A 57,735-nucleotide genomic window follows, 5' to 3' on the forward strand; every position below is an offset into this window, starting at 1 on the left:
ATGCTGCGTGACCTCTCACGCAGGAGCACACGCAGGCCCCAGAGGCGGCTCACGCGTGTCTCCGGGTCACACGCCAGGGTTTGCTCCTGTTCCTGTGCCCTCGCTCCCCTCACTCCGGGGCGGGCCCACAGTTGTTACTTGAATGTGGTTTTTATTTCCGGTCAGGTGCGTGGTGGAGTGCTGCTTGTCCGTCCACCCCAGTTTCCTTCCGTCTTTCCCGCCAGCCAAGCAAGACCCAGGCCCTCTCGTCCTGGGGAGTGGAACGGGAGGCCCCCAGGCCTGGCAGTCTCGGAGGAAGGGTGGGCTGGGAAGAAGCCCACTCTGCACGGACAGCACGGAAGCTGTCAGTCTCTCCTCCGTGGGGAGTGCGGGGAGAGAAGCAGCTCCCCTGGGAGAGGTGAATTCAAAAACCTCGAGGGGCGAACTCAGGTCTAGGAGCCCTGGTTTCTGTCCCCCCGACGGCTGACAAACACCGCCTTCCCCAGCCGACGGAAGCCCCCTTCAGCCCTTCCCCCACGGCAAGTCCAAGCAGGATGAGCTCACCGTGGGCAGTGAGGAGGCTGGAGCCGGGTCAACGGCCCGCAGATGAGAGCCGTGCAGCAACGAGTGTCGGCTTAATGTGCCTGTGAGTGAAGGCTTCAGTGTGCTGCTGCGTGGAAGCAGCGCACGCGTGGGAGACAGCAAGGGTTAGTGGGAGGGCGGGAGGGGCGGAGCACCGGGCCGCGGGATACCGCATGGTGCGCTCACGCCGTGAGTTTGCTGAGACCCAGTGAACAACTCCAGCAGGTGCTCCAGACATCGGGCGGTGGGGAGGCGTCCCTGCAGGTTCCACTGCAGCGGGGGGAGGTGCTGGTAACGGGGAGCCCACCCGTGAGATCAGGGAGTGTGCAGGAACCCCCCGTGCCTGCCACCCAACTTCACTGCAAACCCAAACGGCCCCCAAAATAAGAGCTGTTGAAACTAGATGATGGATGGGGCCATGGCTGTGGAGCATCCCCTTATGTGCCGGCATCCCATGTGAGTACCAGTTCGAGTCCCGGCTGCTCCACTTCCAATCCAGCTCTCTGCTATGGCCTGGGAAAGCAGAAGAAGCTGACCCAAGTCCTTGGGCCCCTGCACCCACGTGGGAGACCTGGAGGAAGCTCCTGGCTCCTGGCTTCAGATCAGCTCAGCTCTGGCCACTGCAGCCATCTGGGGAGTGAACCAGCAGGTGGAAGACCTTTCTCTCTGTCTGTCTCTCTCTGTCTGCAACTCTATCTCTGAAGTAAATAAATAAAATCTTTCTAAAAAATTAGACGAGCTCTACAAGGGAAAACTGTAAAGGAGGCTGAGTACGGGGCCTAAGCAGATGTGAAGACACACGCCAAGGACCTCTAGACACCTGCTGGGAGCACCGCACGGCCACGATGATGGCCGAGCTTGGCAAGGCTGACGATGCCAGGCGCCGACAAGGACGGAGCAGCTGGCGCTCTCGGGCGGTGCTGGTGGAGGGCAGGCGACACAGTGATCTGGGAATCAGTCCCATCAGGGTTTTATAAAATCAAACACGCATTTGCCGTACACTCCGGAAATCCTACTCCTGGGTATCTAGTCAAAGGAAACCAAACGCACGTCCACACAAAGACCTCTCGGCAGTTGTAGCAGCTTCGGGAGAGCCAGAGTGGCTGTCCCCGGCCAGTGGACAGACGGCTGTGACGTGTCTGTACAAGCAGATGCTAGCCCCATAAAAAGGCACCAACCACCAACACAGGACCCAGAGAGCATAGACCAAGCCTAAAGCAAGTTTACGAAGCACTGCTGTACTCTAATTCTTCAAGACACATTAGGGGCCGGATCTGAGGCACAGGTGGGTTAAGTCTCCACCTGCAGTGCTGGCATCCTATATGGCTGCGGGTTCGAGTCCCGACTGCTCCACTTCTGATCCAGCTCTCTGCTGTGGCCTGGGAAAGAAGTGAAAGATGGCCCAAGTCCTTGAGCCTCTGTACCCGCATGGGAGAACTGGAAGAAGCTTCTAGCTCCTGGCTTTGGATCTGCCCAGCTCTGGCCATACCAACAATTTGGGGAGTGAACTACTAAGTGGCAGACCTCTCTCCTTCTCCCTCCCTCTCTAACTCTGCCTCTACGCAAAACTAAATAAGTAAAAGTAAAATAAAATAGACACACTAAGGTGGGAGTGTCGTGAGCGGTCAGCCCTTCTTCTCGGCTGGCTCTGTATCTGAGTCAACCAACCACACACAGAACATTCAGGAAGGAGAACTGTCCCTCGGCTGGAGATGCCGACTGCTTCCTCTGCACTGTCCCCTGAATGCTGCCACTGGTGTAGCAGCTACACCCCGGAGGTGTGCTACGGAACCCAGAGGCTGCGAGGGGCTACAGGCACACACCACGCCGAGGTACTCAAGGGACTTAGCACCACGGATCCTGGTGTCCAGAGAAGGTCCCGAAACCCAAGAGCAACAGACAACTCAAAAGAAAAAAAACGCGCAAAACCGATAAACCCATAGGGAATGGCCAGTCAACCATGAAAAGACGTTCACCACCGGCTGGGTGGGTGGTCAAGCCCCCAGAAACCGTCCCTTCCCCGGTGTGCACCCACCGGGGCACCCAGAGGGCAAAGCACTGAGCGGCTGCCCCTCCCCTGACAAAGGCGGAGCTTCTGACTTTATTCCATTCAGTGGCCACCGCACTTCTGACAGACAGAATGGGGGGCGGGGTCCATCAGGAGCTGGAAGGCCTGAGGACATGCGAGCGCAATGCCTACAACCAGTTTATTATGAAGGAGCGCGGGGCAGGTCCCGGGGTCCCGGACTCGGCACACCTCCCCACCCGTCAGCGAGCTCGGCAGCCAGGAAGGTCCCCCGAGCTCGCGGCTCCACCACACGGATACAGCTGAGGACGCAGCCCCCTCCCCACACCCCAGCAGAGCCTCTGTAGCCTGAGACACTCCCATCACCAGGGGGCTACGGCTTTGTGCCAGGGAGAAACAGAGACCAGACAAGTCCTTCTGCACACAGAACCCTGGAGAAATCCCTGCACAGGTGCACCGGGAGTCATTGACAGGATGTGCAGGAAGCGCTGATGGAGACAGGATTTCCCTTGAAAGGAAGAACTCACAGGTCCTTGGCTGCACTGTGACAGGTCCCCAGGGTGCAGCGCTGGCCCTGTAGCCATGGGGTGGGGACAGGAGTCACAGGGCAAGGGAGGTCAGCACCCTGTGCCCCTTCCCTCGGAGCCAGGGGTGGCTCTCCATCCGGGGCCCCTCAGTCTCAACCTGCCTTCTGCCGCCCTCCTGACTTCTGGAGGGAGAAGTTGATGGACCAAGAACAAGCACAGATGGGAACTGCCCCCCTCGCTGCTTTTCAGTTCCTTACAGATCCCAACCCTGCTCCACTGAGAAACTCTTCCTCAATCCAGCCCAACCCTGCCCCAACTGCCAGGCCAAGTTTGAAACACCCACACCCACGGACAAAGCAAAGCCGGTGAGCTCCACCCAACACCCACCAGCAGGACCCCCAGCCGCCTTAGCTGTACAAACCCCCCCTGTGAGGGCCTCTCTAGGGTTCGTCTCGGCATAGCCTGTCCTGGCTGTGAGTTCCTGCTCTGCCTCCTCTTGGTCTTGCTCTTCCACCTTTCCCAAATTCCCCCTAAAAGGTGTGCACCGCGGTGAGCGTGAGGACAACTTCTCCACCATCGGCAATACTCATCCATCCATTCCCGGAAATCCCGGGCTATGACAAGCAATCCCGCGTCTCTCGATCACCCCCAGGTGCCCATGGTTGGCTGGGGTGCGAGAGTGGACCCGGGGCGCCGTGTCAACACCGCCGGGACCGCAGGCACCGGGGCTGCTCCTCTGAAGCTCACTCCCAGTGGAGACCAGCATGTAGACAGCAAACCCAGCCCTTGGGATCAAGCCAGGTGCTGTGGCACAGTGGGTAGAGCTGCCACCTGCATCCCATATGGGCGCCTGTTCGAGTCCTGGCGGCTCCACTTCCAATCCAGCTCCCTGCTAATGTGTCTGGTAAAGCAGCAGAAGACAGCCCAAGGGTTTGGGTCCCTGAGCCCATGCGGGAGACCCAGAAGAAGCTCCTGGCCCCTGGCTTTGGCCTGGCCCAGCCCTGGCCATTGCAGCCATCTGGGGAGTGAACCAGCAGATGGAAGCTCTCTCTGACTCTCTAACTCTTTCGAATAAACAATTCTTTAAAAAAGAAAGAGATGGCGGGCACCTCCCTGCCCCACACCAGGGCCTGGCACTGAGCCAGCAAAGGCTCCCATCAGCAGCCACACTCCCCAGTCAGACACACAGCCACCGCCACCCCCTGCCCTCTGCAGCCGACGCGCCTCCCAGAGCCAGCGTCAGGGGAGAACCTCTCACTAGCTGACGTTTCCCCAGAGAGAGCAAAGTTCGGGCCAGAAACGAAGTAGGTATCCTGACGTGGAGGCAGGTGCTCCCCATGGAAATGGGGCTCCCGCCCTAAGTTGTGCTGGGATAAAAGATTAGAGGGAACATGCACTGACATTGCTTACTTGAGAGAGCACTCCCATCCACTGGTCCACGCTCCAAACCCGACAAAGACCGGGGCCGGGCCAGCCCAAAGCCAGGAACCAGGAGCGCCAGCCAGGACTCCCACGTGGGCAGACGGGACCTCCCAGGGTTCGCAAGAGCAGGAAGTGGGAGCCAGAGCCAGGACCAAGCTCAGACACTCCGATGTGGGACACGGAAGTCTCAGCGGGTGGGCTGACCGGTAAGCTAAACTCCTACTCCTTGAAGTTAATTTCTCCAAACTGAAAAACTGAGTTTTATAAACTGCCCTACTTTGAAACGTTGTATCCAGTGTACACACACACACACACACACACACACACAGGAGCCCATGCTAAGGATACTGCTCTCCCCATTGCTTCTTGCCGGGGCATCCTGACCCCCTGCCCAGGTATTCACCCAGTGCCCTGCTGGGTGAATTTGATACAAGGTTGACTTGGACATAATTCCTTTGCCCCTGGTGTCCAAGCAAACATCTCCAGCACCTTCTTTGGCAAGCGCCCTGGCCCTTTTTGCTTGCTCCTGCGAAGCCCAGCTGGCCGCTGTGCCCCGCAGAGTGTGCTGAGCAGAGACATGGCTGGGTGAGGCATGGGAGGCAAGCGAAGACAGCTAAGGGTGGACCGTGGCACAGCGCTCAGCCACAGGCTCCCGACAAGCACCTGACCCCAGCCTCAGCCTCCTGAGCCCCAGCAGACAGGCAGAGGCAGCCTTTGCACCTTGCCCTTTGACCTCTGACCTACCCCACTCACCCAGGCCGGCTTCATCCACATCTCTGGCCTGGCTCCAGGTTAGGGCTCCACCTAAAGTGCCAGGGTCCCTTTCTTAGGAAACACTGGGCAGCCGGGTGACGAATGCAGGCCACGTGGAAGACCCAGAGTGGCCGGGAAAGGCGCACCCAGGCCCAGCCTGGCTGTGTTCTCACCCGGGAGTCCTAGGCTATCCCGGGAGTCCTGGCCCACGTCTGCACGTCCAGCCTCTGTTCTCACTCAATGTCCCTCTCCCTGCAGAGGCTGCCGCAGACCATCCCTCTGTCCTCGGAGTCTAGCCCAACAGCTCAGGCAATTTCTGGGCCCCCAGGCCCAGGCTGTGAGCTACACGAGGGGAGCAGGCATTGGGTGGGCAGAGCCCAGCTGTTCAGCCGTAAGGAGTCCCCGGGGGCAAGCTGAGTGTCTGTATTGAGGGTGGCTTCCTGGAGGAGGTTCCGGAGCCGAGCCCTCCAAGGTGGGCAGACAGGTGCTCAGTGTAGGTAAGAGGACATGCTGGGGAGGAAGACGGCGAAACAGAGTGCAGGAATCCTCGCCGCGGAGCACAAGGGTGCATGGGACCAGGACAGCAGCGGGAGGTGTGGCGCCCACACCGGGACACACGGGAGAAGGCCAGGCCGGGCCTGCGTGGCCGTGCTCGGGATCTGTGGGAAGGCAACAGGGAGCAGTACAGAACTCGATGGCAAGAGGAGATGTGGCTGCATTCATAGCATGAAGAGGCGCTCTCTGCCCCCCGGGGAAAGCATGGAATAGAAATCAGGGAGAACAAAAACTAATGGCTGGGGGACGCTGCCTGCAGGGGGCACACGCTGTCGGGGCAGGGGGAGGAGGCGGGGAGGGGCCAGCCCTGGGGGACACGCTGCAGATGGGGCTCCAGACCGAGCTGAACCCAGGCTCTCACCATGCAGGAAATGTGCAGAGCCAGTCTCCCTCATCTTTAAAACAGCGTGCAGGTTCACTGAGAGAATTAAAACGAGTATGAAAGGTCCCAGCAGGTGCTTGGCATGGCCCCGCCCACTGTGCCTGCTCCCAGCTCCCTGCTCCCCGCCAAAGACTCCTCAGGTGGCCAGTGGTGGAGCTGCGGTCAGGTGTCCCACATCAGGGTCCTCCCAGCAGAAAGAACAGATGCCTGGCCCAGCCTTCAGGGGGCGCTGTGTGCTTCTTTGACAAGGACTCCATGCCAGTGGGAGCTCCAGCTCATCCCTGCACAGTTCTGCGGGGTTTGGAGGCCCCAGCCCCTCCGTGGCCCCATCACAAACACTCGGGGGACCCTGCACGTGGCACACCTTCAGTCTCTCCAGACCTGCTCCTGAGTCTGCTCCCCGGGGACACCCACAGCCAGAGTCCCCGCTTGTCGCTCCCCGTCTTCGCGGAGGAACGACACAGGACCCTGCGCTGTTCTTTTGTCTGCTCGGCCCTCCCCGGGTTTGCTGCTGGTTCTTCCCGGGTTGGCTACCGACCCTCCCACCTCTGTGGAAGGGCGGTTCCCCCTGCCACTTTCCCCACTTCCGCAGGGGGAGCGGCACACCGCCGGCCGGCTCTCTCGGGGGCTGCTCAGACGTTATTCGGATGTTCCCTTTAGATGTTCCTGGTGCATGTTGTCTCTCTCCTCCTTTATAGTCCTCCTCCGCCAATCCGAACTCTGCTACCCACACGCCGAGTACACTGCTCTCCTCCAATCAGGAGCAAGATCAGCTCCTGCAGGTCATCACTCAAGTTGGCGAGAGGCAGCTGCATAGAAGTTGTTACTCCCTTCTCAGCGCCATATTGTGGGAGAACAGATGCATAGAATAAGTCTTAATTCCAGTAACAGTCTAGTCCGAGTTGCTCCCCACACCCGCTTACGTGCACAGAGGCGCCAGGGACTCCCCAGGACTGCAAGGGGTGAAACCAGGCCTTGGGGAAGGCACTGGGAACAGCAATTCAGCAAAAGAGAGAAGCGATGGACACACTGACCAGCCAAGCGGCAAACCGCGACGCCTTCATGAAGAATTAGCACGGTCAGAGATGGACAAGAATCACAGCCCATTAAATCAAAACCAGCTCGCCACAAATCTGCAGCGTTTCCTCTGGGCCAAGTTGAAGCTGACCCTTAGCCTACGGCACCAGGGCCTCTCCAGCAACTGAACCCCAATCAGATGGCCGGAGACCCGGCAAACCACCCATGCAGGTGCTGCCTCTTTCCCACATTCTGTTTCACTCCATGGGGTACTGCCCAAGGCACGATAGCTTAGTGGTGGAATCTCCCACTGCCACCCAACCTAGCCACAAAGTCCTTTCTCTGTTGGGTCTGACGTCTCACGGATCACCACGGCAGAAATGACACACGGCGCACCTGCTGCCTCTCATCCCGCCCCAGCCCTGGCAGACATGAGCAGCCGATCCGAGCCTAGGGATCCTTCTCAATCCAGTCCTCAAAAAAGTGCTCTTTCAAATACCCAACTCGACGTCCCGCTTCCAACCAGAAAGCGTCCGTTCTGTGCCGCAGGCTGAGGGCACTTATCCGGAGGACTTACCTGTGCATCTCAGGAAACGCTGGCAGGAAGGAGGCAGGACAGACTTTCTGTCTCCGCATCCTGGGGGGTGCTTGGTTCGCAGACTGAACTTCCTGGAAAGGATGAGACGTCTTCAGCCACATGGCAAGTCCCCAGGCTACAACAGGGACCCAAGAGGCCGGGGGCGGGGCACAGATGGATGACAGCAAACGCCAAGGGGACCACAGGGGACAGAGGTCCCCCGATGCCCATTCAGCTGAGCACCAGCCGGTCAGGGCTCAGAGTTCAAATGCTGCCTCCTTTATATGGAGAAATTTCCAGAAGTTCACAGAGAATCTGAGCAAATCAGGGTAACTGCTGTCCCGCTCCTTGTCAGCCCTTCGGGACTGCAGTCCGCAAGCCCTGTTGTCCGCTTACTCAGAAAGTGCACGATCGGCTGCTGGGAACATCAACCGGGACACGCTACATACGTGCACTGAAAGACCGTGGCCCATAAACATGCAGTCAGGGTTTCAATGTTTAAAGGAGAGAAATCCCAGGAGAAGAGATGCAAATGGCGGAATAGGGAGGGCGCTTACTGCTCTAGTCAAGGGGAAGATAAATTTTAAAAAGGAGAACATGCAGTCTGAGGGAACAGTTAGAAAATGGCAAAGAAACTCCACACAAAGTAGAGGGACACTGTGGACCACCGTGGAGGGTGTGGACGCCCACGACTCAGGACCCCAGCAGCCAAGAGTAAGCACCAGCTCTGGTGAGCTGAGACTGACCACAGCAGCCCAAGCCACTGGCCATAAAGCTACAGGAGGAGCCTGGTGGGAGTCTGACTTGGAGCCCTGTGGGAGAGTACACCTGCCAAACTAGAGGGAAAAAAGGGGGCATGTTTCTCTCTCTCCAACCACCCAGCACCCGTGTCCTGTCACCAGCTGAGAGAGGGAGGGCACATTTTTGGACACAACAGCTGCACCAGCTCCTGTCCGAGCACCCAGCCACCAGCAGAGCAGAGACAGGGGGCTGGGTGCTTGTGACTGTGGGAGCCTTGTGTGCTGGGACTGTGAAAACATGGAGGCTGTGTGGGAGGGCGCAGGGTGTGGCTGGGACCCTGGCAGTCACTGTGGGTGGCTCCACACCCTCAGGACTCCCTGATTCCCTGGTGAGGGACTTTGCTGCAGGACCCAGGTTCACACCAAGGACTGCATGGACCCTTTGTGTGGTTTCTGTGGTGGTGCAGACAAACATTGTATCCACTGGGGCTAGCACCCGGGCATTGGTCTCCTTGGAGGAGAGGAGGTGAGCTGAGACTACACCAACAGAGCAGAACAAACCTCCCCTCTGATTAAAAAAAGAAGAAGAAGAAAAGAAAAAGAGAGAGAGAGGCTACCATGCCCAACTTGGGTGTCACCTTGGACACTCCCCACACCCTGGAGCACTGAACAGCGCTCCCTGCCGCACCCACCACACACCTCTGAGTATTCACTGAAAAAGTGGACACTCCACTAAGCCACAGAGGCATAGTCCAAGGATAAAAGCCGTCACAGGGAAAAAGCAAAACAGAGAAGAAACCAACTAGTATCTCCAAAATGCCTAATAATAAACACAGCAATGCAAGAAACGAGAATAAGGAAGACAATACGATGCCCCCAAAAGAACACGACACTTGAACCCTAGAATGTGAAGATGAAGAGACTGGAGAAATGCCAGACATGCAACTCAAAGAATTGAATTAAAAAATTACTTAGAAGTAATCAGACGCAAATCCATGAACTAATGAAATCCGTTCAGCATGGTGCACCGGCCGTGGTGGCCATTGGAGGGTGAACCAACAGCAACGGAAGACCTTTCTCTCTGTCTCTCTCACTGTCCACTCTGCCTGACAAAAAAAAAAAAAAAAAAAAAAAGAAAGAAAGAAAGAAAGAAAGAAATCCGTACATGACATAAAAAAATTTCTCCCATGAAAATCAGATCTTAAACGGAAATCAAAATGAAATCTTGGGAATGAAGAATTCAATTGAACGAATTAAAAATGCGGTGGAAAACCTTAACAAAACCAATGAAGCAGAAGAAAGAATATCCAAGTTAGAAGACAAATCTGGAAATTTCACACTCAGATCAAAACCAAAAAAAGAAAAAGAAGAACTTAGAAAACTAAAAAACAGTGTTGGAGATCTACAAGATTCTACAAAAAAAAAAAAAAAAAAAAAAAAACCATCCAGGTCTTAGGAGTTCCTGAAGGCGGGGAAAGAGTGGATTAGAAGGCCTTTTTAGTGAAATTACAGAAAACTTCCACAATTGGAGAAAGAAAGGTGTGTCCAAGTACAGGAAGCACACAGAGCTCCTAACAGACATGACCAGGAAAGATCTGCACCACCACACACTGCAGTCAGACTCTCCACAGTAAAACATAAAGAAAGGATTCTAAAATGTGCACGAGAGAAATGTCAGGTTACTTTCAGAGGATCTCAATTAGGCTCACAGCAGACTTCTCATCAGAAACCCTGCAGGCTAATAGAGAATGGCATGATATATTCCAAGTCTTAAGGAAAAAAACTGTCAACCCAGAAGACTGTACCCTGCAAAGCACTCATTTATGCATGAAGGTGAAATAAAGACCTTCCATGACAAACAGAAATTGAAAGAATTTGTCACCACTCATCCAGCCCTGCAAAAAATGCTAGAGGATGTGCTACACAATGAAACATGGTCATCACTATGAAAGAAGGTGAAGGCAGAAAATCTCCCAGTAAAAGTTCAAAGGAAATACAAGGTAAACAATAGAAATATTTATGGGAGAATTTGGTATAGAAGGAGCATTCCTCAACACAATCAAGGAAATCTATGACAAACCCACGGCCAGCATCCTATTGAATGGGGAAAAGTTGGAAGCATTCGCACTGAGATCTGGAACCAGACAAAGATGCCCACTCTCACCACTGCTATTCAATATAGTTCTGGAAGTTTTAGCCAGAGACATTAAAGCAAGAAAAATAAGTCAAAGGGATACAAATTGGGAAAGAGGAAGTTAAACTATCCCTATTTGCAGATGATATGATTCTTTATTTAGGGGATCCCAAAGATTCTGCTAAGAGACTATTGGAATTCATGGAAGAGTTTGGCAAAGTAGCAGGATATAAAATCAATGCACAAAAATCAACAGCCTTTGTATACACAGGCAATGCCTCGGCTGAGAAAGAACTGCTAAGATCAATCCCATTCACAATAGCTACCAAAAAAACACTAAATCCCTTGGAATAAACTTAACCTAGGACATCAAAGATCTCTACAATGAGAATTACAAAGCATTAAAGAAAGAAATAGAAGAAGACACAAAAAAAGTGGAGAGATCTTCCTTGGTCATGGATTGAAATAATCAATATCATCAAAATGTCCATACTACCAAAAGCAGATTCAATGCAATATCAATTAAAATACCAAAGACATTCTTCTCAGATCTGGAAAAAACAACACTGAAATTCCTATGGAGGCACAGGGGACCTCGAGAGACAGGAGGCCTTGCTAAAGCATTCTTGGACAAAAACAGCTGGAGGCATCACAATACCAGATTTCAGGACATACTACAGGGCAGTTATAATCAAAACAGCCTGGTACTGGTACAGAAACAGATGGATAGACCAGTGGGACAGAATAGAAGCACCAGAAATCAATCCACGCATCTACAACCAACTCATATTTGACAGTGGCGTGTAAATCAATCCCTGGAACAGATAGTCTCTTTAACAAACGGTGCTGGGAAAACTGGATTTCCACATGCAGAAGTATGAAGCAAGACTCCTACCATACACTTTACACAAAAATCCATTCAAGATGGATTAAAGACCTAAATCTATGACCTGACACCATAAAATTACTAGGGAACACTGGGGAGACCCTGCAGGACATTGGCACAGGCAAAGAGTTCCTAGAAAAGACTCCAGGGGCCGGCGCTGTGGCACAGTGAGTTAACACCCTGGCCTGACATGCCAGCATCCCATGTGGGCGCCGGTTAGAGACCTGGCTGCTCCTCTTCCCATCCAGCTCTCTGCTATAGCCTGGGAAAGCAAGAAGATGGCCCAAGTGTTTGGGCCCCTGCGTGGGAGACCCAGAAGAAGCTCCTGGCTCCTGATTAGCACAGCCCCGGCCATTGCAGCCTATTGGGGAGTGAACCATTGGGTGGAAGACCTCTCTCTCTCTCTCTCTCTCCTCTCTCTGTGTAACTCTGATTTTCAAATAAATAAATAAATCTTAAAAAAAAAAAAAAAGACAAAACCCCAGAGGCACAGGCAATCAAAGCCAAAATTGACAAATGGGATTACATCAGATTGAGAAGCTTCCACACTGCAAAAGAAAACTCAGCAAAGTGAAGAGGCAACCGACAGAATGGGGGAAATCATTTACAAACGTGCAACTGATAAAGGATCAACAACCAGAGTCTATAAGGAGGTCAGGAAACAGCAACAACAAGACAGCCCAGTTAAGAGATGGGCCAAGGACTTAACAGACGTTTTTCAAGAGGAAATCCAAATGGCCAACAGACACACAAAAAAATGCTCAGATCACCAGTCGTCAGGGAAATGCAAGTAAAAACCACAATGAGGTTTCTCCTCACCAGTTAGAATGGCTCACATACAGAAACCCACAAGCAACAGATGCTGGTGAGGATGTGGGGGAAAATGTACCATAATCTACTGTAGGTGGGAATGCAAACTGGGCCAGCCACTCTGGAAGTCAGTATGAGATACCTCAGAGATCTGAGTGTAGACCTACCATGTGACCCAGCCACCCCACGCCTGGGAGTTCACCCAAGGGAAATGAAATCAGCAAGTAAGAGTCATCTGCACCCCCACGTTGACTGCAGCCCAAGTCACAATAGCTAAGACATAGAATCAACCCAAATGCCCATCAATTAAAGACTGGATAAAAGAAATTATGGGATATGTACACCATGGAATACTACACAGCAGTTAAAAAAAATGAACAAAAAAAAACACCGAAATCTGGTCATTTGCAACAAAATGGATGAAACACGTCCCCTTGCATGCTTGCTTCCTCCTCTGGAGAACAGAAATGGTGCCGCCTGGCTCGGAGCGCCGGCGTACGCAGTAAAAGGGGAAGAACGGAAGAGCTGCTGGCACCCGACACATCCACACGCGTCACCTGCTGGTGCTGTGGCTCCTGCTGTCACCCAGGGCGCTGCTGTCCGTGGTCCATGACAGGGACAGAGGCCTGGAACAGCAAGCGCTCAGGAGAGCTGAGGGGCGTGCGTCTCATGGCGTTCTCCGGCGGAGCCGACCTTGCTGTCCAGGGAGGGGGCTGTTGGGATGGGGACCATGCACGTCGGCTCCCACAGAACCCCGTAGGGAGAGGAAGGGCGTGCTCTGGGGAGGCACACAGGCTGCACCGGGCACACAGCCTACTGAACCGCAGCTACACGCCTCCCACACACCCGGGACACAGCAGACATGCACGCTGCCTGGCCTCTGCCCGGGCCCCTCCCTGGACAGCAGAGCCTTCCTGGGCTTCAGCTCGAGTAACCAGGCCTCAGGGGAAGCCCCGGGCTATGATCCATCACACGCCTGGCCTGTGTGCTGTTGGCAGAATTCAACCTGGGAGCCACATCCACACAACCTGTTAACAGCCACACCAGCAGGCAGGCTGCCGCGAGGCTCGCCACGTGTCGGGGGCGGAGCCTTCCTGGCTCATCACGTGTTGGAGGCGGAGCCTTCCTGGCTCATCACGTGTCGGGGGCGGAGCCTTCCTGGCTCATCACGTGTCGGGGGCGGAGCCTTCCTGGCTCATCACGTGTCGGAGGCGGAGCCTTCCTGGCTCATCCCGTGTCGGGGGCGGAGCCTTCCTGGCTCATCACGTGTTGTGGGCGGAGCCATCCCAGAAATCCTCTCAAGCGGCAGTGGGTGTTGGAAGGCTCATGGAAAATGAGTTAAAGCAGAAGCGCTTCGGTGCAGAGTTTAGAAGCCACACATCCACAGCCCACAGTTTCCCTGAGCTTGTTGAAGACCCCTCGGCTGCAGAATCCCACGGTGCGGAAGTCCCACCCTCGTGGCACCTGCAACAGGTGGTCCCGCCCCTGAGACTCAGCACAACAAAACCGCTTCAGAGCCTCACTGGGAAAACCCTTCAAGGAAGGCAGGGAGGTGGGCTGCCCGCCTCGGAGCCGGCTCTGGGGCAGAGCTCACACCGCGGCGGCAGTGCTGGCCCTGAAACACCCGTCCCCCAGGAGCTGCGGGTGTGACCTCATCAGGAAGAGGGGTCTCAGCATGCCGGAACCATCTGAGTTCCAGCTGGGGGACCTCTTCCACAAGGGCTCCTTTAAGAGAAAGGGAAGGGGAGGGGCGGGGCTGTGGCACAGCAGGTAAAGCCGCAGTGAGGCCGGCAACCCATACGGGCACAGGTTCAAGTCCCGGCTGCTCCACTTCCAATAATGGCCTGGAAAAAGCGGCAGAGGATGGCCCAAGGGTTTGTGCCCCTGCCAGCCACGTGGGAGGCCCAGTGCTAGCCACGGGTGCCATCTGGGAGTGAACCAGCAGACAGAAGATCTCTAACTCCTACTCTCAAATAAATCAGTTTTGAGAGAGAGAGAGAGAGGCAGGCATGGGGGACTTTGAGGCCCACGGAGGGGAGGCCACAGACCCACGGACATAGGGACACAGGGCTACTTTGCTGCTAGACCACACCAGCTGGCTGGGGAGGGCCTCGGGTCTGCAGCCGGGGGGACGGGGCCTCTGGCCCAAGCCTGGGGGTTCGCAGCACTGTGGTATCCCACTCGGCAGCTAAAGCTTGAGCAGTGGAACCCCTTGTGCCACACCACCATGACCACATCCCAGACCCAGGCAGTGCCAGCAGCCGCCCGGGCCCTGGACCACGTAATGTGGATGGAGGAGGCACAAAAAGGTCACGGCTTCAGCGCTGGCCTGGGCCTCCCGGGTCTGTGACCCGGCCACCGTGACTGGGGAGCAGGGTGCTCTTCAGCTGCCCCCTCCTAGACAAGCCTGGCTTCCACCCCGACACACGGGGCCCCAGCCCCAAAGCCCGGTAGCTTCGATGCTCCAGTGAGGTCAAGCCAGCGCCTTCTCAGGATCTCTGGCAAGACAGACAGCTGGCGGCCCACGCGAGACATGAGAAGGGTCAGGTGTGGGCGCCAACCCGCGGGACGAGAGTGGCGTTCTCCCCAGCTGCGGTGTCGCTGTGAGTATAGCCGCTGTTCCAGGAAGCCATCTTCCTTCCACTGTACCTGTTGTCGGCTCCAGCTGAAAAGATTTCAAACACGGGGCTCCTCCGGCCCTGCGTGCGCGCCCACAGCCGCGGCTTCGTCTCTGTAGTGGGAAATGTAGGTCACAGATCTGAGAAGTGGCCTAGTTTCCCAGCTCGAAATAGAACTCGTCCCCCAGGTGGAGGCTTTTCTCTGGGTTTGCGACCGTGTAGTGGAAGCGTGAGTGTTCAGCAAGGCCAAGCAGCGTACCCCGCCCCCAAGGTGCGGGACTTGGGGGCTGGGGGGTCCCGAGGGCGGCCTCAAGCTCGCAGCCTTGGCCAGGTCCTCTCACTTGAGGTCCAGAGCCCGCCTCTGGGGTGCAGGGGATGCGGCTGGACAAGGAGGGCACGACCCCTCCCTGGGTCCAGCACTCACCTGGGCTGGACGCTGGGTTGGGCTGGGCCTCGATCAGCATCCCTCTGCCCCTCCCCCTTTAACCGTGCAGAGAATCCAAGTTCATTGAGGAGGTAGAGGAGAGCCCGGGAAAGCAATGAGTCGGTAAGACGCCGGAGAAAAGCCCTAGCGCTTCTCTGTGTCCCCCCCGGAATCCTGCCCCGAGTAGGCAGATGAAAACGCGTTTGTAGCAAAAAGAGGATCCTGACGTTCTGTGGCCCGGTTCTCTCCCTTAAGCTGCATCACTGATGCTTTTCTGGTCAAGTTAGAGATGCGTGTGCATGTGTGTGTGCCTGTGTGTGTGTATACAGGTGCACACGTGTGCACACACACAACCTTGGGACTGTTTTTTTTTTTTTCAACAATTACAGGATTTTAAATAAATCTCAAGCTACAAGAGACAGCTCCTGGTTTGTAAAAGGACTGCTTCAGTGAAGGAGCCATCACCCGGGACGTGTCCCAGCGCAACGGGCCCGTGTGTCCCAGAGCCCAAATGTCAGTGGCCCCACTGCCCACAGAACACCCCGCAGGTCACGCACAGGACAGCCCCCGGGCCACCCACGTGCCACCTGGGCCCCTTCTGTGCCCTGCCCAGCTCCAGGCTCAAGCCCACCGCCCGAACAGGCCGCTCAGCACACAGGCACCAGCTCTCACCTCCCAGCACTGCGCCCTGCACAGCGGGGCTCAGCCCTCGCCCTCCTCCCCCACCAAGCAGGCTCTTGAGATCTCTGCAGGGCACCCAAACCACCCTGCACAAGCAGGAGCACGGGTCCTCCGGGTTCCACAGGTGAGGAGATGGAGGTTCCGAGCTTCGGTGCCGCCGACCGCAGGGAGAACAAACGGCACCCCCAGGAGCGGATGTGCTGATTGCCGGGTGCTGCTGCCGCACCAGGAGTCCCCCGCTCTGCGTGGCCATGGCTGATCCAAAGTCGCACTGGAGGATGTGGGCCTGATCCGTGCTGGGGGATGCTCAGCCAAGGGCCTCCCTGGGCCTGGAATCCAGCCTGCACCGTCCACGTAGCCACAGGCCCAGCACAGGGCTGGACCGGCAGGGGGAGGTTTGTGCTGCCCACACGCTCCCTCCCCCACCCTACCCCCATGCCATTGGAGGTCTCAGCCTTAGCCAGCACCGAGCCACCTTCCATGGGGCTCTTGGTGAAGCAGGTGGGAGGTGAGAGAGGGGAGGCTCCACCCCTGGGCCTGAGCCTCCGGTCCCCGCAGATCTCCCGCATCAGAGCCCGTTCTGCCCATCTGTCTGGCACCTGTCCACACCATGGCGACCGCATTGCTGATGCCAGCTCCCTCCATGCCACGCTGGGGCGTCCCTCTGGGTGCCTGGGTCTGTGTAGTCAGCCCTGCTCGGGTCCTGCAGCCTGGGGAGGGTGGGCCCTGGCCTGGGACCCTATGCACGAGCTCTCACTCGCTCACTCACTCTCGCTCGCTCGCTCGCTCTCTCCTGTGCATCCCATTTCATCTCCCAAAACAGCTCTGGGGGGTTAAAGGTCAGGAAACTCCTCCTTGGCTTTAAGCCCCGCCCATGCCCCCATCCCTGGGCAATGGCCCCAGCTGGACCTGTGGCCTCAGTGGGGGAGGGAGTAGGAGAGAGAGGCGGGGCGGGGGGAGGGAGCCTGCAGCTCCCCCACAGCCACAGGGCAGCTGGAGGCTCCCGCCAGGTGCTCACAGCGGCCAGCAAGTGCCGACCGTCCCAACTTCAAGACAGAGGCCACGTGTGACGGCCGAGATCTTCCGGGGATGCCTTCGTGTGAGCCTCAGAGTGTCCCTGAGCCTCAGACATGCGAGCAGCCAGGGCTGAGAGGCGTAGGGGGGCTTCAGGAGCCAAACAAATGCACCAGGGCCCGGTGGCCGGAGCTCGGACGCGGATCCGAGAGAAAGCTCTTTGCTCAATTCAGCGTCCCGCAAGCTTTGCCCAGGCTACACGTCCTGGCCGCCGGCCGCTCCCAACCCCATGGCAAGAAAGATGGCAGCTGCCCGCAGTGGGAGCTCCAGCAGGCGAGCCCGGTGCAGAACGCCGACCGCGGGTGACGGAGGCTGCCAACGACGGGCGGGGCTCCGGGCCGACCAAAGGCAGAGACCCCGGCTCTCCACGAACCCCCACCAGGGGAACCCACAGTGCAGGGCTCAGGGAAGGGTGGGCACCCTCAGGGGCAGCAAAGCAAAGGGCACACGGCCCACAGAGATGGAGGAGAAGCTCCTGGTGGGGCCCCTGGCCAGCGCGGGGCGGCCGGTGCTCACCCGGCCCCTGGGTTCTGCAGCAGAGAAGCCACAGCCGGCCGAGGAGCGGGCCGTCCATGCACTCCTGGCCTCGGGCGAGCTCGGGGGGAGACAAGGAGCCAGCCAGGCCTGTTCTCACATCTGAAGGCACCGGAAACCCAGGGTCCTCACGGGAGCTCAGAATCCTTCACCAGCAAAACCAGGTGCAGGAAGCCTGCCCTAGGCCGGCCCGAGCCCAGCGGCTGTGCCGGCAGGGACCGGGCCACTGGCTTTCTCGGGGAGAGAAGTCGGTGCACACGGCCTTGCCTCCAGACGGCAGCGGGAGCCCCAGCCGTGCCCCAGGAGTGAGGCACTCCCTGTAGGCTGAGCACCTGAGGACAGGACGGCCCACGGGCGCAGTCACACCTCTTCCGTGTGCTTCGGCCCTGGGTTCTGCCCACACTGCTAAAAGGGGAGCCTGTCCTCTTTGGCAACGCACAGCTGCCAATCACTATGGGGGGCGGGAGTTTAGCTGGGTAAGCCAGAGCCCACGGCTGCAGCTCTGAGTGTGCCAAGACCCCCGACCAGCGACGATGCTACACAGAATCAGACAGCCGTGTGGGCGCTGGGCAGTCACACAGCCATGAGACTGCAAGGTAAACAGCTCGTGCTCATGGTCACAGGTCACGAGGGACACGCGCACCCCTCCACGGACGGCGCCCTCAGACGCTCTCTTCAGCCCACTCTGCAGTGCAGGAGCTTGTGTGTGGGTGGGCGTGTGGATGGGAGTGGGCTGCCCGTGCGTGGGGGGCGGGGGTGAGTACGCAGGTGTGCAGAGCGGGCGGGTCCCTGCAGGTGCACTGGAAACAGCCGCCTGTCCTGCCAGGTGCCAGCTCCCCAGCACAGGCCTCTGTGGGCCCCTAGCTCCGCCTGCCCCGCTGTCTCCCTCCATCCAGCCGGCCCAATGGGGGCGGCCCCACCTGCCTCCCTCACAGCAGCTCCCTCCCCCACCAAGGTGACCGAGGTCTTGCGCCGAGGTTCTTGGTTCCAGATATTTCCTGGGGTTCCTGCACTCCCAGGGGAGCCCTGTCACACCCCCAGACATGCACCAACATAAAACCAGGGACAACCCCAGTGGTAACAAAATACAAAATACCAGGACCTCCACGCACAGCCTCTGCGCCTGCACTGCCTTGCTCACCCCCAGCCCGGCTGACTTGAGCCTTGATCCTCACACAGAGCCCAGCAGTCCACACCAGCTGGCCCCACCTGGCCCCCCCACCTGGCCCCCTCGCCCCAGCCTCCCTCTGTTGTCTCTGAAGCCTCAGTCACAGAATATCGGTGCCTACTGCGACTTCCGCATCCATAAACTGATGTAAAGAGGAGCCCTAGGGTCCGCACCGTGGCAGAGTGGGAAAAGCCGCTGGGATGCCAGCATCCCACACAGACACTGGTTCGAGACCCAGCTGCTCCACTTCCAATCCAGCTCCCTGCTGTGGCCTGGGAAAGCAGCAGAAGAGGGCCCAAGTGCTTGGGCCCCTGCAGCCGTGTGGGAGACCCAGAGGAAGCTCCTGGCTCCTGGCTTTGGCCTGGCCCAGCCCTGGCCGTTGCAGCCATCTAGGGAGTAAATCCACAGATGGAAGTGTGGGCTCTCTCGCAGCCAAAATGAGTTATGCAAGCATCATTAGGATACTCCAAAACATGCATATGTTTCTATTATTAAAATAAAAGCATGGCCTCTGATTTTTAATGTGATTGTTTCAAGAGGCAGAGAGCGAGAGAGTGAGCTGCCGTCTGCTGGTTCACTCTCCGACAGCCAGGATGGGCCACGCTGACACCAGGAAGTGGGAACTCCACCCACGCCTCCCACGTGAGGGCAGGGGTTCACCCTGCTGCCTCCCAGGGTCTGCACTAGCAGGAAGCTGGGGCCCGGAGCAGGAGCCATGAGGGGGACCCAGGCCTCCCAGCCTGGCCGCAGCAGACCAGACGTTGGCCGCAGAGCAGGACATTGTAAGAGGCACAGCGAGAGAAGCACTGGCACAGATGCACGCGAGCCCTGACCGCACACCGGCCGGGCCCTGTCCATGGGCGGGACCGCGTGCCAGGGGTGCCCTCGTCCTTCCGAGGGACCACCTTCAGGGCAGGGCCAGCTTCCAGCCTGCAGCTGAGGTCCCGGTACGAGGACGTCGAGCACCCTGCCCGAGCAAGGCCACGCCTCTCCACAGCCTCCCTCCTCCCCAGGGGCACTGGTCGCCCAGCCTCGTCCATTCACTAAGTGTCCTGTGCACACCCACTGCGCGCCCGGCACGGCTCTAAACACCGAGGTGCGGCAGTGAGGAAATCAGAACCCAGCCACGGACCTGCCCACAAGCCAAGCGTTGGGGACGCGGGGGGACTGCGCCAGGGCAAGGCTTGGCTCCCCCACCTCCCACCACAGCAGGGCCTGGGAGGAGGAGTGCTTCAGGCAGGGGAGGCAGCCAGGAGAGCAAAGCCTGTCGGGGTGCAGCACCGCGGGGCACAGAACCAGGGCTGCAGCCAGAGTGAGCCAGACGCCCTGGCGTGCAGCAGGTTCGGAGCGGCATTGGGCTGGCTGTCGGCAGGAAGGGGATGTGGGTGACACGGTGGGTGCCGGCCCCCGCCCCCGTCAGCAGCCCCGCAGCAGCTCCAGCTGAGAGCTGGCAGCAGCAGGGGTGCGTGGTGACTGAGCTCTGCATGTGCTCAGGGTTTGGAGCACCATGAGGCAGGCCCACAGCCCGAAGCCTTTGTGGCCGGTTTATACTGACCCAGGAGCCGTGAAGGGGCCAGGGTCGGCACAGGGGAGTCCCTGCTGGGAGGCAGCTCCCGCGAGGGAGGAACTGGGCTTTTCATTTTATCTCACCTTAATTAACCTTCAATTTTACCCAACCACGTTGGACCAAGCAGCCCCAGGGAGCGGCCTCTCCCTCTCTCCCACCTCCCTCTGTGCGCAGACGCCAGGAGCCCTTGACTGTGACGTGAGACACTTGCCTCGTCTCTGACAGGAGCCATCAGTAAACGACAGAGTGTGTATGAGTGTGCGAAACACACAACTTTGAACAACAAAGTTCAAATGTAGCCTACAGAGGAGGGGGAGGGCAGCAGAACAAACCTGGCTCTCTGAGCCCCACGCACGGTGCACACGGAGGAAGCCACGTCCAAGAGCGGGACACAACAGCCGGGTGCTCGTCGGCTGCTCCGGGCGCAAGGGGCGGCCCATGGAGAGCGGACTGGGGCTGGGGGACGCCGCAGGAGGAGCACACTGCCAGTGCCCGTCTCCCGGCGACTCGGGGACCTGGAACTGCTCTGACCCTCGTGTGAGGCTCACGTCACTGCCGCCGACACATAACTGAGAGCCTAGAGCGGGGACACCGTTCAGCTTCTTGCCGGGACAGGCGCCAGCCCACGCCGGGCCCGTGAGTGAGGGCAGCTTCCCGGTGCTCACACAGAAAGCAAAGGCACCTGCTTTAGCCAGCCCGGCCGCCCTGCCAAGTGCAGTGACTGCCCTTCCCAGAGCTGCCATCCGCACAGCCGCTGCCTCCTGTCTCCCTGCACACAGCACCACCGCCCCCATCGCCCAGTCTGGAGGCACCCCGCTATCCTCCAGGGAGACCTGCTTCCTTCCCGGTCTCCCCACCCCCCACCCTGCTTCCTCCTCCATCCTGGTCTGTGATGCACCTGCGGATCCCGGGCACCGTGTGCGAGCCCCCCGGTCCTTCATGGAGCGAATGAGGTCTTAGAGGGAGGCAGAGCCAAATGACATGGGTGAGCGAGGGCCACGAGCCATGTCTGCCCTGATCTGGACTCCTCCCAGCACAAGGAACACCCCTGCACAGCAGGGGCCACGATGGGGGGAGCGGGGGGGCAGCGGGGGAGGGGAGAGTGCAGGGGGTCTGCAGGAGGCTAGGAGCCAGGTCTGCTCTGCAGTGCACTCTGGGAGGCAGGGTGAGGCTGCCAGGGATGATTTCCCAGATCCGACCCTGGAGGGGGGAGGAGCCGGCGGGCGGGAGCCGAGGCTCGTCAGGAAGCGACAGGAGAGACAGCCGCCTGGCCCTGCAGTGCTCTGGACGGCACCACACGTGACCAGGGGTCACTGAGTCTGGGGGCGTGTTCATGTTGGACACAAGGGCAGGATGCTGGAGGCCTCTTGGGGAAATGGCCCAGCCAGCAGAGAGTCCTCAGATAGATAGCAGGTGTGAGCCCAGCTGGGGGCTCCCTGGAGCGGCACTGCCCTGCCCCGCACCCACCCGGGCCTGCCACCCCCTCCCCGGGTTCCCCTCCACTTCTCAGGCATCACCTGCGCCCCGCGCCTGGGCGAGCCGTGCTTCCTCCCTGCAGACAAACACGGCGACGCTTGCTCGCCGCACGCACCAGCAGGTGCCATGAACCTGTGATCTCCCCACAGTGGCCCCCAGCGGGCCACCTCCCCGACTCGGAAGCCACCGCACCATCGCCAGACTAAGTCTCTTCAGAGCTCCTGAAAATTCAATCCAGGAACCGCTGGACGGCACAGGGCACTGCGGGCCGCTGTTGTTAAGTGACCGTGCGTGCCTTGGCTGTGAACGTGGGATGCGATTTGTGAGTGGAGCTGGGAGATATTAACATGCTTTCTAGGCCCAGGGTTTTGTAAGCCAAAAATAGTCTGTTCTTCCCGTCGCTCATTCATTCAGCCACTGATTCTCCAGAGTCGGTGCCAGGCATTGTTCCAGAATGTTCTGGAAGCATGGGCGTGAAAACGTGCCATCCCTCACCCATCGTGGCTTCCGTTAGAACAGGCAGGAGAGGCAGGAAAGAAGGAAAACATTCTGTGGAATAGTAAACAGCACACGAGATAGAGAGAAAAACGAAAGCAGGAGGGAGCCCAGAACGTCACGGGAGTCGGAGGACCCTAAGCAGTGTGTCCAGGAAAGGCCTGGAAGGGCGAAGGCACCCATGTGGCCAGTGCCTGGGGAAGCCCCGCTGGCCGAGGACGCTGGCCGAGGACGCGGCCTGCGAGGAGGCCCTGAGGAGGAAGGACCAAGGGGGCCGGTCCTGCAGGGGCGTGGAGGGGTGGCGCCTCCCAGGCTCCCGTGGTGACAGATCCACTGATGCCTCCCAACACTCAGAGGCGTCCAGACACCACCACGAGACGCCCTGAGTCTAGGCTCAAAGATGGGGGGTGCACATCGCTCCACGCTGGCCCCTTCCCTGCGATGCTAATCCCTGTAATATGATCACGGTGAAGCTGTAGAAAATACAAACACAATAAACAGGAAAACACAGTGGCTCCCCAGCACTCAACAGCCATTCTTTTCCCCTGCTCTCTTTTTCCTTCTGCATGGGCTGTTTAAGATATTTACACACAGATATGCACACACTGTGTATGTATGTGTCTGTGGGGGCGTGCACATGTGCCATCATATACACACACTGTGTTGTCGCTCCCCGTCTTCGTGGAGGAGCGACACAGGACCCTGCGCTGTTCTTTCGTCTGCTCGGCCCTCCCCGGGTTTGCTGCTGGTTCTTCCCGGGTTGGCTACCGTCCCTTCCACCTCCGTGGAAGGGCGGTTCCCCCTGGCCACTTTCCCCACTTCCGCGGGGGAGCGGCACACCACCGACCGGCTCTCTCGGGGGCTGCACAGGTGTTCCCTTTAGATGTTCCCCTTAGATGTTCCTGGTGCATGCCGTCTCTCTCCTCCTTTATAGTCCTCTTCCACCAATCCCAACTCTGCTACCCACACGCCGAGTACGCTGCTCTCCAATCAGGAGCAGGTCCCACAGTTTATTGGCTGAACTGGAGGCAGCTGTGTAGAAGCTGTTTCCCTTCTCAGCGCCATATTGTGGGAAAGCAGATGCATAGAATAAGTCTTAATTCCAGTAACTTAGTCTAGTCTGAGTTGCTCCCAGTTGCTCCCCACAGATCCCCCTTTCTTTTTATTTTTGGCGTTGATACGCGCCTGTCTTCGGTACCCCGCAGCACACACTCTGCTCTGCTTGCTAGAGTTGCCCACAGGTTCTTACAAGTCCTATCAATCAGGCAAACCGAATCCGGGTCCTCTCTTCGCCATGTTGTGAGGAGGTTGTTAGGCGCTGATGCGTGCCTGTGTTCGGTGCCCTGCAGCGCATGCTCTGCTCTGCCTGCAGGTGCTTACAAGCCCTAGCAATCAGGCAAACCGAATCCAAGCCAACTCATTGCCGTATTGTGGGGAGACTTATTGGTGTTGATAACGTGCCTGTCTTCGGTGACCTGCAGCGCATAAGCTGCTAGCCGCCCGCAGGTGCTCATCGCCTCACTAATCAGGCAAACCGAATCCAAGCTCTCTCATTGCCATGTTGTGGGGAGGCCTTATTTTTCTGTTTCTCTATCTCCGGGCATTCCTACCTCTCCCATTTTACTTCTATCTTCCAGCATTCCTATTTCTCTCATTTTACTTCTAAACTTCTGTTTCTCTTATCCCTGCGGCATCCCGGCGCCCGCCCCGAGGCTGCTTCTCGGCGGCTTCTTGGCGGCTTCCCGGCTCTGAGCCGCTTCAGCCAGCTTCTCTCATCTGCGCGGCTTCCCGGCTTCGCGCCCGCACCACAGCCTCGCACCAGCCCAGCGTTCCCTATCTATTCACGCCCCGTGCTCTCTCTGCACGCGGCGGCTTCTGCGAGTCACACAGCGTAGCTTACGTCTCCGCCACTAGCATTCAATCCAAGTTCCCCGGACTAACCTGGCGGCCCACGTCTCTGCCTCTGGTTCCAGATCTTCGCCTCTTGCTCCCCGGGCTGACTTGAAGAATTCCAAGATGGCTTCCGTTTCCGCCTTGGCCTGCACTCGCGGCTTCATCCTCCCTAACATTTTTCTCTACCCGGTGTGTTTCCCTAAGTTTTCTTCCAACAATATTCCTCCCTCATTTCTCCTGGCCTCTCCCCACAGTCCGTATCCAAGTCTAAGTTTCTTATAGGTTTCACTTTCACTTTCAACCTGCAGTCCGTATCTGAGTCTAAGTTTCTTCTTGCTTTCACTTTAAATCCTAACTTCTTTCCCACAGTCCGTATCCGAGTCTATGCCTAGGCTTTCGATAGCTTCTTCCGGCACCTTTTCTGTCCGGCTTTTCCCTAGGCTGTTTGCTAGTCTCTCTCTCCGGCATTTTCCACTTCTTCCCGTTTCTTCCCTCCTAAGTTTCCTATCCGAGTCACGGCACCATTATGTCACTCCCCGTCTTCGTGGAGGAGCGACACAGGACCCTGCACTGTTCTTTCGTCTGCTCGGCCCTCCCCGGGTTTGCTGCTGGTTCTTCCCGGGTTGGCTACTGTCCCTTCCACCTCCGTGGAAGGGCGGTTCCCCCTGGCCACATTCCCCACTTCCGCGGGGGAGCGGCACACCACCAACCGGCTCTCTCGGGGGCTGCACAGGTGTTCCTCAGGTGTTCCTGGTGCATGTTGTCTCTCTCCTCCTTTATAGTCCTCTTCCACCAATCCCAACTCTGCTACCCACATGCCGAGTACGCTGCTCTCCTCCAATCAGGAGCAGGTCCTACAGTTTATTGGTTGAACTGGAGGCAGCTGTGTAGAAGCTGTTTCTCCCTTCTCAGCGCCATATTGTGGGAAAGCAGATGCATAGAATAAGTCTTAATTCCAGTAACTTAGTCTAGTCCGGGTTGCTCCCAGTTGCTCCCCACACTGTGTATGTATGTGTCTGTGTAGGCGTGCACATGTGCCATCATATACACACACTGTATGTGTGGGCGTGCACATGTGCCATCATATACACACTACATGTGTATGTGTGGGCATGTGCATATGCCATCATACACACTACATGTGTATGTGCGGGCGTACACATATGCCATCATACACACTACATGTGTATTGCGGGCGTGCACATGCACCATCACACACACACTACATGTGTATGTGTGGGTGTGCACATGTGCCATCATATACACACTACATGTGTATGTGTGGGCGTGCACATGTGCCATCACACACACTACATGTGTATGTGTGGGTGTGCACATGCGCCATCATACACACACTACATGTGTATATGTGGGCATGCACATGTGCCATCACACACACTACATGTGTATGTGTGGGTGTGCACATATGCCATCATACACACACTACATGTGTATGTGCGGGCATGCACATGCGCCATCACACACACTACATGTGTATGTGCGGGCGTGCACATGCGCCATCACACACACTACATGTGTATGTGTGGGTGTGCACATGCGCCATCATACACACACTACATGTGTATGTGCGGGCATGCACATGCGCCATCACACACACTACATGTGTATGTGCGGGCGTGCACATGCGCCATCACACACACTACATGTGTATGTGTGGGTGTGCACATGCGCCATCATACACACTACATGTGTATATGTGGGCATGCACATGCGCCATCACACACACACTACATGTGTATGTGCGGGCGTGCACATGCGCCATCACACACACTACATGTGTATGTGTGGGCGTGTGCATATGCCATCATACACACTACATGTGTATGTGTGGGCATGCACATGCGCCATCACATACACACTACATGTCTATGTGCGGGCGTGTGCATATGCCATCATACACACTACATGTGTATGTGTAGGTGTGCACATGTGCCATCATATACACACTGTGTATGTGTAGGCGTGCACATGTGCCATCATATACACACTACATGTGTATGTGCGGGCGTGCACATGCGCCATCACACACACAGTACATGTGTATGTGCGGGCGTGCACATGTGCTATCCAAGCCCTTTTCCCCTTTTCATCATGCACACATTTTCAGTGTCATTAGGAAAAATTTTGTTTGTGAATTTGGGATGCAGAGCAACAGCAAGAGCTTGGTATCTGCTGGTTCACTCCCCAAACGCCCGCAATGGCCCCAGGAGGCAGGAGCTCCACCAGCGTCTCCCACTGGGCGGCGGGGACTCAAGTCCTGAGCCATCACGGCTGCCTCCCAGGCACACGAGCAGGAAGCGGGTTGGAAGCGGAGGCGGGACTCGATCCCAGGACGCCCTGCCATGGAATGTGGGTCTCCCAAGCAGCGACCTGACTGCTGAGCCACGGAATCCCACCCTGGGACTCTCTCGAGCCACACCGTGGACGCCTCCAAAGCCCTCCACCGAGGGAGGAGCGGAGCTTCCCAACGGTCACATCACCCTTTCCCTCCACAAGGCAGATCCCCGCCCCAAGCCGGCAAGCTCTGGCAGACTGCCCCCAGTCACTGTCCCTGACCTGAGACCACTTGCACCTGTGGAGGCCAGGTCAGTGGGCGCAGCTCGGGGCAGGAGGGGGTGTGAAGACCCCCAAGGTGGCCAACGTGGGCCGAAGATGGTCTGTGGCTGGTTCACACCAAGGCGATCACGGCTGCTTTGAAAGTGCACACCTGGCCCCTTTCACAGAAAAATAACTCCCGGAGCCCCCATCTCTGCCCTCGCTCCCTGCTCCCCGGGGCCACGGCAGACTCAATGCATCAGGGGAAGGAGGAAGAGCCGCCAGCCTCCTGCCCAGCTCAGGGGCCTCCTCGGACTCTGACATCTCACTCCCCGGGACTCAGCCGGCCTCACCCCTCGCCTCTGCGGGCTCTGCTGGGCTCTGCCCACATCTGCAGGCTGGCAGGAGCCTCCGGGCATCGGGTGGTCACTGGCTCTGCCTCACCTGGGCTCCCGAAAACCTGCCCAGATCCCAGCCAGGCTCAGTGAGCCGCGTCTTCGGCTCCAGCCTCCACCCCACACCACCCATGGCGGATGTCCCTGCTGTGCGTGACAGCTGCATGGGCTGGGCATGGCTGTGGTGTTCGGGACACTGGGTCTCAGCCCTGCTCACACACGGCCTGGAAGAAGTGCGTGTTGACGAATCGGCTCACGGGCCAGGGCCCTCAAAGTGTCCCTCCGCACGACCAAGTGTGGCGGGCATGGCTGGATCAGTGCCCTTGGACCGCTCGCTGTATGCAGCCATGAGCAGGGGTGGCATTTTGATCCCTGCCTCCAAGCGACGGAAACGTGATGCTGAGTGAAGCCAGCCACGCTCGAAGGACCAATAGTGTGCTGGTCATCTCCAAGGTGAGCCCTGGGCAGGCAAGTTTGCAAAAACAGGAAGTAGACTGAGGCCCCCAGGGGTGGGAGTAGGGGCCAGGGGCGTTCCTGTTCAAGGGTACCGAGGTCCCGCGGGGAGTGATGTACGGGTGGGTGTGGACAGCAGCCGTGGGCTCTCGCACTGCGATGGCCTTTAAGGCCGCTAAAGTGGATACTTGCAGGGCTCAACGGAAACACCAGGTTCTGTTATCTGGCCACGACAGGAACACAAGTCTTCGGAAAGCCGCAGGGTGCTGGCCGCGCCCTGATTGGCTCCTGCTCCGCAGCTGCGCAGTCCGAGATCTGCATTGCCCACAAGTGGCCGAGCGGTGCCGGTGCTGCCAGGGCTAGGGGGTGTGGCTCAGGGATTCTGGGGGTCCGCGGCCCCCGGCAGGCAAGGCCAGAGGAAGAAAGAGGCGGGCATGTTTGGAGGAGCAGCCCCATGTGAGCCACAAAGCACAGGGAGGGGTCCGGGCCCAACTCCGCTTTTAGAACAAACTTCTCCTGGACACGAGTCCTGGGGCAGCTCCCAGGGACCCACAGGCCCCGTCCCAAACACCCTCCACGGTTAAGCCACCACGACACTCTCGGCTTCGGGGTAATTTAGACATGGGCATCGACTCACTGGCTCCAACCACGGCCTTCCGCCGCAGCCCCCCAAGACAACACAGCCGTTCCACCCCGAGACCCAGGGCCACTCCCTGAGCCACGCACCCGGGAACGGTGTTACCCATGGCCTTCTCGACACCAAGGTGCACCTGTCTCTCCCAGCCAGGTGGCAAGCAAGGGGCAAGGCCAAGCTGTGCCGGGGCAGCGCCAAGACCCAGCAGGCACCGGGGCGCCCACAGCTGGGCCAGCTCTGCCCCATGGCCTCGCCGGCTGCAGCCTCACCTCTGCATCTTCGCTGGGCACTGCAGGGTGGGGACGCTGCCTGGGTCCCCCCAGGCTGTCCAGACATCCTCGGAAGTCAAGGTGGGGGACACCCTGCCTCCACGGCTCTGCTGGCCTCCGGCCCGGTGGCTGCCCTCAGAGGCCGCACGCGGGCTCCTGTGCCGTTCCCAGACACTGCTCTGCTCTGCTCTGCAGTGACCCCCGTGGCTGGGGCCTCCACTTCTCTGGGGTCTCCACTCAGCCTGGCGCAGCCCGCCTGCCCCCCTCCCCCACTGCCGTGCCTTCCCATGGAATCTCCGGGAAGCCGCCGTGACCTCACAACTCGCACCGCCCCAGAGCCTGGAAACCCAGCATCACGTGGACCGAGCCACACCTGTGCCCCCACCCTCAGCTGCAGCCCCTGCGTGCTCTGTGGCCTGGGCGGGTCCCAGCAGCTCTGTGCAGATCCGGAAGCCACCCCAGGGGCTCAGAAAATGACTGAGCCTTCTTAGCCCGCACCCTGGGACGGGCGGCCACAAAGGTCCCTGGAGGGCTTCGGGCTTCGGGCTCCCTCTGCGTTGTTCTGCCTGGGGCCCACGGACCCCCTCACCTGCCGCAGCTCTTCCCCATGAGCTCTGTCCCCAGCACACTTCCCTGGCTCCCTTCTCCGTGAATTTGCCCAGTTTTTCTGCTCAGCTCCTGACTCAGCACCAGCACCGCTCACGCTGCACACGATGGCCGCGAGGTCTCCCTGCCTGCACAGGATGGCCAGCGAGACGCCCCCCCGCCTGCACACGACGGCCAGCGAGACCCCCCCTGCCTGCACACGGCAGCCAGCGAGACCCCCCTGCCTGCACACGATGGCCTTGAGGCCCCTCCGCCTGCACACGACGGCCAGAGAGACCCCCTGCCTGCACACGACAGTCGCGAGACGCCCCCGCCTGCACATGACGGCCGCACACATGACGGCCGCGAGGCCCCTCCGCCAGACACACCCAGGCACCGGCGTCACACTCCCCTCCCCCACTGCCGATTTTCCTGCCAGACTTTCTTACCACAGCCAGGCTACTCTTGAAGGCCGGCGTTTATTCTGGCTCGTGGTTCGGAAAGGCCACAGACCACGAGCCGATGGGAATGGTGAGGGCATGGCCAGGACCGGCCTCTCGGCCAGGGGGGATGAGAATCCCCCTGGACGTCAGGCAGCTGAGCGTTCCTTACTCGACGCTGGAAAGAAAAACTGGCATGCAGACCCCCTGCGCAGCGGCTGTGATAGGCTGGGTGGGAGGCCTGGCACCAGGACCCCCGTAATCACAGCCGGGTGAGGTCACCAGGACCCCCCCATAACCACAGCTGGGTGGGGTCACTAGGATCCCCCCATAACCACAGCCGGGTGGGGTCACCAGGATCCCCCATAACCACAGCCGGGTGGGGTCACCAGGACCCCCATCACCACAGCCGGGTGGGGTCACCAGGATCCCCCATAACCACAGCCGGGTGGGGTCACCAGGACCCCCATCACCACAGCCTTTGGGGTTGACAGGACCCCCATAACCACAGCTGGGTGGGGTCACTAGGACCCCCCATAACCACAGCCGGGTGGGGTCACTAGGATCCCCCCATAACTACAGCCGGGTGGGGTCACTAGGATCCCCCCATAACCACAGCTGGGTGGGGTCACTGGGATCCCCCCATAACCACAGCCGGGTGGGGTCACTAGGATCCCCCCGTAACCACAGCCAGGTGAGGTCACCAGGACCCCCCATAACCACAGCCTTTGGTGTTGACAGGACCCCCATCACCACAGCTTGTGGGGTCACTGGGAACCCCCTCATGCTCCATAGCAAAGGAGAGGTGTTTAGATTGGGGGAGCTCCTGGTGTGGCTTTGCCCTCCCCTCTCTTCCCCAGTGTCTCCCGGCAGTGCAGAGAGCTCTGTTTCCTGAGTGGCCAGGGTGCAGGGGGACGGGGGTCCCGCCCATGTACTGAGTGACCAGGGTGCAGGGGGACGGGGGTCCCGCCCATGTACTGAGTGACCAGGGTGCAGGGGTACTGGGGGACGGGGGTCCTGCCCGTGTACTGAGTGACCAGGGTGCAGGGGGACGGGGGTCCCGCCCATGTACTGAGTGACCAGGGTGCAGGGGGACGGGGGTCCTGCCTGTGTACTGAGTGACCAGGGTGCAGGGGGACGGGGGTCCCGCCCATGTACTGAGTGACCAGGGTGCAGGGGGACGGGGGTCGTGCCTGTGTACTGAGTGACCAGGGTGCAGGGGGACAGGGGTCCCGCCCATGTACTGAGTGACCAGGGTGCAGGGGGACGGGGGTCCCGCCCATGTACTGAGTGGCCAGGGTGCAGGGGTCCTGGGGGACGGGGGTCTTGCCCGTGTACTGAGTGACCAGGGTGCAGGGGAGCTTCCTGAATGCTTCGATTCCGTCTTTGTCCTCCGTTTTTACAAACAGGACCTGCTGACTCGCCCCTGGGTCTCCGCACGCGGCAGGTCTGCCCGGGGGAGCCTGGGAGAAGGGAGCGGGCGAGCGAGAGGAGCCGGGGTTTTCTCCTCCACTCGAAGCTTTCCCGGAAAAGCACGCTTGGTGATTTCCCGCCAGCTCTGAAGAGCGCCGTCAGGTCCCAGAGCTGACCGCGGACACCCTGCAGACGGCGACGGGCGGCGAGCTCTGCAGGGCCGGGCCTGTTAGACTCTCCTCGGCCTTTCACACTTCCCTCACCATGCCGTTTAATCTCCAGTGGCTCCGCCCTGTGCAGGACGGTGGACCCTTCGCTGCTCTGTCCACCCCGCACCCACCCCCACCCCCCCAGAAGGAGCAGGGGAGGGGCAGGATGAAGACCTCACCTCTGCCCGGCTCTCCTGAGTTGAGAAGGTTCTAGAACGCAGTAAACAGCCCAGTGGGACTGGAAACGTGAGGGCTGCATCTGCCAGCTCCCCTCACCTGAGCACCTGTGCCTGCACCAAGGCGCTCCCTGCACCCCAGCAGCATGCACGCTTATTATTACATGTCAACTGAAACCTCACAAAATAGAATGTTTTAAAAAATGTTTCCAGGGTGGCGCTGTGGCGTGGTGGGCTAAGCCTCCACCTGTGGCACCAGCATCCCATATGGGCACCAATTGGAATCCTGGCTGCTCCTCTTCCCATCCAGCTCCCTGCTGGTGGCCTGGGAAAATGGTGGAAGATGGCCCAAGTACTTGGGCCCCTGCCCCCGCCTGGGAGACCTGGAAGAAGCTCCTGCCTCCTGGCTTTGGATGGGTCCAGCTCCACCCATTGGGGCCACTTGCGGAGTGAACCAGTGGATGAAGGTCTCTCTCTCTCCCTCTCTCTCTCCCTCTCTCTCTGTCACTCTGCCTCTCAAATAAATAATCTTTAAAAAAAAAAAAAAAAAAAAAAAAAAAAAAAAAAAAAAAAAAACACAGTTTCAGAAGGTCAGGGGCTGCCAGGAACCAGGGAAGGGGGGGAGCCGGCAGACGAGCTCAGCGGTCGCTGGCAAAGCAGCCCCGTGTCGGCACAAACCGTGGCCGGCTCACAACCCCCGGGTGGAGCGCCGAGGGGAGCTGTGGGGGTGACAGTGACGTGTCCACACGTCCGTCAGCTGACACGTAGCCCCACGCTGACGGAGGAGGGGTGTGGGGGCGACAGGGACACTGGATGTCTCCCCGCCGTCCTCTCCACTTCGCTGCGAGCCTTAAGCTGATCTGTAACGTGGGGAAAGTAACAGTGCACATCAGAGGAGCTCTCAGAGAGACACCCACCCGGGGGCTGAGGCCCGCCCTAGACACAGCCCTGCAAGGACCCTGGGCAAGAGCCACACAGGCAACCCTGCACCTCAGCTTCCTGAAATGCACCCTCCTGTGCCTACTCCTTCCTCTACCCCAAGCTGCCCTCCCACCCACGCCCAGCGGCCCCTGGCTCGGCCCCAGCTCGCTCCTGGCTCGTGTCTGGAACAGGAGAACGAGGAAAGTGAGTGGGCGGGAAGTGGCCGGCTGGAAGGTCTCCAACGTGCAGCTTCGTGTGCTCAGAAGGCCCAGAAAGCAAACAAGCTAGAAACAAAAACAACTCCTGGCCGTCCCAACGAACCAGCCGGCTCCCAGAACAAACACAAAGAGCTCTCTGTTCTCTGAGAACCGAGCACCCCCCCCCCCCGGAACGCGCGGCAGACGCGGCAGGCGGGAGGGAGGCGCGGGGAGAGCCAGGGTCACACACGAGCCAAGCAGCAGAACACCGGAGCCCGCGGTCCCTGCAGGCTGCAGCGGAGAGAAGCAGCGGCCCTGCCCCGGCTGGCATACAGCGCCCGGGACAGCACCCGGGCTGTGCTGCCAACACGGGCGCCATCCGCCACGAAGCCCGCAAACACAGAACCGCAGAGTCCCCTGCAGAACCAGAGCCAGAACCGCTCACACGATGGGGTTCTGCCAACCCTAAGCCCTGTCCCACGTCTCCACCTGACTGCTGCCCCGGGACCCTTAGCGGGAGAGCATCTCTTCTCCAGACAAACGCCTGTGTGTGCGTGGGAAAAGATGAGGTTGTCACATGAAGATGGGATTGAAGACACTACAGGAGGATTCTGCTGAGAAGTCCAGGAGTTATACGGGTGTGCACGCCGACACACCTGTGACAGCTGGTGTGCACACTGACAGGCCTGTGACAGCTGGTGTGCATCTGACACGCCTATGACAGCTCATGTGCACATTGACATGCCTGTGACAGCTGGTATGCCCATTGACATGCCTGTGACAGCTGGTGTGCATCTGACACACCTGTGACAGCTGATGTGCACACTGACACAACTGTGACAGCTGATGTGTATCCTGACACGCCTGTGACAGCTGATGTGCACGCCAACATGCCTGTGACAGCTGGTGTGTATCCTGACACGCCTGTGACAGCTGGTGTGCACACTGGCACGCCTGTGACAGCTGGTGCACACACTGACATGCCTGTGACAGCTGCTGTGCACACTGACACACCTGTGACAGCTGGTGCGCACACTGACATGCCTGTGACAGCTGGTGTGCACAAGGACACACCTGTAACAGCTGGTGTGCACATGGACACACCTGTGACAGCTGGCGTGCACACCAACACACCTGTGAGAGCTGGTGCGCACACCGACACGCCCTCTCTAAGCAGGACTGAGGGAACACCTGGAGCATTTCCCGTGATTCCTGGAAGGTCAGACACTGATGGAGACAGAGGAATCGGAGCAGAGCCCTGAGGGTTCAGACTGATTCTTTAGCCGCTTACCCACACTTTCTCGATACTCCACCGGAACCGAGCCCAAGACGGTCAAAGCCAGTTACAAGCAGCTGTTAGGATTCCTTCTCCCTGCGCTGGTTCCTGCACAACCCGTCTCACCTGCTCGAGAGCCGCACGGCGGAGACAGATCTCCCTAGCAGGCTTGCGTCCCAGCGCTCCAACCCAGGTTCCACAACGCTGCACGCGCTCCTCAGCCAGCTCTTTCGTGATTTTATCTTCCTTCACTTCAGAGGCAGGCAGAGCTCTTCCACCCAGACACCCACAGCAGTGGAACCGTGTCCCACGTGGCCAGCAGGGAGCTGGGTGCTGAGCCGGCACCGCCTGCCTCCCAGGGTGTGTGCCAGCAGGAAGCTGGGATCGTGGGAGGGAGCCCGGGACTCAACCCGCGAGTGTCCCAAGGGGGATCCTGGCTGCTGCCCCGCAGGACACCCCCCCCCCCCCCAGCAAAACTCTCCGGCTCCAGGGGACGTACGCTCAGCCGTCAGTCCCAGCCCGGAAGGTAACCGGTGTTTATTTGCCTTCTCCTTGGGAAAAGAGTCAACGATTCTCCCGGGAGTTTTCCTCTGTGGGGAAGAGGCGTTTTGCGGGCCTGAATTAACGCAGAAACGGGAACGAGCCTGGACAGTGAGGCCCGGTGCTGCCCGTTCTCCCCACTGCTTCACGTCCCTTCCAACAAAATCCCACCACGTTTGTCCCCACGAAGGTGGTGTCCGTACAGATCACTGATGCGCCAGAGCAAGCGGAGAAAAAAGCCGCCAAAGCACTTCCGAAGGAAGACAGAGAAGCGGGCTCCGGGCAAAGCTGGGACCCTCACCCACGCAAGGACAGGTCACCAGCGGGGCGGGCACAGGCCCCGGGATCCGCCCGTTCTAACGGGCAACAGAGGCAGGGGGTGGAGGCGGCCGGGGCGGGCAGAACCGCAGAGAACTAAGACCTCGCCCCGCAGTGAGAGACTGGGAAGCTGCCCCGCATCGTTGCCAGTCAACTCGGCGCGGACCGAGGGCTGAAATGGCAGAAGTCGGGACCTGAGAGATTTCCTAGTGAGAGGCTGATCGTGCCAGTTTCTAAGCAGGGCGGGAAGCAGCACGCTGTAGAAGGCTGATGAATCTGCCCGTGTGACGGCCGAGAGCTTCCGGCTCGCACAGGAAACAGCACCGTCTCCCATGGGCAGGACGGGCCGGGCGCCGGCTCTGCAGGTTTGGGACTTGACGTTGGCGGATCTCGTGGGACCTGGGGGAAGTGTGCGGTGAGCGAGCAGCGGCTGGGGTGGGATCTCGGGGTGAAGGGGAGCATGCACTCTCCCTGGTGCCGCAGGGGAGCCCAGGGGGAGCTGTGGCTGGGGCTGGCAGCAGACCCCTGCCCCGAGATGTGACTGTCCCGGGCGGCCACAGTTGCCGAAGGTGGGCAGTGGCTCTCGTGCCAGCCCCACGGCCCGACCTTAGCAACAGGCTCTCCCTCCCCATCACTCAGCCCCACCAATGCAATGAGTCTTTGTCTAATTCTGCAGTGTCCATGTGTTTAAGAAAAGGCCACTCGGGACAGCGGCTGGGTGCCGCCCTCTGCCTCCGATGCAGCAGTGCTAACTGACCGGTGCCAGTTTCAGTCTTCTGTCCAAAATGCCTCGGCAGCACCCCCAGTGGCAGTGCGTTGGCTCTGTGTGCCCGTCGGTCGGCCCGTAGAGAGCGCCTCGGCTGCCTGGCTCCCAAGCCAGCTCCGCCCCGGGAGTGAGTGACGGCCAGGGCCCGCAGAGCTCAACGCCACGGTTTCTCTCCTGCCTTTGTGTGACGGTCCCACCTCGAGAGCACCCGGATTGCAGCCATGGGGACATCCTTACACCAGGCGTGACGGCACGGAGGTCTGTGGATGCCACCCACCCTTTTCACACCCGAGAACCGGGCAAGGGGGAGGGGAGCGAGCCGGCCCCGTGCTCCTGCCTTTGCTGAGCACAGAGATCAGGCACGGTCGTCCTGAGATGCTGCCGAGGACTGAACAGCACCACGCGTGGCACGGCGCGGACACAGGGCGCGTGGAAGCTGTCACTGCTCCCTGAGGGCGGTGCGCCTGCTCGGCGGGAGAAGCAAGTTTATAGTTTTCATTAAAGGCAAACCGGCCAGTATTTCTCGACCTCTTGTGTATGCACGTGTTTGCTAAGCACTGGTGACTAAATCAGCTCACTTCACCTTCCCGGGAAGCCTGTGCAGTGCCCACTTCACAGAGAAACAGACCGGTGGACGAATGGACACCCCACAGCCAGGCAGTGCACCTGCTCGCCGCGAGATCCTCGGGGGTGCAGGCTGCCGCTCACCCGGGCGCCACGTGGGGCTGCTCCTGGCCCTCCTCTCCCAGGGGTGGCAGTGGCAAGTTCCAGGCAGGAGGAGCGAAGGGAGGAAGAGAAACCGGAGTACAAGGAGAGCTGCAATGGAGCCCCCAGCCCCCAGCCCCCAGCCATCATCATATTCACTTCCAAGGAGACACTGTGGTAGTGTGAGGCCATCAGGTCGGAACCGAATCCAACAAGCCTGGTGCTGTCCTAGGACATGGCTAGGACGCGGGCGCAGACAGGAACAGAGACCATCCCCCGTACAGCACCAACTCAGCCAAGATGAAGCCAGCACACTCCTCCCACAGAGGCAGTGGCAGCAAGTCCTGGGGACGGGCAGGAGCCGTCACGCGGCAGCGCCCACAACGCCCCCTTTTCCACCGCAACAAAGGGGGCGCAGACAGCAGCAAGAGAGCGTGGCTGATCCCGAGAGAGAAAGGAGCCGAGAGAAGCCATTCCAGAGGCAGGCCGGGGAGCGGGCTCCCTAGACAGAGACCTCACACACGCCCTCCTGCACACAAGAGCTAAAGGACGCCCGGCAACGTCTGGGCGAGCGGGTGCAGTCGGGCGAACGGCGAGCATGAAACCAGACTCAGTACCCCGGGCCGCTGCGGATCTGAACAACGCGGGGAAGAAAGGTGACCCACAGGGCGGATCCACGGAGGGCTGGGGGCCGAGACCATGAGACCCCGGAGGCGCTGGGATACAAGCACAGCGGGAGCCCCAGGGGTGAGGGGAAAACGGGGTGGGGAGGGAGCAGAAAGAGGATTTGAAGAAATAACGGCCAAGGGCTCCTGAGAGCTGGCGGACGACGGGAACCTGCACACCAAGAAACTCTGCCACAGGAGAAAGCCGGAGAGCCAGGCCAGGACGCGCTGCCGTCAAGTTGCCTACACGCGGACAGGCAGAAGGAGCCGGTCGCACAGCAGGGCCCCTGCAGAGCAGAGAGCACTGGGTGCTGTACGGACAGCCCAGAAAGAAAGAGAACGCCGCCAACCAGATTCTCACCTCGGTCAGCACCAGGAGAAACCAAGACACTCGCGGACAAATCCGAGGGAGCTGACGAGAAAAGCCAGGAGGAAGCCCAGGGGGACCAGACACCAACTCCCAGCAGAGAAACGCGGGATGCCAGGGAAAGCCCCTGTTCCCACACAGGAAGATACAAAGGCCAGTGGGAATCTCTTCCGAGACTGTACCTTCTCTGTGCTTAATGTGATTTCAAAGACATACTTGAAGAAGGACAATTCGAGATCTACGCCAGCGGGTGTGTGATGAGAAGTCGGGATTTGGGGTAACGGCAGAGCAGCAGTACGGGAGCGGGTTCTGCGCATGCGGAAGCCACGTTGGTATGAATCCCACCTGGGTGTGCAGAACTGGGAGGTGCTAATTGCGATCCCAGGGTGAGCACCGAGGAAACAACTAGAAAACACAGCGAAAAGGAGATAAGAAGGAATCGAGAAAGCACGCCAGGGAGTCAGTCAAGCACCAAAGAGGGCAGAGACGCAGAAACTGACAATCTAAAAAATCTTTTAAAAAATAGGTTAAAATTGGGCCGGCACCGTGGCTCACTTGGTTAATCCTCCACCTGTGGCACCAGAATCCCATATGGACACCAGGTTCTAGTCCCGGTTGCCCCTCTTCCAGGCCAGCTCTCTGCTGTGGCCCAGGAGGGCAGTGGAGGATGGCCCATGGGAGACCAGGAGAAGCACCTGGCTCCTGGCTTCGGATCGGCGTAGCTCCAGCTGTAGCAGCACTTTGGGGGGTGAACCAACGGAAGGAAAGCCTTTTTCTCTCCCTCACTGTCTATAACTCTACCTGTCAAATAAATTTTTTAAAAAATAGGTTAAAATTGGGGCCAGCGCTGTGGCATAGCAGGTAAAGCCCCAGCCTGCAGTGCCAGCACCTACCTGAGCAGGTGAGACCCGGGGTTGGAACCCGAGGGTCCCCAGCCGCCCCCCACCGCGAGCCCCCACTCCTTGCACCGGCTTGCTAGGTACAGATCCAGCAAACACTACCGACCTGGACGCCGCTTGTCGGTTCGACAGCACCAAGGGGTCACAGGACTGGCTGGTAAAGCACGGAGGAGGTGTGGACACGGCACAGCACTGGACAGCACTGGGGACTTCCTCAGTCACTGGAGGTATGGACACGGCCAGCACTGGACAGCACCAGGGACCGCCTCGGTCACTGGCAGTGTGGACATGGCCAGCACAGCACTGGACAGTACTGGGGACCATCTCAGTCACTGGCAGTGTGGACGTGGCCAGCACAGCACAGCACAGCACTGGGGACTGTCTTGGTCACTGGCGGTGTGGACGCGGCCAGCACAGCACTGGAGATCACCATGGTCATTGGCAGTGTGGACACAGCACAGCACAGCACTGGGGACTGTCTTAGTTACTGGCGGTGTAGACGTGGCACAGCACGGGACAGCACCAGGGACCACCACGGTCACTGGCAGTGTAGACGTGGCACAGCACTGGACAGCACCAGGGACCACCTTGGTCACTGGTGGTGTGGACGCGGCTCGCACAGCACTGCACAGCACCGGGGACCACCACGGTCACTGGCAGTGTGGACATGGCCAGCACAGCACTGCACAGCACCAGGGACCACCACGGTCACTGGCAGTGCAGACACAGCACAGCACTGGACAGCACTGGAGACCACCTCGGTCACTGGCAGTGTGGACGCGGCCAGCACAGCACTGCACAGCACCAGGGACCACCTTGGTCACTGGCGGTGTGGATGCAGCCAGCACAGCACTGGAGATCACCATGGTCACTGGCAGTGTGGACACAGCACAGCACAGCACTGGGGACTGTCTTGGTCACTGGTGGTGTGGACGCGGCCCACACAGCACTGGACAGCACCGGGGACCACCTTGGTCACTGGCGGTGTGGACGCGGCCAGCACAGCACTGGAGATCACCATGGTCACTGGCAGTGTGGACACAGCACTGCACAGCACCGGGGACCACCTTGGTCACTGGCGGTGTGGACGCGGCCAGCACAGCACTGGACAGCACCAGGGACCACCTTGGTCACTGGCGGTGTGGACGCGGCCCACACAGCACTGCACAGCACCCGGGACTGACTGCAAGAGTGTGACGTCACGTCTGGGACTCGCCGGTTGGGATCAGCTCCCACCACGCCGTCCATCAGCCGGGACAGCCAGGCAGGGGCTCCGACAGCTCCTCCCTGCCTGTGGCACGTGGGCAGCGTCCGGGAGCCAGGAGGGCGCGGCCCCAGCTGGAGGAGGCCTCTCCCACACAGGACTCCGAACAGAAACCGCCATTGCAGCTTTGAATTCTCATTTGCTTCTCAAACGCCAAACTAGCAGAGGCGGGCCCCTCCACGGCGGCCAATAGCAGAGGCGGCCCCTCCACGGCGGCCAATAGCAGAGGCGGCCCCTCCACGGCGGCCAATAGCAGAGGCGGCCCCACGGCGCCGCACGGCGACCGCCCCCAGGGACGTGCTGGGCTCCGGACCTGGAACAGCCAAGATAAGCTGGTGCATGTTCTGGAATCATTGCCCTACCAGGGTGGCGGCCGGCACCGTCGTGTCTCGCGTCCTGTCGCCTGTCGTCAGAACACCGCGATGCTGTGATCCCTGCTTCTATCCCCATTTCACCCATGAGGAAGCCAGAGGATGGTGTGGGCTGAGGTCCCGCTTAGACCCAGCCCAGCCCTGGAGGCTTCCAGGCCGCCTCCCTCTCCCGCCACCCCCACCCGGCGGCTCTGACCCCACGACGCGGCTCTGCTTCCGGGGAGAATCCGTGGGGTCAGGTGGCACCAGGTCACGGGGATGGCTACGTGGTGGGCCATGCCAGGGACACTCCTGTGGGACAGCAGAGCAGACGCGCCGCGGGATTTTACAGTAACGAGGGCCGCCCTGCCTGGTGGTTCCAACAGCAGCGGTGCTGAGCCGGACACCCGGCTACAGCACGAGTCCCAGAGATGGCGGCTCCCGGGGACGCCCAGTGCAGAGCCCTTACACGGGGGACCCGGCTGGCTCATTCCCTGTCCTCCCTGGGGCGTGAGGACCCGAGGAGAGGCGGGCCGTGTGCGACCTGCCGGGGGCCCGCCCCGGCCCACAGCCGTGCTGGCTCCCTGATCCTGGACGGCGCTGCGTGTGAGCCACACCTGAGCTGGCTGAGACCAGCGGATGCACCGGCTCCCACGTGCCCCCGGGGTGTCCCAGCCAGGCCCGCTGCAGCCCCTGGAAACACCCACCTCCGGCCGGGCGCTCTGGGCGCCCCCTTGCTCCAGGGCCGCGGGGCTCAATGCACGCATGCCAGTCTTCGCCCTCCACAATGGCACAGAGAGGGAGGGCAGCGGGGTCTCCCTGAGAAATCCTGGCTGGACCTGGGGCAGACAAGTTCCCCCATGTAAGGGGCTGCCCGTCCCAGGCTCCCCAGAACCCTGGGGCTTCTTGGGTGGGCCCCCTGGACACCTCCCCTCTCCCCCAGCCCTGGTTCCCACCCAGGGCCTCACCCCTGCTTCTGCAGGGCTCTCTCCGCGGGCTGCTCCGAGGGAGGAGCCAGCGCCGTCACGGTCCTCTTGACATTGTCCAGCTGAGCACGGAATTCCTGAAAGAAAACCCCAACTTCCAGGCTTCCCAAGCCAGCAGCTGCCGGCGGGAGAGCCCAGGGCCCAGCCAGCCCTCGGCAGCTGCTGCCCAGGTGGCTCAGGGTCCCACCACTGCCCCCGTGTCCCCCTTCCCACTCTACCCAGGCAGCTCACCTCTCACATCCTGCAGGGTTTACACACAGCAGGTTAGGCCAGCAGGATCGCAGCTGCACAGGGGGAGACAGGGACACCCCTGCCCCACCTCGCAGCTCGAGGAACCGTCTCCATCACCCCCCTCTCCAAGGCGCCCCCTTGCACAACAAACAACGCCCCCCAGGCTGACGAGCGCCCCCATCCAAGGCACAGCCCACCCCACCTGCTCACAAGCCCCTCCCCCCGACACCAGTGCCAGGCAGCGACCTGGGCACCAAGTCCCTGCCCACGTCACCCGTGGAAGACCCCAGCAGCTAAGACCCCCTCCTTGCTGGGGGCAGCCCTGGTCCAGACTGTGACACCCACAGCCCAGGCCCTGGGCTCTCACCTGGCTGGTGGGCTCCTCGCGCTGTCCGCTCCTGGCTGCCAGGAACAAACAGCACTGCCAGCTGTGAGCCAGCCGGGGCGCCGCCCACCAGCTCCTTTCTGGAGGCTTCCTGGGGAGAAGCTCCAGGGCGTCAGACCCGGGGGGCTCCGGTCACTGGCCTAGGCGTCCCCAAGCAAGCCCAACAGCTCATGCCAAGGCAATCAGCTTCTCAGATAGGTCAAGTGCATCTTCTGACCCCTCCAGGGGCCACTGTCCCTTCAACCTGGACGTGGGGACCCCCAACACCCCCTCCTCGGAGCCGGCGAGAGCCGCGAGGCACAGATGCAGGAGGGGGCACTGAAGGAAGAGGAAGCCACCAGCCTCCGACTGGGCCGGCTCAGGCACACAGGGGACTCTCCCCGCCACGCAAACAGCAGAATCCACACAAACTCCCTGAGCGAGGCCACGTCCCGTGAGAGTGGAAGGCAGGCGCTGGTCACCGTGGCTTCCGTGGTAGACACAGCAGTTCTCCCCCACGATGCCCTGTGGCCCTGCTGTGCTGCAGGACAAGGCAGGGTTCAGACTGCACGGGGGGTCTGGGTGGCTGGGGTGCAGAGCCCACGTGTGCCCACCCTGGGCTCTCTGGCTGGGCCCACAGCAACCACGAGGAACCTTGGGGACAGGGGGGCAACGTCACCGAGATGAATTTGAGAAGACAGAGGAGGGGGTTGGCGCCGTGGCTCACTTGGCTAATCTGCCTGCGGCGCCAGCACCCCTGGTTCTAGTCCCTGTTGGGGCGCCAGATTCTGTCCCGGTTGCCCCTCTTCCAGGCCAGCTCTCTGCTGTGGCCAGGGAGGGCAGTGGAGGATGGCCCAAGTGCTTGGGCCCTGCACCTGCATGGGAGACCAGGAGAAGCACCTGGCTCCTGGCTTCGGATCGGCTCAGCGCCGGCCATAGCGGCCATTTGGGGAGTGAACTAGAGGAAGGAAGACCTTTCTCTCTGTCTCTCTCTTTCATTGTCTATATCTCTACCTGTCAAATAAAAAAAAAAAAAAAAGAACACAGAGGAGGGGGCTGTGAGCGGGGCAGGTGGCCTCTAGCCACGAGGAAAGGCCGGGCAACTTCCCCCCGGGAGCCCTGTGAGGGGCACGGGCTGCCAGCACCAGCGCTTCCTCCCAGCGGGGAGCACTCACGACTTCTCACCCCCAGGAACTGTGAGGTCACTGGTCGCACGTTCATTGTGTGGGGATGTGTGTGTGACACAGCCCTGGCAAGCTCAGGAGTTGTATCCTCCTCTGCCATGGCGCACACCCACGCCACGGCGTCCTCCTGGCCTCACCCTGCCCACCACCTCTAAGACCGGAAGCCCCCGGGAGCCAGCACGGCTATGGCGTCAGAGCTCAGTCCCAGGCCGGCGCTGTGGCTCAGTGGGTAAAGCCGCCGCCTGCGGTGCCAGCATCCCACACGGGCGCCAGTGTCCTGCCTGCTCCACTTCCCATCCAGCTCCCTGCTAACGGCCTGGAAAGCAGCCGAAGATGACCCAGGTGCTCGGCCCTGCACCCAAGTGGGAGACCCAGGCGGAGTTGCTGGCTCCTGGCCTGGCCCCGGCCGTGCAGCCGTCTGGGGAGTGAATCAGTGGATGAAGGATCTCTAATGCCTTTCAAGGAAACCACTGTCACTCAAAACTGAAACTTCTCCTTAGCGCCTGCCCCATGCGCACTCCTGAGCTGTTCCCGGGGCCGCGGAGCCACGAGATGCTCCCCTTGTCCCCTAGAGAATCCACTGCGGTCAGGAGAAAACCACACAGAAGCAGGCGCGTGGCAGCCGGGTCTCCCACCAGTCAGTGGGCGCCGGGGAACCACGCAGAGCCGTGGACTCGGCCACAGCTGCCTGCCCAGAGCCCCAGGAAGAACTCAGACTCAGACCTGCGCTGCTGGCTGTGTGCTCGGTGCACGCGGTGCCTGGGAGCAGTGGGTGGGCGAGGCCTGTACCGGGGGGCCCTGGCGATCACAGCGCGGCCTTAGCCTCTGGCTGCTGGCTCCTTCCTGCTCTCAAAGTGGCATTTCAACCCCGCATGTGCTCTTTAGCGAGAGGGGCAGGGCAAGTTGGGTTTTTTTTCTTTTTTTGAGCAGAGTCTCCCACAGGACCTGCACGGAAGCCCTGCCATCAAGGGACACTTAAGCAGAGGCCTCCCGGGGCCCAGCGTCCACTGCCAACCCGGCTCGGCCGCCAAGGACAACAACGCCCCCACAGCAGCACAATGCAGCTTCTCCCACACTCAACCCCCTTGCACGGAGGGGCCACGGTGGCGGGGGGACCCCCAGAGGAAGCAGGGGTTCTACAGACTCCTCCTTCCCCAAAGGGAGATGCACAGAGAGGGAAGACCCCACCCCACCAGCCCCACCCCCCGCACCATGGGCAGGAGGAGCCGCAGGTGTCCTGGTGCCCCCCCACCGCAGCCACAACTGTGCAGCCTAACTGGAGCCCTACCTGGGGGGCACGAGGACGCCTGCTTGGTCCCTGAGGCCTGGCTGGGGCAGTCCAGAGGGAGGGGGCCCTCGTTCTCCCAACAGCGTCCTTACCACACCCCCTCCCCCTGCACCCGGAACCCGTCAGCCAAAGAACCCACCAAAATCGTCTCCTCAAGGGGAAAAGCAAACATTATCCAGGCGCCCACGGCCTGGAGGCCTGGCCGTGGGTTCTGGTTCTGCCCACGCTGTCGGTCGTACTTCTCAAGGCCCGGGGCCCTCCCCCTTCCTCCCGGGCCCTCAGCAGATGAAGCAGGACCTAGTCCCCAAGCTCGGCGCTCCCTGGAGAGCCGCTGCCCACGGCGTGACCACCTCCTGTGTGCCTCTCCCAGGTCAGCCCCTCCCCTCCTGGGAGCCCTCCCCACCTGCTCTCCTGCTTGCCTGCGGCGTCACTCACGGCCCCTGAAATGTGGCATTTCCCAGCTGGGCTGCGTGAACACTTGAAGTTAACAAAGCGAGTGGGGGGCCCGGCAGAGGGGGCGCCTGGCATGCAAGTCCTCCCTCCCGACCCAGGACATCTGGAGAGTCATCCTGAGAGCAGAGCAGGCGTGGGAGGACTTAGCTGCCGGGATGCACCAGCGTCCGATCGCCGGGGGGAGCCCGTTCCACCGAGATGGGGGCCACTTCCTTGCTGCTGGGAAGGTGGGATCAGGGCACAGGCGCCCTGTGCCTGTTGCTCCTGGAGGCATCCCAGGCAAGGTGTAGACAGAGAAAGACCCTCGTTGCAAAGTGACCGCGCACCGAGGGATGCCTCCAGACACCCCAACACCCGTGGCAGGAGGCCACTGCAAGGCCCTGGTAATGGCAGGGAGCCCAGCAAGCCCGCTGTCCTCACGCGTCAGGGCATTTTTCCGACTGTTCTACCGGGAGCACCAGGGTTTGGGAGGTGGGAGAAGCAGTCGACGCTCTTTATCTTTAAAAAAGTGCTTTTGCCCGAATCCCATGCTTGGCCCTGCCCCCTTCCTCCTCATCCTCCCCACGCAGCCCCCCAACACTGCCCTGCTGCTCCCACGTCCCCACCCTCGGGCCCCCCCACCCGCCCCGCTCGCTGCACCTGTGCTCAGCTGTGTCCACAGGGCTGAACTGTTAGGTAGGAAGTCAGATACGGGCTTATGTGTGTGTGACAAAGGCCTAAAGAGAAGACGTCTATGTCCAGCACATGCATCTGCATCTCAGAGTTATCCCGATAACGTTCCAGGGGCAGCCCAGTGTCGCATCTGCCCTGCCCCTCCTACCCGATAACCTGCCAGGTGGGGGCCCCGCCCCTTCTGCCTGACAAATCTTCCACAATCTCCCGGTGCAGCCCAGTATCTGCATTTCAAACACCCTGCTCCGGACCCCCATTCTCCAGGGGGTCCTGCTCACCCTTCCTCTGAACCCAGGACGGCCAGCTAGGCTTCCTCCTGTCTGATACCTTCAAGGAAAAACTCAGGAGCTTCCTAATATTTACAGCCATAAAATCATTTGTTTCAGGAGGAGATATGTGAAGACAGAGACCCATCTCCTTAAAAACCTCCGGCCTCAACCGGGCAGCTCGCTCAGCCCTCTGCCTCTCTGCTGAGCCGCCCGCCTGCCCGCCTGCCCGCCTGCCCGCCTGCCCGCCTGCCCAGCTGTCATCTCTCCACTCAACCATGTAGCCTCGCTTCTCCCCCCACCAGTCCGAGCGACTGGGCAGTCTCTCTCAGGTCCTGCCTGGAGAGGTGCCCATCCGTTCTTACAGATGTCCCTGCCCTAATAAACCTTGCTATTTTACCTCCCACTACTCTCTGTCTTACGCCTGAATTCTTTCTTGCATGAAGACAAGAACCCTGCCATTCACCAGTAACATAACCACTCACCAAGCTCCCACCCAGCGCCCAAGCTGCTGGGAGGGGAGGGTGCCTGGACCCCCCCCCCAAACCCCAGCCAGGGCACTCTGGGCAAGAGGCAGCCTGCCTCTCACAGCACCAGGCTCCAGATGCCCCACTCAGGGGACATCACCCCACTGCCCCGTCTGTTCTTTCTTAGTCCCTCCCTCCCCGGGGCCTGCATGCCTGTCTCTGCCCCCCCCCACACACTCCAGCCTGGTCCATCCCAGAGGCCTCCTCTGCCCTTGACCAGCAAGCTCCCTCCAAGGTACCCGCCTGACCCCCCGGCTCCAGGGCACAGCACGCAGCCCTGTCCCCAAACCCCACAACTCTTCTGCCCCCCGCCTGTCCCCAGTTTCCTCTGGACTAGCCTCCCCATGCCTCCACCCTCACCAGTGTCACCCGCTGCACCCAGCCAGGCTCCCCCCGAGCCTGGCTCAGCTCCTCCTCAGTAGTGTCCAGCTCCGGCCCTCCCTGCCCCACAGCCCTCCCCAGGGCACGGGCCAGGCTGGGCAACCCTCCCCAGGGACTCTGCTCCAGCTACTGAGTGACCAGCACCCAGGTCCCCATGGTCTCTGCTGCTAACTCAGTGCCTGCCCCACACAGGCCCCTCACAAGGCAAACGGACGGCTGCTGCCAGCGAGGCCAGCCATTTCTTAAGCATGGAAGTGCCACGAGCCCGCGGGAAGCCGTGTGTAGAAGCTCCAGGGCCACGTCCGCGTTCTGCGCTGAGTTCTTTGTGTTGAGGCCAGGCCGGGCTCCACTGTCGACCCCAGGGCTCAGAGTTAGCCTCAAGGCCTTGGTCCACCAGGAGAGAGGACCACAGCCCTGGAGTAGAAGCCTGCGTCTCACGGCGCCTGCACCTCACGTGGGGGTGAGGAGAGCAGGGCGCAGGGCTGCGGCCCGGTCAGCCTCTGAATCGTCTCCCGACGAGGTTCTGCCTGGCCGTTGATCCTCCAAGCGCCCTTTGATACCAACTCCAAGTCAACCTGCAGGAGCTGGGGGCAACGGTGGGGGCCTCTTCTCCAGCCCCTCCCACCCACCACAGCACCCCAGGCCAGCAGGGCCCGGCACAGACAGAAGCCCTGGGGGCAGGGGCCTGTGCACCCAGCCTTGCAGACTTTCATCTCTCCTGTTGCCGTCAGAAGGGAGACTGTTTATTCATCCAGCCCCAAACCTCCCAACAGGGACCGGCGCTGTGGCATAGCGGGTAAAGCCGCCTCCTGCAGTACCGGCACCCCACGTGGACGCCAGCTCGATTCCCGGCTGCTCTACTTCCAATTCAGCTCTCTGCTATGGCCTGGGAAAGCAATGGAATATGGCCAAGTCCTCAGGCCCCTGCACCCACACGGGAGACCCAGAAGAAGCTCCTGGCTCCTGGCTTCTGATCAGCCCAGCTCCAGACATTGCAGCCATCTGGGGAGTGAACCGGCGGATGGAAGACCTGTCTCTCTGCCTCTGCTTCTCTGTAACTCTGCATTTCAAATAAATAAATAACTCTTTTTAAAAAATCTCCAGCCCCATCTCTGTGGGCAGAGACACCCCCATCCCCAGCTGCCTGTTGGAGGTCCCAGGGGCTGGCGCAAAGCAGGGGTCTGGCCAGACGTCTCACCACGTCTTCCACCAAGGCAGGGGCGGCCTGAAGAGCCAAAGTGACTCCATTTTTATTTTTATTTTTTTTTTTTTTTGACAGGCAGAGTGGACAGTGAGAGAGAGAGAGACAGAGAGAAAGGTCTTCCTTTGCCGTTGGTTCACCCTCCAATGGCCGCCGCGGCCGGCGCGCTGCGGCCGGCGCACCGCGCTGATCCGATGGCAGGAGCCAGGAGCCAGGTGCTTTTCCTGGTCTCCCATGGGGTGCAGGGCCCAAGCACCTGGGCCATCCTCCACTGCACTCCCTGGCCACAGCAGAGGGCTGGCTTGGAAGAGGGGCAACCGGGACAGAATCCGGCGCCCCGACCGGGACTAGAACCCGGTGTGCCGGCGCCGCTAGGCGGAGGATTAGCCTAGTGAGCCGCAGCGCCGGCCAAGTGACTCCATTTTAAAACAATAACAAAGCAGCCTCCGTTTCCCATAGCAGACCTGAGTCCTTGTAAGAGCAGGCATTCAGGCATTCCAGAGATATCAAAGCTCACCAGGGACAGCTAGCTCGGTAGGCCAAGGACAGCACAGTAGAGACTGCTAAACAAAGTAACTCCCTGCGCCCAGAGCTCCCGTGCTGGGAGCCCCCCTGTGACTCCCTGCGCCCAGAGCTCCGTGCTGGGAGCCCCCCTGTGACTCCCTGCGCCCAGAGCTCCGTGCTGGGAGCCCCCCTGTGACTCCCTGCGCCCAGAGCTCCGTGCTCTATGTAACTCTTTTCCTGCTGATATAGCCCTTTTTTCCTTCAAAAACTCTCCCAACAAAGACCGGGCCTCACTCCTTGCTCCGCTGCGCGGGTTGGTTGGATGGGGTCCCTGTCGCGGTTGTACTCCCGAATGAACCTTGCTTTTGCAGTTCGATGCGATGGACTCTCTGGGGGTCTCTGCGAGGATCTAACGATCTGGGCACAACACGGCCATGGAAAGGCCCACGGCCCATCACACTCTCGGGCGGGCCTCTGCAGGGAACTCGCAGGTGGCGGGGCCCCTACAAAGCTCTGGACCCTGCCCCTCGGGATCCCAGAGCCCACCGGCTGCAGAAGCAGGGCTCCAACCGCTGAGAATCTGGACGAGGGAGAATTCCGACGGCAGCTGAAGGCCACGCACAGAGGAGCAGCGCAGCTGGGGACAGCCTGGGCCTCGTAGACCTGGGAGGGGTGCAGGGCAGGGCCGGCAGCACCGGGGCCTGCGGGGAGGGGGCAGCAGGGGGAAGGGGTCGGGGACAGGAAGGAAAGGGGAAGCCGCCCGTCGCCTGACGGCCAGAAAGGCAGATTCTGCCGACGTGGGCATCCATGGAAGGGCCTATCCGACAAGGCAGTCACCAGCCCTTAACCTGAAAGCCCTTAACCCGCAGCCTCTGGCACCAAGCTCTTGGTACAGACTGGAAGCCACGATCAAGGTCAAGTTCATGGCTGACCTGCCACTGCTATGCTAGAAACAAAGCAGCCACGGCCAGTTCAAAGGAGCTGGCCAGAGACAAGACGTGGGAGGGGACGAGGCAGGATGTGGCACGTACAGGCACACACAGAGGGTCCTCTGGCGGCCGGCCACACGCCCAGCTTAAGGAAATGGCTGCTGAGCCAGATGCCCCCACAGCAGGTGCTGCCGTGGGCACTTGGAAAATTGTAACTAGTTTGCAGGGGGGGAGGGGGGCTGGTCCCAGAGTTTGGGTATGGCCAGTGTGTGAATCCTTGACCAGGAATCCTGCCTGTGCCTTTCAGTGCCGCCTACCAGAGTGAGAGACGGCAGGCGTGTCGGTCTCGGATTTTTCTGAAATGCAGCTTATTTGAAAAAGAGCCGCTGTGTTGCCACCGTGGGTCTGAGTTAGCTGTTCCGTTTCTGCAGCCTGGTAATGCCAGCCTTGCCGGGGCCATCCCCGCTGAAAGTGAAGGGTGCGGGAGGCACCCCGGGGTCTCACGCCCTGTGTTGTCAACCTGCACTGTGGGCCCCGTGGTAAAGCGACAAGAGCGGTAGAATTGCCTTCCGTACGCCATGCTGGCCGCCGCCCCCGCCGCCGCTGGCCCCGTATGTCTTTCGCTCTCAGCGGTCAAAGACTGGGAGGTACTCACTCACCTGGCCGCAGGGCAGTGGACACAGGGGCTCAGCACCTGCTGTGCAAAACGGCCTCGGGCAGGTGTCGTCTTAGAGAAGAAAACGGCACAAACTTGGCTGCGAGCAGCTTCTCCAACGGGAAAAAACCGCAGCTCGGGTCTGGGAAGTGCCCAGGAGGGGCCCTGAACTCCAGGCTGGACACAACACCCACCCCCGGCCCTGTCAGTTCCCTGTCTTCTCCAGGTGGCTGCAACTCAGCCAATGGTGCCCCAGCCGGGAGGTGGGGGGAGGGAAGAGGCGGGGAACAGGGCAGGCTCCCGATGGGGAGGGGGTGAAAGCAACAAAGCACAATGACCCTGACCCTGTCACTCCCACGCCACCAGCCGGGGGCCACACTTCCGCTGCATCTGCACAGTCTCCCCGCCACGGGGACCTACACTTTGGGAAAGCCCTTTTCCTGGTTCCCAGGTAGAATAGCAAGTGCAGATAACTCCGAAATTCGGGGTGCAATCATCCCTCTGATGAAATTCAGCGTGGAGCACGCCCACGGCTGCGTGCCAGACGCTCCTTAGCAAAGAGTGTGCCGCCCCCCCCCCGACCTGCCGTGCCCACCGAGCGCCTCCCTCTGCGCTCCGTGACACGGCACCGTGATGGACGGTGGAGTCGGGCCCCCTTGGTCCTTCCTCGGACACAGCAACTAGGGAATCCAGGACGGACGGCCCCTCCCCAGTCCCTTGAGAATTCTCCAATGGCCTCCATCCCGATGGGCGTTTTCAGTCTGAATGCCAAGACGACGGCCATGTTTTCTGAGGGATCTCGGGTTTCGGGCTCCAGCCAGTCCTGCCCAGCACCGGCTCACCCGTCAGCAGGTGCCAGATGAGTCCTGCCCCCCACCACTGGCTCAGCTGGCCTCACTCCTTCCACCCTGCAGCCCTCAAGTGCAGTTGGCAGACCCCAGGGCCAGCAGCACTGAGGGGCCCAGACACTCCTTCCCAACCAGGGGCCCAGAGAGCTGGCCACCCGTTTCCCAGGGACGGGGTGGGCAAAGAGCCAGCGGTTCCTGAGCGCTCCAGGCCTTTTGTTCACCCAGCACAGACCCCTGCACGAAATGTGGGCCCAGGTTCAGGTGCACCTGCGGACGGATGGGCGTCCAGCAGCTGGGAAAAGGGAGTGTCCCTTGATGAGATTGTATTTGCAGTCCAGCGCGTCACAGGTGCGGCTGTCAACCGCCACGCTGATTTCCAGCGCACTAATGGAGGGTGTGCGGCCCGGGCGGCCCTGCTGCGCATGGTGGGCGAGGGGGTCCTGTGGCCCCGCACCGCAGCTCCTCACTCTCGAGGCCCCTGTCACCCCCAAGTGGCCTGTGGGGAGGTGTCCAGCAGGGTCTCCCGAGGACAGGCCGGGCACGGGGCTCAGCCGCCCCTCCCACTGCGGCTTCTTGTCCCTGGGCCTCCCCACTCACCTCTTCTCACTCACAAGCTGTGGGGTGAACGCAGGCTGAGCCTGGGGTCCCTGCGGCAGCCCTGTGGGAAGGGGACTGGGGGGAAAAGCGGGGGGCTGCTCCCGGGGTGGGGGCTGGCACCGTCCCTCCCCATCCAGGGCTGCTGGGCACTGCAGTGGGCAGGCCTGGTCACCAGCTTCCCCCCTCGCCCCCAGCAGGTGCAGGACCCCATCTTTGGGGCCTCGCATCCCTTCTCTCCATCCCGAAAACCATCTCTGCGGCAGAGAGCAAGCTGTCGCCCCAGCGGCTGGGGCCGGGGACATGTGAAATGGTCACGCTCCAGTCTGAGGAGGGTGCGAGGCCGGGACCGCTCAGCAGAGGCGTTCAGTTCGGACAGAAGAAACCTGCAGTCCTGCGGCGTCCCCACGTGGTCCCTGCCCCTGGGCAAGCGGAGGGGAGGGGGCAAAGGGCCTTGCACCCCTGCCCCACACTCTCCTCCACGCTCCCAAGGGCTAGCAGCCAGGCGGGCGGTGGGGCCCCTGGACGGGCGCTCATGGCCAGAGCCATGGCAGCGGGGCCTTCCCGCCATCGCTGGCCTCTTCTTTCTCCTCCTCTTGGTTTCTTCCTGCTCATTTCATTTCTCTGTCGCGGTTTCCTGCAGCGCACATGTGAGGTCAGCTAGTGCACCTGTGCAGCTCTCCGGGTGTCCAGTCCGGGGTGGGGGGAGGGGGAGAGGCGTGGCAGGAGACTCTGAACACCTGCAAGCCAGCAGCAGGCCCTGGGTTCGAGATTGAGGTTGTGAAAACACAACCCCGGCTCACGGGGTCACGGGAGAGACAGATGCGCTGATGCAGGCGGCCATGGACATGAGCTCGGCGGAGCCGGAACCCCGTAGACACCTAAAGAGAGCCGGGTCGGGGAGGCCCACGCCTGGACCTCAACCGCTGGGGGCTGGGGGACGTAGGCTGGCATCGGAGCGCAATTCAAGCCTCAAGATGGAAAGAGAAGGTGGGACAAGCACAAAGTACCAGAAGCCAAGGGGACTCTGGCCCTGCGGGTGGGGGCGGGGGTGGGAGCCACCTGCAGGAGGCGGCAGGCACAAAGCACCACCTGGCCCCCTCCCCGCACCGCGCTAGAGAGTTTGGATTTTAATCTGTGGGCAGTGGGAAGCTGGGTGGGCGCGAAGAGCCCAGGAGTAACAAGTGCTGGGCAGTGCCAGGAAGCCCTTGCTGTCAGGGGGGCCTGGAAAGGACTGGAAGGATTGAGCCCGGGAGCCAGGCGCCCCCAGGACCCAGACAGCTGGACCCTGATCTCATAGGGCGTGGCCACAGAGGGCTGGGGAGGGGGGCTGGGCATGGCCACAGAGGACTGGGGAGAGGGGTGGGGGGAGGGGCCAGGCATGGCCAAGAGGGCTGGGGAGGGGGGCTGGGCAAGGCCAAGGGGGCTGGGGAGAGGGGCTGGGCGCGGCCACAGAGGGCTGGGGAGAGGGGTGGGGGGAGGGGCCAGGCATGGCCAAGAGGGCTGGGGAGGGGGGCTGGGCAAGGCCAAGGGGGCTGGGGAGAGGGGCTGGGTGCGGTTCGCTGCCTGCTGGTGGCAGGGTCTAGGCAGCACCTGAGTCCATCCGTGCTCACGGCAGCAGAGTGAGGCACCCCCTGCCGACGCTCGGCTCAGCTCTGCACTCTGGTTCTTCACAGCACACAGAGCCAGTGTCCCCCAGTCCAGCCACATCTCCTGAACCCCCGGTCGACACACTTGATGGGGGTGGGGGGTCTCTCCTCTGCTCTGCCATCACCTCTGGCAGCATCTGGGGTCAGCCGCAGGTGAAGCCGCGCCAAGGACAATGGTCTCTGGCGACGCAGAAGCTGCTGCCGGCCGATCTCGGGGTCAGCAGCCTGGGCGGCACCAGGAGTGGATATCTAATGGACCAGGCTCAGAAAGGCAACATTCCCGTATTGCTATGGGCCATAGTTCCTGGGATCTAAAATGAGGTCTTTGGACCCCTGTGAACCCTGTACGAGCTGTCCTGGCTTCCCCGCAGCCCTGCCTGGTGACACTCGTTGCTTCGCCCAATTCCATTTGTCCCATGTCCTCTCTGGCCAGCATGCCGGGTGGAGTCCACAGGACGTGGCCCGACCCCACAGCCTTGCTACGGGAACTTAGGGTCGGTTCCTTGTCTCCGACACAGACGGTGAGGCTGGGCAGAGGGAAAGCTGCAGCGAGACAGAGAATTGTGGAGACAGGAGGGCGGGGCTGCTGCTGCCCAGGAGGGTCCCCCGAGGGAGGTCCCCACCAGGTGTGGGTGCTGGGAGCTTAGGGAAGGCCCGCACTGCCAGTTGATCAGCGCCTCCACACAGCGTCGACCCAGCAGCCGTCTGCTTCGTCTTGGCCACGGTTCCTGAGCAGTTAACAAACGCTACCCTGCCCACCACCCGAGAAACGTGACCGCTGAGACCACGCTGCCTGGTGTTGTTGGTCTGGCACGAGGTGACCTGTTGGCAGGGGACCCACGGTGTTCTCCAGTCTCTCCCGGCAAAGCTTTTGCCTAATCAGCGGATGGCAGGTTCACACAAACACCGCAGGGTCCTTCCACACGGCCTGTTAACACTGCTAAGGTCTCAGGGCCTGATGGTCACCTTGCACCCATTTGCCTGAGCAGGCCCCAGTCTGCCCAGACAGCACCCCCAGCCTGAGCGCCAATCAAAGGCTTCTGGGGGGTGGGAGGCGCCAGCTCCAGGCGCTGCCGGGTCGGGGGACATGGACCCGGAGGCGGCTCTGTAAATCACGCGGTCTGTCCTGCAGGCAGCCGAGCCCAAAGCCCCCACCAGAGTCAACTTCTTTTTTTGCTCCAGCTTTGCGCTTTGGTCCTCGGGATTGGAGGCGGGAGGTCGTCTGTGTGTCCATCTTCCTTCCTAGACACTCAGGGCCGAGGGCCAGCAGCCCCAGAAAAGCCTTGAGTGCGGGCTCTCACCTGCGGGGACCGTCCCCACCTGGCCCCTCGGGTCCGTTTCCCCCTCTGCATTTGCCTCCCTCCCAACCAAGCACCAAACCTGCGTGCTTGGGTGACGTCTCTAAGCCACAGCCACTCCCCCCCGCCACTCACTCTAGAGCTCCTGGGACCTGGGAGACGCCCCCCCCCCCGGCCTCCACCTGCCTGGGTCAACCTTGACAAGCCCAAAGCCAGCGCAGAATCAGGTACTCCCCCCACACACGGCTGTGCTGCTGCCGCCGGGCACCCCCACTCTGAGCAGCCCCAGACCCAAACCTAAAGGACCTCCAGGACTGCAGACCCCGCCCCTGCCCCCGGGGAGCCAGCCCCGAAGCATCTCCCCCACCCCCACTTTGCAGCCTGGAAGACTGATGGGCACCCCATGCAGGAGACCGTGTGCACACGGATCATCTGGGGGCCTGACAGGAAACATTAATCCAATAAGCACCCAAGTTCATGTCCGGCTACACACTGAGAGGGAAAGGCCCGGGGACGGCTCGGGAGGACCCCAGCAGGGTTTGCACTTGCCAGGTAGTTTGTCTTGGTCTCTTCCTAGACGGATTCCAAAACGCAGAATGCGGGGTGACAGGGCCTCGGGCAGGGAACTTTGACGCCCACTCCCTCAGGGTCTAAGGGGTTCCTGGTGCTTCCTGGGGCCTGAGACCCCTCAGCAACCCACTGGCAAGAGCCCCAAGAAGGGAGGGGAGGGTGGAGGGAAGGGGAGGGGAGGGGAGGGGAGAGGAGAGCTGGTATCCTTGTGGGCCAGGGCCGGTGAGGCTCCAGGTCTGGGTGCCCTAGGGACCCTGCCCCGCCCCTCTGTTTCCAGGACTTGATTCAGAACAGCCAGGCTCCCGGGTGGAAGAGCAGGGGTGGTCCCCTCCTCTGGGATTAGCCTCGGATTCGGGAACCACAGAGCAGGCCACGGAGGGTTCTGGGATGCCCTCAATCCAGTGCTAACAACTCACAGGGATGCCCAGGTGGGCTGCTTAGGGGACCAGATGGACCTGAAGGCAGCGGGGACGCCGTTTCTCCGGGACACGTGGCTGGCGGCTGGCCCCAGGCAATCTTTTTTGACTCAGCGTGCTCCATGGCTGACAGGGCCCTCCCTCCCTGAGCAGGAAGGAGCCCACTTTCCCACGGGCTGCCCTGGACAGAAAAGCCCCTGGCCCTCGTCCTCAAGGGGTCCTCGCCTCCCCTCCAGGCCAGCACCGTGGGTTACATCACCTCCGGCTTCACGGCCACTCTTTTGTACCTCTAGGTGTCACACACCCAGGCTGTCTGCCACCGTGGCTTAGGCAAGAACGGGACCCTCGGTGAACGCCCCCCCCCACTCCTGCAGCTGCCTCTGGGAGCTGAGGGACAGCCTCCAGCCCAAACAAAAGTGGGCAGAACTCAGACGCGAGTCACGGACCCCCGCCACGGAGGAGCTGGGCCACGGGGGGTCCTGGGCGGGGGGACAGGCAGGCAATGGGAGCTGTGGCTTCTCACCGCGTGGCTCTGGATTTGACATTTTTACACTAAGAAGTCACGTCCATGCTTTCCTTTTAGCATTTGAATTCTTTCAAAGCTTTAATGAGCACTGTTTTGCTTCCTTGATTAAACCGAAATGCAGCTATCTCGGGCTGAACACGGGACAGGAGGACGTAAGCTTCGGGGCCTGGAGACAGCCGGCTTCTAAACAGGTCTGCTCCGGCTCTGAGCAAAGGAGGGGGCGCTGAGGATGAGCGGCAGCACCGGGCAAGCCCGTCCTGAACAGCTCCCGGTGTCCGGGGCGGCCGGCAGGTGCAGTCAGCACACAGCAGCACCCACGCTTGGCCGGAAGAGGAAGCTGTCTGAAAACACGTGCCGGAGCCGAAGGCTGGGAAACATCTCCCGGCTCGCCCGGCTGGAGGCCCTGGGACCAGAACTCCAGAAGCCCCAGGAGCTTGTGTGGGGCACACCGGCCCTGCCTGCCTGTGTGCCTTTCTCGCCCCAAGCTCTCACAACCCACGGCTCCATTTCCTAGAAGGTCTCAACCCTACTCCGGTTGTGCCGGTCAGAGCGCCGTGAACAGCGCAGTACCAGGAGTCGCAGGAGCCCCTGAGGGCTGTCCTGCTCCCTGGCGCCCCACGCAGAGCTGTGCATGCCCCTTACACGCCCCCTCCTCCTCTTTCTCAGGTTGATGGATGTTTGTTTGTTTGTTTAAAAGGCAGAACAGAGCAGGGTGTGGCGGGGGAGGTATCAATCCTCCCTCCAGCCACTGGTTCACGCCCTAAATGGCCGCAATGGCCAGTGCTGGGCCTTGCGAAGCCAGCAGCTTCATCTGAGTCTCCCGCGTGGGTGCAGGGGCCCAAGGACTTGGACCAGCTTCCTCGGCCTCCCAGGAGCGTTGACAGGAAGCTGCATTGGGAGTGGAGCAGCTGGGACTTGACCCGGCGCCCCTCTGGGATGCCACCAGCACAGCAGTGGCTTCATTTGCCTCACCACCGCGCAGGCCCCAGCCCCTTCTTCCTTTTGATGAACATGAAGAGAAACATGCGGTCCTTTAAAGTAATCTGGAATCTCAACATAAGTTCAGTCCCGTAACTCAGAGACGACTGGGACAACAGGATCTCAGTGAAGTGCAAACTCTTGGAACAAAACTAGGAAACAAAGAGTCTCTGCTTGTAACCCGATTATGCACCGGAGTGACACACCCGGCAACAGCTCTGACAATGAAGAACAAAAACCTAACCCATCCTCTGTCGGGACGCCGGGCCAGCCACTGTTACTGGGAGCCAGCGGCCATGCCCACGAACACCACCTTTGTGGAGTAAACAGGTGCATGGGGGCAGGACGTGGGTGTGGTTACAAGTGCCAGGCCCGGGCAGCACCCCCACGTGGGAGCACGCTCACGTGGACAGAGCGAGACACAAAGGGACGTCGGGCCTGGGGTCGCTGCTAGCCGCTGACACAGGGGACAGACCCGGACCCCGCGGTCCCCTCTAACTCCCCACATCCTCTATAGAAAGCACAAGACAACTTCATAATCAGAAAATAAAAAAAATATATTGAATCTGAGTCAAAACACGAGATAACAAGAGGACAAGAGCCCGGTGCGCACGGGAGGGCCTGCACTGGCCGGGCAGAGGGGCGAGGGGTCCGCCAGGCTGGACGGACAGACACGGGCGGGGAGGGAGGGGTGAGGCGGACCAGGGCCTGCAGAAGCGCTGAGAAAGTTCCAGTCAGGAGCAAAGCGCTCTGTGGCCCCGCCGAGGGCACTGCGTGGGCCCCAAGGGAACCCGGGGCGCAGAGCCGGCCACAGCCCTCGGCTCCCCCAGAGCCGGCCCGGGGCGGGCGTCCCCGGCAGAGGCTGCAGCTCTGCGTTTTGGTTTTTTTTTTTCTCTTTTGCTTCATCTGCTTCTCGGAGTGAACAGCAGTGTGTGGGCTGGGTGGGCGGGGCACAGCCGGGGCCCCTGCCTGTCACGTTCTGGGACGGGACGTGCCGGAGCGCCGGGAGCATCCCCAAGGTCGGGGTGACAGCAAGCAGAGCCGGAGCAGGGCGGCCAGCCTCCCGAGGGCGCTCTCTGGCCTCTGCCATCTAGGAGGTTTGAGAGCAGGGTGGCCGAGGGCACCTCCACGTGGACACCCAGTCTCACGACAGCGAGCAAATGAGAAACGGAAGACAAATCCCACGTGGACCTGATGGTGGAAGTGGGCACTTCTGGGAAGCCCCGCTCAGAGCTTGGGAGCCAGGGTGTACAGTGAGGATGGAGGCCCTCTGGAAGGCGGCACGGAGGAGCCCGCCAGCTGCTGGGCACTCCAAGAGACCCGCACGGCCCGTCACCCTTGACGGCCCGTCACCCCTGACAACCTGTCACCCTTGACGGCACGTCGCCCTTGACGGCCCGTCACCCTTGACAACCTGTCACCCTTGACAACTCGTCATCCTTGACAGCCCATCACCCCTGACAACCCGTCACCCTTGATGGCACGTTGCCCTTGATG

The 57,735-nt window shown here is 60.6% G+C and overlaps 1 long non-coding RNA gene across 1 annotated transcript; it reads right to left on the reverse strand.

Annotated features, from left to right (window-relative positions):
• Nucleotides 1-38,718: 38,718 nt before the first annotated feature.
• On the reverse strand, nt 38,719-44,733 carry LOC138844514 (uncharacterized). The gene is made up of 3 exons (XR_011380406.1): nt 40,687-44,733; nt 40,426-40,557; nt 38,719-39,771 (listed from the first exon to the last, which is right to left on the reverse strand). It is a non-coding gene; the product is annotated as an uncharacterized lncRNA (long non-coding RNA).
• Between the last annotated feature and the right edge of the window lie 13,002 nt (nt 44,734-57,735).

Source organism: Oryctolagus cuniculus, chromosome 12 (genome assembly GCF_964237555.1).
Source record: "Oryctolagus cuniculus chromosome 12, mOryCun1.1, whole genome shotgun sequence".
Taxonomy (NCBI): Eukaryota; Metazoa; Chordata; class Mammalia; order Lagomorpha; family Leporidae; genus Oryctolagus; species Oryctolagus cuniculus.